Below are 64,718 nucleotides of genomic sequence, written 5' to 3'. Positions count from 1 at the left end.
GATCACTCCAATACATTTTAGGGAATGTGCCCATTAAAAAACCCAATGATTCCTGTAAATTTTTACCATTGGGATTCATATTAAAGTGAAGAACTCTGGATATTTTAAAATTAATTTGCTAACCTTGTTGTATACCTATTGTTTCCTCAGGGATACCAACCTTTTTATTTGTCAGGCTTATTCTAACCCCTTTGCTAGTGGTTCTTTAGCCAGGACAAATAATGAGGGGGGAGCCTTTTTTGCTACCCCATTCAACACATTCAGTTCCTCTAATCTTCAAACCGCTTTCCATTCTGATGCAAGCACTCATAAGATACACAAACTAATTGCTGATATCCGCTCTTTCAACAATTCAAATTAAGATTTCCCTTCCAATTTATCAAGCACCTTAATAGCATCCCAAGGGAGTATTGCTAATGGTTGTTTGTATATTTCTGTGGAATCCAGTTGTATTAAGTTGTCTTCAAATAGGCTGTTTATCTTTTCCTTACACACCATACATGATCTTTGTGCACGTAATTAGAGGCTATATTTACCAATTGTTCCACTAGGAGGGTAGTAAAACATGGAAGTGAAGTTGTTACTAGGGAGATAGGGCGATAAAATTCAACTACTTAATTATCTTTATTGGCTTTCACTAAGACTATAATCCTAGTTTGTTTCCAAGAACGATCCCCCTTCTTTTCTTTTATTAAGTAATTTGGCCAGAAGAGAGCTAACATACTTACTAAATATTTTGTAAAAAAAAAAACTAACTACTGTACTTAGGTATGTGCCCAATCCTGGCAAGGTATTCAGTTGGACGTTCTTTTATTACTAAGGAACTACATGTGACATTCCAGGGGGGGGACCTATTGGGTTGTTGTTTTTATTTTTATTATGTATTTTGTGGTTTTATATCTTGATCTTATTCTGTGAACCGCTCTGAGACCCCCGGGTATAGGGTGGTATATAAATTCAATAAATAAAATAAAATAAAATAACCTTGCAAAAGTACAATAGGTATTGTGAGCCCATCTTGGGGGAGCAGCACATTGAATGCCCCATGATCTTGTGGGTTCAGGGCAGAGGATATACTTCAAATTTATTCTCATATCCAAAGATAAGCAAGTACAAACATAGGCCATTGAGAGAAACGACGTCAAACCAAAAGCACTTTGCGGACTAAATACTTTTCACCAGTGCAGGTTGGTCTTTCTAAAGCAGCGCAACGAAAGATTGTGATGTACTTTGATTGAAGAAATTACTTTTAAGCACAGAATAAACACCATGAAAATACTGTGCCTCCCTGTCTAGAACAACAGGACCTAAAATTGTTCAAGAAGGACTAAGCTGTGCAACAATTTTTTTTGTTGGGTGTGTTACATTTTCTGTTTTTCTTCAGTTAAAATATTTTTTAAATCCTGCTTAGTTTAATTTGCACTGCTACGTAGAACGCTGTTTCATGCAGGTTTTATTTCTTTCTAGAATCCCTGTGATATTTATTTGTTGGATTTATATCCCTCCTTGCCTTCCAAAGTGGCACATAATTTGTTTTGCAGAGAAATGATCCCAATCTAAGAGTGTTTTATGAAAAATCAAAAAATTCATACAACAATAAAGACAGAGTGCTGTTGATGGGAGCGGCATGTACGCAGCTTGAGGGTATTCCTTGATCCAGCTTTATTAATTTATTAAAACATTTCTATCCTGCCCTGTATAATTTATTTTAAAAATTCCTATCCTGCCCCGTCTAATATGATCCACCAAATGTTGGATTCCCAGTTTCCACCTGACCATGACTATTGGCCATGAGATCTGAAAATTAAGAGGAGCTCACTCACAGCCCATAATTTCCTTAACCACTTGCTTTGTACAATACCTTTGGTAATAGCAAAATGCAGAATAGTATTATATGTATATGGGGGGGGGAACACCCACGTATTCATTATTAGTACATTATAAATTAAAAATGCGGCCACAAACAGCATTTTGCTGAGAGCCACTAAAGGATCAGGCATGCGCTAGATATGGCTTTTACTGTTAATGAAATTCAGGGGGCACTTATTTTAGCAGAATGCCATTTGTTCAGGATTAATGCAATGATCTTTGGTTTTAAGTGAATAAACATTACATACTGGACCAGCTGAATTCAGGATTTGGGAGTCCCAAACTAAATTTAAAGAAATGAACATGTTCTCTCTGCTCGACCCCCACCCCCTTTTCAAATGTGACGTGAAGCACAAAAGTAGAAAGATAAATAAAACGGGAGCAGAGAATAGAACAGGGAAGCTTTATATTTTGGAGCTGTGAGCAATAGTAACATAGTCAAAATCCCCAGTCAGCCTCATCCTATAAATGTTTACTTAGGTGTAAGTCTCACAGAGGTCCAATGTGGTTTACTCTCAAGTAACACAGCCTAAGCCATGTTTCCCTTCAACAAATCTTCTGACAGAGATGATTGAAGAAAAGCGAAAGGCCTGCCTATCTTTTAAGCTGATTCTTCTAGGTGGGGAATATTAGAGGAGAAACTCCTCAACTGCAACGGCCATCTTCTACCCACTTTTTTTTGTGGGGGGGGGGAAGTCCCACTGAGAATTAATCCCAAGTAAAAGATGCTAAAAACATGAAGGAAAAATGGGTCACTATTGGGGGGAAATACCGACATTTTTGTTTTGTTATTCCTGTCAGGTTTTATGGTTTATGTGTGTGTGGGGTTTTTTCGTAATAGAAAAATAAAATTTGTGTTTAAAAACAACTACATAGAAACCAGATGCTTAATTGTCACAACTTTTCTTTTTGTGAGGAAAGAGGGAAGATTACCCTCCACACACACCCCATGATGGTGCTTGCACTTATTCCCCCCCCCCCCGAACAGAAGGGTGGGGTGGGGACGAGAGCCTTCGTTTCGCATGTTAATCTGAATTTGAGCCCCACTGAGTTAAATAGGATTAACTCCCATGTAACCGTGTACAGGATTGCATTTTAGGGCAAAGTCCCCATTTTCTGCCCCTCCTCCTGTGTTGCCAAACGCCTCACGGCGTTTTCCCGCCTAAATGAGTCCTCATGCTGGAGGCAGTAGAGACGCAGAGAAATAATAATCCGAGCAGTCATTGCTTGTAGGTGGATCTTCCAGGTGCTTTTATGTCCCCCCTTTCCTTTTTTATTTTGGCTTCCACTTAGGAAATAATAAAATCCTTCTTTTTACTGACCCCCCCCCCCGGGGGTGGGTGATGTGTTTCTCAGCCACAGCTAGCAGTGCCATCCTGCATTTCTGGCTATTGTTTTCTATGAAAGGTCATAACTTTCAGTCTTGGTGAGGATGGAGGTCAAGGGTCTGAAGGAACATAAAAGATGGAAGCTTTTTTTAAAAAAGTTTGACGTGTCCAGAAAGGGCACCGCTGCCTCAGAGTACACACGACTTCTAAAACCCACAATTCCTGTGCACACTCTTCTGGATATTACTTACTTACTTACTTACTTACTTACTTACTTACTTACTTACTTATTTATACCACACCCATCTGGCTGGGTTTCCCCAGCCACTCTGGGGGGGGGGCTTCCAACAGAACAACAACAACAACATGATAAAACATCAAACATTAAAAACTTCCCAAACCAACTCTGCTTGTATAAGTATGCTCTCAGAGACTATATAAATAACCAAGCAAACCTGACATTATAATAATAGCATCTCCATTTTGAACCACTGGCATGCAAACTTTTGTGTATAAAAAGGGAAGGAATAAGTCTAGTTCCAAAATAATACAATCTCAATTTCAACGTGCACAAATATGCAAAAGGAATCATATTACATGGGGGGGGGAAGATTAGTTCACAAACTAATATGTGTGTGGGGTAGGAGACATCTTCATGGTACATTTATATTACTCAGGAATTTATTTATTTTTTGTATTACTCAAGAACTATCACAATTAGAAAGGGGGGGGGATCATGCTCCAAGTCTCTTCGCCTCATCTGCCAAGAAGTGATCACAATAAATTGCTATGATGCCTGAAAAGGTTGTTTTTTGCAGGTTCCTCCTCACAATCTGTACACTGGGTTTGGGGTTTTTTGAGGGGGATTGAGTTTCATTCATGGTCTGTCCTTCTTGCTTCAGAGGCTGCACCATTGCCCTCATAGAAGTAGTACATGGTGAAGCTGAATTTCTCAGCTCTGAGGCGGTGAAGGAGCTGGCTGTGGAGGCAGCTGGTTTAAATTGTCCCAGGTCCTGAAACAAGAGGCTTGCCATACCTCAGGAAAATTCCTGACATGTCCTGGTTTTCGGTGTAAAAATGGCGTGGGGGGGGGAATTTTGCCAAACCGCCATAATGTCAGGGGAAACCCAGATGTTTTGCGGCCTTCCTAAAAAATAAAATAAAAAGCTCAATAACTTAGCAGGTGTCAGGAGTTTTACTGAAATATGGCCACCCTATGCAACAAGTAGCATTTGGTAACAACAAGAATCTGCGGAGCCCAGAGAACAGTGAAAGTGTTACAACGAATGCCCCATAGGGGAATTCCTTCCTCCTTGTTCCTTTCTCTCTTATTTTTTTTACCTCAGCACAGTAACATAACAATGTGGATGTTCTAGGGTTGCCCTATTTCAAAAAGTAAAAACCAGGACACCCTGGTTTTTCAGAGAAGCAGTTTACTTTTAAAATGTTATCAGAAGAACCAGAAATCAGGGTCAAATAATTTCACAGAAACCGCTTCTTAAAATGCTATCTGAATATTAATGCTTAATTAATTAATTAATTAATTAATTTCATTTATAACCAATGAGCTAGGTCAGGATTGAGGCAGTAGACCTAAACACACAATAAGATTGTGCTTCAAATCAGTTGCGCCTATGTGCAATCGATGTGAAAAATTAGTCGCTGCTAACTTGCCTGATTGAATTGAACAGGAACTAAGTGCAACACACTCGCCCTGAATCCAGCCCAGTGTGGTTTTAATATGTCTTGCTTGAAGTTATTACAGTACAAGAACATTTCATTTCATTGTAGAATGCAGGCCTCAGTCAATGTAATTAAATGTTTTTAATGTCTCTTTTTTTAAAAGCAAAACAAAACTGCAGAGAGGAAGGATCGGAAGTTTGCAATTAGCACCGTCATTCCTGAACTCTTGATTTGTGTGAAAGGTTACGTATTTAAAACATTTTTTATACTGCTCTTCATCTGTTTAGAACTAAATAAAACAATCAATAAGCTTGCAGCAGATTAAAATGATTGTGTGTAGAAAAAACATCTGTACATGCCACTGAAAGGATTTCAACATGAGTGCCACAAAAGCTACTCTAGGATGTTCCAAAGCCAGCTAAAAAGTCCCATTGCTGAGAACTGCACCTCTGATAGAGGAAGTATCTGAAACAAGACTTTCCGAAGGTATCTGAAACAGAGACATTCTGTTAGGCTCAAAATGTGGGTTAGATTAGCCTGGGAAGAAGCACTCTTTGAGTTTACATAAGTAGGGACACATGATGGAGAGTATGCAGGGAATGGCTAAAAGCGCTGTCAGCCAGAGGGCCCATTTGAATTAAGCAAATATACTTGGGGCTGCTTTCGGAAAGTGGTTAACAGTGCCCATTGTATGCTGGTGATGTTCTCAACCCACATTGACCAAGAGCTATTAGCTACCATTTACATGTGGTATGCAGTTCTAGCCCACTCCATGTTACTGTAGTAGTTATACCGACCAGTAATGGGAAGACTCTCTTCCATTTTTATTGCAATATGGGAACTATGTGTTGCCTTCTCTGGTGGAATCCACACACACACACACAAGCCGTGAAAATGCTTTAAAAACACATTGAATTTTGTGTAGCTCACTGTCGCCATCTAGTGTCACATTTGTATATTGCACTTTACAACACATTTAAGATGTTTTATTTGCAGCTGTGTCCTCTGTTTATTGCCCAAACTATGGCTTTATCCACATTAGAGAGTACTCTGGGATATCCCTCACTCCAAATTTAAATTAACAAGATTTTCATGAGTAGTGGTGGAACCACTCGGGGCTTTTTCCCTAGAAAAATAGGTGCCAGTACTCACCATGAAGTTGTTACAGTAAGTGTCACACTTTTTAACATAAAAAAATTTGCTGTTACTGCATACCCTTTGTTACCCCCTGAAAAAAAGCACCAGAACTACTGTTCTTAAAATGTAAAAAAGTAAACAGAACTACTGAAATACTGGTCATTGAAATAAGCAGAATAATAAAGTAAACAGAAATACTGAAATACTGATCACTCCTTTTTTCAAAAAAAGAAATGAATCACACCTAGTGCTGTGATCCTAAGCAAATTTATGGGGAAATAAGTTTACTTTAAATGTATGGCCTCTTATTCCAAGTAACTATGTTTAGTACTTTTCTTTAAAAGCTCTGTAATTATTTTTTCATCTTTTAACATACTCCTATGGTAACTATAGATCAAATGAAAATGATGTCATTGCTATTGTCTCATATGGAAAAAATGATAAACATGAATAAGAGAGCACCATGTTATTCAAAATGCATTTTGTTAAATGTATGTTGCTAATGCTTATAATACACAAATAGTTTGCATAATTTTAATTATAAGTTGGTTTAAATTTCAGAACAGGTCTCATCAAGTTTTATTACTCAGAGCTGAACATGGAAAGTTCAAGTTTACAAGCACTTCTATCCATATCAGAAGAGATGGAAGAACCCTGGCCAAAGAAACTGAAAACAGATAGTCAAGTGAGCTCAAATGAGCAGAGGCAGTTGCTAAAAAGTTTATGCTATGCAGATAAGAAATCACCAAACATGCATCTAGGTTTTCCTGAAGGATCTTCGGATTTCAGTCAAAACAATTTGGAATTGCAAGAGAAAAACAGCACAAAAAACAACTTAAGACAGTATCTATATTTTAGACTTTGTATGAATGCCAATTTGCATTCCAGATTGTTAGGAAATATACCATTCATAGAAAAATGGGCACTTGAAAATGATTACTGTAGCAATTTAAAAGATTCTGGTTCTGAATTTAATGAAAATTATAATTCAAAACCCTGGACCATTTTTGCTAAAGAAAAAGAAAAATCAATAGATAGTGGCAACATTTCAAAGAAGACTGAGTTACCATCAGTAAATATACTTTCTTATGACATCTTGGCAGAAAACATTGTTGTAAGAATAGAATATTTACTTACAGATGTGCCAGCATTTCAAACTAATGAAAATGGCACAGGTTGTCATCATGTACATGGAGAACAAAACCATATTCCCAAACCAGTTGCAGATGGTGGAAGAATCAGTGGCAAAACCCCACTGCTATGTTTGCTAGCTGGCAATTTCATGAAAGGAAGAAAATCGAACATTGGATCGTTCTTATATGAATATAAACATGTTGTGGGTGAGGATGAAAATATTTTATTCCGCACAAAGCAAACAAATCCCTTGGCAAAGAATAACCTAAGAAGGAACAAAGTATATAAGCACATGTATATATCTTATTCAAGAAGCTGTGGAGTTGTAAATACCAAATTAGTAAAATGTGCTGCTTTTGAGTTATTTTTACATGATTGCAGCACTGCAGTTAAAAAGAATGCCTCAATATTCAGCCATTTTTTTCTGCTCAATACCCAACAAAGGGAAATGTCCAATGGCACCAGTACCATGGAACACTTCGAATTTTCCAGATATACTATAGAAGATGGTAGCTTTTCAGTAGTTGGTAATGAAAAAGAACAAATGGCAAGGCAACTTATAATTTCTAACAAACACATTTTTCCAGAGAATTATTTTCACAGCTCTACTTTATGGGGGGAAAGGTTGTGTAGTCCTACAGTGCACAACCTGACAGCAAACTTCAGACTGTTTAACTATTTGACTTCAGCTCCACTCAAATTTGGGAAGTGCAGTATTCAACAATCAAATCTTCCAATGGTGAGTACAATGGAACCAAATATACAAAAGAGAACTGGAGAATTCTTCAATGAAAACAATGCTTTTCCTGTTAAAAAATTTAAAGCTTCTCATTTTATTCTAAGAGCACATAGCAAAGCACAAGCAAGCAAAAGCAATTTATGTCCCAGAATAAGAACTTGTAGCAGATCAATGATGAACAAAACAAGGAATGGTAATTGTGAAGACTGTGGTTCTACTGAAATGAAAGTCAATTTGTATCCGTTTGACACATATAAACAAATTTGCCTCAGTACTGATTCAGAGGAAATTTCATTTATAGGAAATGTGATCTTTAATGTTGAAAATAAAAAAAAATATAGCAAAGGATATTTTGTTCCTGATAGAAGAATAACTTGCAGTGGCTGTGATACATTGACTTATAATTGTGTTCTCCCTCAGTTATATACAATTTGCAATCCTTTTTTGGAACAGAAAAGCAAAAGTAAAAAGTCTCAGTATCCCAAAGATATAAACAACAATAGTCAAAGGCACACATGTGAAGACAACAACATGCACTTCCCTATTAATGGCCTTAATTCTGGAAATGTACTTAAATATAATGGTGACCAGTATTTTACTTCAACTGTTTCTTATGATCTTTGTATAGATCAAAATAGGCCAGTGAGCGTCAAAGCTCAGCGTTACAAGATTTCCCGGCATGGAAAAAGAAGAAAACCAAGTGGCTTTATATTTGAAAATAATAATAGTGTTTTACCATACTACCCTGTTTGTAGTTCTAGAATCCCTAAGACCTTGAAACATCCTATAGTTAAAAAAGGAGAAAATCTGAATTTATTGCTTCAGAAAAGTATTTTCTTAAACAGCACGCATAATCCAGAGCTAGCGTCTGTGAAACAAAATGCCAAAGAAGTGGATAAGAAAGAAAATTCAACTTTTGAACAGAGTTATATAAGCAAAAGAAATCAACCTCAGAATATAACTATGCTATGTTTCAATTATGGATGTGGGGAAAGTGCTAGTTCTAAAGACAAATTAACAATGACTTCATGCACAATGAAACAAGGCCATTTTGAAGATGCCATAGAAAAGCATTTATCGTCTGAAATTAAAAGCAGGCACGAGTTTGAACTGAAAAATCAATTTGATCTGGTACTGAAAGAACTTTTCATGTTTAATGAAATCAGTAAGGAAAATGTGGAAAAAGAAATGTGGGAATGTGGAAAAAGAAATTTTTTTGAGAAAGATCCCCTTGTATTTAATCATTCTGACAGCATACTAGATGAAGACTCCAGAAATATTTTTGAAAATAAGGTGAATGTGACCTTTACCACTACTGGTAGTACTGGGAACAGTACTGTTGTAAAGCATACAACTGGGATGAAGCCAACTAAGAATGAACAAAGTTTATTTAAGAACACAGTGATAAAAAGTCCTGGAGAGCAAGAAGTACCACATGACCATTGTCCTTCGAGTGTAACAGATGAAGAAATGTTCTATGCACCCTCTCAAGGTAACTATATTATTATGCAGTATGATCACATACAGTGGTACCTCGACTTACGAACGACTCGACAACCAAATTTTCCAACTTACAAATGGGGGTAATGGCCGCGTGCTTACGAATGTCTTGACATCCAGAAAATACTGCGGTGAATTTTTCCATTTCCAATGCATTCCTATGGGAAATCATGTTTCCAATGGCGTTTTTCGACTTACGAATTTTTTGACTTACGAAGGTGCCTTCGGAACGGATTAAATTCGTAAGTCGAGGCACCACTGTAGTTGAATTGGCCTTCTGTTGCATGTGAATCAAGAGGAAAAGACGAAAAGGATGTGTCAGAACTTTCTGAATGTGCTAATACAGATTACATTTTCAAGGTAACTAGTAGGGCTGGTTTCAGGCTTGAGGGGCTCTGGTGGGACCCATTCTCTATTTGTCCAAGCCAACTTACCTGGCAGAAGTGACAGCTACCAGCAGTGTCAGGTGGCTGAAGGACACCATTTAAAATTTCAACAGTGTCACAGAATGACACTAAGGTTGCATTCCCATCCCCACTTACTTGGGAGTAATTCAGTAGTCCTTATGGTAAATATAGGGGAACGAAGTGTAGGCATCAGGAGTGGACTGGTTCAGGGTTCAATGTGCTGTTTCTGGTCTTGATAACCAGTTAAAGGCATCAAAAAGTTATCTTGCAGGGCATCATAGTTTGCTGGGTAATGTGCAGTGTGCATTTTCTAGAGCAAAACACCAGTTCAACTTTTAAAAAATAAATATAATACTAATTATGAGTTTATTTTTTCCATTTAAGAACCTGGCGATTCTCCTTGTAAACAGCCTTTCACTTGGAGCCCAGCATTTGTGCCTCATACATTTATGGAAGAAAAAAGCTACGGTTTAAGAAATGAAAGAGGTAAATTATTCTGATTTTAGTTATTTACCATAGAAACGTTGTTACCTTATATTTATTTTTCAATGTAAATCACAGCAAGTAGACATTTTTCAATATGGGATTATTCGTCTTGTTTGCATTCAATAGCAGAAAATGAAGCATATTTTGCTCACTGAAATGGCAAAAAAGGTACGAAATATATGGAGTGAATATAAAAATAGTTTATGTCTTCTCTATTTTGCTACATTTCAGTCAACTGTATTTGCTCCTCCATTAGATATTTATTACAATATGAACCAAAGTACAAACTTTTCAGGAGAAAAATTACCCTACATAATCAAGTAATCAGCATTATTCATAATTGGGCAGCCCTGCCTGAGGGCTCCTCTGCCCAGATTCAGTTCCCTGATTGGCGATTTCAGCGAACCCTTTTGCAGCCATGGTTTGGATTCAAACTGCATCGGCAAACAGAGAAAGCAGGTCTCTCTGACAGCATCAATTGGTTGATTGGCACTGACAGTGAGCCCTCTTAGCTGCACTAGGCTAGGAGATTTCTTAGTGCAACCAATCAAAATAGGACTTGCTGAAAGTACAGATTTCAGAAGAAGATTGTATTATTTCTCTTGGATACTATACAATAGATGCCCATGATGCACACCAAAATGTACATTTATTGTATCTGAAGAAGTATGCATGCACACGAAAGCTCATACCAATGACAAACTTAGTTGGTCTCTAAGGTGCTACTGGAAGGAATTTTTAAAAATTTATTGTTGTGGTGGTATTCACAATTCTGCAGCCTTGATTTGGCTTGGACTAAGAAAAACTTCAAACTTTTATAATGAGAAACTATGGTGAGACAGGGATACACATACAAAGTGTTTTCAGTTTTCATGATGCAGTTTCATATCTTTTTATACAGGAGATTTTTTATTGGATGGAATTGTAAGAGTACAGCCTCTTAAAACATGCCGTGGTCCTTTAAGAGTTGGATTATCAAAGAAAGCTAAGCCAAAGCAACTTCATCCGTATTTGAAATAGTTCAACATACCATGTTTTTAAAAGCACTTTTTGAACCAAAACCATTTACAGTTTTTAGTACATTATATATGTTATAAATATTTTTGGTTTAAAAGGTTTTAATAATAAAAGTCCTGTACGATGATATACTAAGATATGAGTGCTTCATAATGTAGTTTTACAGCATTTATTTATATAAGGATTCTGTGAAATTTCCAAACTTTCATATTTAATATGATGCAAATACATTGGATAAATGCATTATCTTTGGTTAAGCTATTCTCATTTCTTACACTAACAAAATGTAGCAGCTTATAGCATTTTATTATAATCAGCCATTTTTAATGATGTAGATCAGCTTTAATGCATTATAGATTATCACTGGTCAATAATGATCTAAAGTCATGTCATTCACACAAGGACTTCCTGTTGCTCAACATAACTTTGTCTTTTATCCCCACAGCTCCGCATTATCTGATGTGGAGGGTTGGAGAACCCCCAGAACAGGTTTTGGGGGTACATGGGAGGAGGAGAGGGGGAAGAAGCTTTGTTGCATAAGCAAACATCCTTGTGAGAATGTAGTGACTTCATTGGATAAGAACCCATAGCCTTTCTTATTTATTATATTCATATATTCTTGAGAGAATTTGTGTCTTAATCAGCCATGCACCACACTAGGTTATATGCATGGCTACTGCGTATTAGAATCTCTGCACAACCTAATACTGTAGTTGTTTGGAACTACTACCTTTCACAGAGTTGAGGATGGGAGGAAAAAGATTGTATTCACTTTTCCCACTTTTCATATTCTGGCAAATATTTTAGCAGTGTATTCATAGTGAGGGTTTCTCCCCATTTTATAAGAATTCTCATAAAAATTGTTGCCTGATCACCTTTGGGCATTACATGAGCTATTATAATCCAAATACTGGCAAATAGAATATCTCAATTTGGGGTAACAGGGTGCTATAAAATTGTTTTACTGCACATGCCATTAGTATAAGGATCACACATTTAGTTGCTTATGTGGCTAAGCTGACAATTCATGAATATTCAAAGGCAATGACAAATAAAGAGAATTGCTTCCTATTAACAATTAACATTCACATAATGGGCAACCCCATTCCCCTTCCCAGCTGCTGCCAATCTCAGAAACTTAATAGATAGTCTTTTCCCTGCCACACCATGCCACCCTAGTTCTGTCAACAACTGTATTATCTGTGATCAAATTCTAAAGGCAATTGGAACCATAGTTAGTTATGAATGAGTAACTTATTCCATTGTTTTTAGTGAGGCAGTGCAATCCCATAAATGTCTATTCAGAAGTAAGCTGCATTAAACTAAATGAGACTTACTTCTGAGTAGACATGATTAGGACTGTACTATTAGGCACAGGTGACTTTAACTGGATGGGAACCAATAACTTCAAACCCAGTTCCAAAACAATCAAGTTGTTTCTCTCATTGAAACATAGGAGCTAAATAGTCTTACTTTACATTGCTTTGTGTTTAAGATCAGTTTACTGAGTGATTCCTCAACACTGGGTCAAAGCTAGAGCATGTTATGTAACTTCCAACTGTTAGCACTGGGAATTATGATAAACAGTTGATTAATGGTGTCTATGTTCACATGTTTTCTGGAGTTATGGATGATTCAAAGTAAACATGTTTGTTATTAAGCAATTTTATAAGCATTTTAGTAGTTATTGCACTAAGTTGATATTGAAATTTCCTATTTACATAAGCACGTTACGTTGAAACTGAGCCTGCAATTGTTCATATTACCTAACTCTCTTTTTCAGTAGATTGACTTATCTTTTAAATAAAACATTAGCAAAAACCAAAATAAAACACAATGGCAAAAAATGGTAACACCAAATAAGACAGCTAATTAAGATTTGAGTGTGAAATAAAGGATTTTAACAATCTAAACTATTATTTTCTATTTCTTCAGTGTTTTCAGATATCTGGGTACTTGTAATTTAACAAAGAGTAAGTCCTAAGCTATGTAACAGGACTGGAATGTAGTACTAGAGACATCTCTTTAATTGCAGATTGAATATCAATTTTAGATAAAGGAGAATTGGATTGTGCAAAAATATACCAGCTGCATTAGACAAATTATGCAACAACAAGGTATTTTTGAATCTCTGGACCTTGGCAGGATGTTTCCTTTTGATTTCAACAATGGCATCTGAAACAGAAGAATATAGCAACCCTCTATATAAAGCATCTATTATATCTTCTGTTCCTCATTAGGAGGCATCCCCAAACTTCGGCCCTCCAGATGTTTTGGACTACAGTTCCCATCATCCCTGACCACTGGTCCTCTTAGCTAGGGATCATGGGAGTTGTAGGCCAAAACATCTGGAGAGCCGCAGTTTGGGGGTGTCTGCTCATTAGATTTTATGCCAGTAAATTGTGGGTGTAAACTGCTGGCATCAGTGGGAAGAGAGACACAAGAGAACATTATGCTCATTCACTTTGTGGAAAAAAAGGCTGAAGGTGGAGCTACACATTACAGACAAACAGGTGGAGCACAAGCCCAACTGCATTTAGGGAAAAACAGCTTTGGAACAGGGTGGGGACAGCAGAAAGGGAGTATGTTTAATCTGTTCCTACAGACCACTTTGCCACAACAAAATCTTCCTTAAACAACTTCCTTTCTGGGTTCCAGGCATATATTTAATTCTTGCAAACATACACCTGGTACTTTCATGGGGGGGGATACAATGGGGACATTTTCATTGGCAAAGTGGCAGGAGGAAGGGCTAACCTAAGGCCCAGGGGCCGGATGCGGCCCAATCGCCTTCTCAATGTGGCCCGCGGACGGTCTGGGAATCAGTGTGTTTATACATGAGTAGAATGTATCCTTTTATTTAAAACACATCTCTGGGTTATTTGTGTGGCCTGCCTGGGGTTTTTTTTTTACATGAGTAGAATGTGTGTTTTTATTTAAAATGCATTTCTGGGTTATTTGTGGGGCATAGGAATTCGTTCATTCCCCTCCCCCCCCCAAATAGTCCGGCCTACCACATGGTTTGAGGGACAGTGGACCGCCCCCTGCTGAAAAGGTTGCTGACCCCTGCCACCCTCAGCTGCATTTTAGCTCCAAATCGGCTTCTCATGAGGTTGTTTTTCCTACATGAAAGAGCCACTGATGTTGCACCATGTTGCTCCTCTCTGAATGCTAGGTATTCTGTTTTGCGAACCATTTTTTTTTAAAAAAAACCCCTCAACATATAATTACAAAACACCATTCACATTTTGTGACTAATGATGGAAGGTTTCCCCCGTTCCAACGAAAAGGTCCATCGAACTGGATTCATTTTCCAGGCATCTGCTAGAGATCCAAAAGTAATCAGAATTAAAATTGGATCAGTTCTGACTGATCTTGACAATTAAATCTGATTGTATTATTCCTGATTGAATCCACTGGGAATATGAAACAGGAAGCTTCCCTATCACCGACTCATACATTTTGAACCCTCCTCTGCCCTGATCCCTCCTCACTGCCTCTTTCCAAATGTACTGAACTCAAGGGGCACCAGGGAGAGCTTGGAGGAAGCATATGACTTCAGCCAGAACATACACAGCAACGTTCAGGAGGGTGGAAGAACAGAAGAAGAGCCTTACTGGATCTGGGAAAAGGCGCATCTAGGCCAGGATCCTGTTCTTATAGCAGTCAGCCAGATGCCAATGGGAAGTCTGCATGCAGGACCAAAGCACAACAGCATTTCTCCCTCTTGCAGTTCCCAGCAACTGGCAATGAGAGGCATATTGCCTTTGACAAGAGCATAGTCACTGTGATCAGGCATCGATAGCCTTATCCTCCATGAATTTTTCTGATTCTCTTTTAAAACCATTGGTCATGACTACATATTGTGGGATATATCTTATTGGAAACGGAGCATTTGGCAGGTCTGTTCTGGGCCAGAGACTTTCAGATACAGTAATAGTTCAGATTCTGTTCCAGCTTAGGGGGAATAAAATACAGCCCCCCCCCCCCCAGGTTTTGGTTCAATGTGGCTCCCTAATTATTAGTATGAATACACCTGAAGATTTCATCCTAGTTTTAGATGAAAGAGTGCATTTGCAGCATTGCCACTGCTGAAAGCAAAATGATCAACATAAATTAAAATGAATGATGCTTATATTAAACATTCTCAGTGTTGCATGGGTAGTTATATTAAATATTCATATATAATAATTCTGTACATTTCCTTATCTCATATAAAGAAATATATGAATGAGAATTTAAAATCCTTCTGTCGTATTATGTATACTGACACACACACACACACAATATTTTCACCAATAATTTTTTAATGGGACTGTTTAAAATTTATGAGTTATCGAGTTATGCGATTTGAATAGCTAGCAGCAGTAATTCTGGATTCATTTTGTATGAATGATAGTAATTAATAAATTGTTGCAAATTTTTCATAAGAGAGTGATAAAAATGCAGCTTTAAGATTTAACAAGCAATAAATTGTAACAAATGTCTGCAATGAGAAATGAGACTGGGATAGATAATGGATCCACTTGAGCTCCGCCAGGCCAGAATATGTTACCAAGGAAATCTGTCCATGTAATTGCAGGAAGGAGGCAAATAATCAGGGTTAGTTATTAAGATTAAATAATCCTAGCCCATGTGTGTGTAAAGCCAAGTTCTCACCCCACTGTAATGTAGAAGAAACTGCAAAAATTGCAGGAGAGCTTTTTTTTGATAAAGAGCAAGATCATAGACGGAAGCAAATCATTCCATTATCTGCCCCTGTAATTGTGTCAAGTGAAAAAAAATTGTATTAACTTTCTTAGCTATTTGGCAATGGGGTGGGCTTTTTAAAGGACAGGATGTGAACAGGATCCATTTCGGAGCCCCGTTTGCATCCAGAGCAGTACGCATCCCACGTCAGCGCTTCTGCACACGTGTGGATCGCAATTAAGCACTTCTGCGCATGCACAGGATGTCATTCGACGCTACTGCGAATGCCATACCTGCCAAGTTCCTGTCAGAGAAATAAGGGATCGGACCGGAAGTAGCAGACCGGAAGTAGCGCTGCCGCCATTTTGGAACTGGGCAGAGCATGCTCAGAAGTGACTTTTGATGCTGCTCTGCCCAGTTCCAAAATCACCACTGCGCCAGAAGTCGCACTGCAGCCATTTTGGAACTGGGCAAAGCAGCATCAAAAGTCACTTTTGAGCATGCTCCGCCCAGTTCCAAAATGGCCTCTGCGCCAGAATAAACCGGGGAAAAACAAAAAAATCCATTTTTTTCAGCTGGGAACAGCTGGAAAAACGGGGTTTCCCGGGGAATACGGGAGACTTGGAAGCTATGGCGAATGCGCGAACCGCTGAACCCAGAAGTAACTCATTCCGTTACTTCCGGGTTCGGCGCATTCGTAACCCATGTTGTACGCAACCCGCAGCATTCGTATACAAAGGTATGACTGTAAAACTTTGTTTAAAAAAAGGTTGTGAAATAAGAAACTTTCTGAATTGGTCTATCGCTCTATATTAAAGGAGTTTACTAATACAGCCTTTCAACGAGTTTCCAAATTAAAATTAAAAAGTAATGTAAGTGATTTCCCCAGTGAATAAATCAAAGCAGTTGCAAGGCTATGCTGGTATTTGTAGACATTAGTTTCTACGATGGGGTTTAGAGCCTTAAATGTAAGTTACCCGTATATGTCTCAAGGACTGTTGTTGGCAAGTTCTCCAGATGCTATTTTCCAAACTAACCCATTGTAACAGGAGATGCCATATTTGGACAGCCTACATTTAGACCTCTATTCATGAATAGAGGTAAGCTGGATGTGGTCAAAAATGAGATGACAAGAATAAATATCGACATCCTGGGCATCAGTGAACTAAAATGGAAGGGAATGGGTGAATTCAGTTCGGGTGACTATCATATCTACTACTGTGGGCAAGAATCCTGTAGAAGAAATGGAGTGGCCCTCATAGTCAACAAAAGAGTGGCAAAAGCTGTAATGGGATGCAATCTCAAAAATGACAGAATGATCTCGATACGAATCCAAGGCAGACCTTTTAACATCACAGTAATCCAAGTTTATGCACCAACTACCGGTGCTGAAGAAAGTGAAATTGACCAATTCTATGAAGACCTACAACACCTTCTAGAAATGACACCAAAGAAGGATGTTCTTCTCATTACAGGGGATTGGAATGCTAAAGTAGGGAATCAAGAGATAAAAGGAACAACTGGCAAGTTTGGCCTTGGAGTTCAAAATGAAGCAGGGCAAAGGCTAATAGAGTTCTGTCAAGAGAACAAGCTGGTCATCACAAACACTCTCTTCCAACAACACAAGAGACGACTCTACACATGGATATCACCAAATGGGCAGCATCGAAATCAGATTGATTATATTCTCTGCAGCCAAAGATGGAGAAGCTCTATACAGTCAGCAAAAACAAGACCTGGAGCTGACTGTAACTCAGATCATCAGCTTCTTATAGCAAAATTCCGGCTTAAACTGAAGAAAGTAGGAAAAACCACTGGGCCAGTAAGATACAATCTGAATCAAATCCCTTATGAATACACAGTGGAAGTGAGGAACAGGTTTAAGGATTTAGATTTGGTGGACAGAGTGCCTGAAGAACTATGGATGGAGGCTCGTAACATTATACAGGAGGCAGCAACGAAAACCATCCCAAGGAAAAGGAAATGCAAGAAGGCAAAATGGCTGTCCAACGAGGCCTTACGAATAGCGGAGGAGAGGAGGCAAGCAAAATGCAAGGGAGATAGGGAAAGATACAGGAAACTGAATGCAGATTTCCAAAAAACAGCAAGGAGAGATAAGAGGGTCTTCTTAAATGAGCAATGCAAAGAAATAGAGGAAAACAATAGAATGGGGAAAACCAGAGATCTGTTCAAGAAAATTGGAGATATGAAAGGAACATTTCGTACAAAGATTACCATAATCAAGGACAAAAGTGGTAAGGACCTAACAGAAGCAGAAGACATCAAGAAGAGGTGGCAAGAATACACAGAGGAATTATACCAGAAAGATATGGAGGTCTCGTACACCCCAGGTAGTGTGGTTGCTGACCTTGAGCCAGACATCTTGGAGAGTGAAGTCAAATGGGCCTTAGAAAGCACTGCTAATAACAAGGCCAGTGGAAGTGATGATATTCCAGCTGAACTATTTAAAATTTTAAAAGATGATGCTGTTAAGGTGCTACACCCAATATGCCAGCAAGTTTGGAAAACTCAGCAATGGCCAGAGGATTGGAGAAGATCAGTCTACATCCCAATTCCAAAGAAGGGCAGTGCCAAAGAATGCTCCAACTACCGCACAATTGCGCTCATTTCACACGCTAGCAAGGTTATGCTCAAAATTCTACAAGGCAGGCTTAGGCAGTATGTGGACCGAGAACTCCCAGAAGTGCAAGCTGGATTTCGAAAGGGCAGAGGAACCAGAGACCAAATAGCAAACATGCGCTGGATTATGGAGAAAGCTAGAGAGTTCCAGAAAAACGTCTACTTCTGCTTCATTGACTATGCAAAAGCCTTTGACTGTGTCGACCACAGCAAACTATGGCAAGTTCTTAAAGAAATGGGAGTGCCTGATCACCTCATCTGTCTCCTGAGAAATCTCTATGTGGGACAAGAAGCTACAGTTAGAACTGGATATGGAACAACTGATTGGTTCAAAATTGGGAAAGGAGTACGACAAGGTTGTATATTGTCTCCCTGCTTATTTAACTTATATGCAGAATTCATCATGCGAAAGGCTGGACTAGATGAATCCCAAGCCGGAATTAAGATTGCCGGAAGAAATATCAACAACCTCAGATATGCAGATGACACAACCTTGATGGCAGAAAGCGAGGAGGAATTAAAGAACCTTTTAATGAGGGTGAAAGAGGAGAGCGCAAAATATGGTCTGAAGCTCAACATCAAAAAAACCAAGATCATGGCCACTGGTCCCATCACCTCCTGGCAAATAGAAGGGGAAGAAATGGAGGCAGTGAGAGATTTTACTTTCTTGGGCTCCTTGATCACTGCAGATGGTGACAGCAGTCACGAAATTAAAAGACGCCTGCTTCTTGGGAGAAAAGCAATGACAAACCTAGACAGCATCTTAAAAAGCAGAGACATCACCTTGCCGACAAAGGTCCGTATAGTTAAAGCTATGGTTTTCCCAGTAGTGATGTATGGAAGTGAGAGCTGGACCATAAAGAAGGCTGATCGCCGAAGAATTGATGCTTTTGAATTATGGTGCTGGAGGAGACTCTTGAGAGTCCCATGGACTGCTAGAAGATCAAACCTATCCATTCTTAAGGAAATCAGCCCTGAGTGCTCCCTGGAAGGACAGATCGTGAAGCTGAGGCTCCAATACTTTGGCCACCTCATGAGAAGAGAAGAATCCTTGGAAAAGACCCTGATGTTGGGAAAGATTGAGGGCACTAGGAGAAGGGGACGACAGAGGACAAGATGGTTGGACAGTGTTCTCGAAGCTACGAACATGAGTTTGACAAAACTACGGGAGGCAGTGCAAGACAGGAGTGCCTGGCGTGCTATGGTCCATGGGGTCACGAAGAGTCGGACACGACTAAACGACTAAACAACAACAACATTTAGACCACCTTGTGTGTTTTCATGCCCTGTATCTCCTGAATTTCAAACTACTGTACCTTATTTCCTTGTGGAAACATTCTAGAATGGTGTCAAGTAATTATGCATGCTTCCAGATCAGATCTTAAGTCCTTTCTTTCATGGTGGTGATATTGATTATAGGGGCACTTCCCAGAAACACGACAAGCTACCAAAAGCAACAGCATAAGGCAAACATTTCCAGCTGCTGCTATGTAGCATCCTCATACCATGTTTTCATTTCTGTTCTCACTCTAAACATTTTATCACCGCTGCCAAGGGATGCTCACAATAACTATGCATGCTGTTAAATTAATTTTCTGGTAGAGGGAGGCTTGTTAATATTCATTCACTGGATTTTTACAAAGGTCAGCATTAAAATAATGTGTCAGGATGGCTGAACAACATAATTTACAAGACGTCACATTTTCTTATGAAAAAGACAGAAGGAAGCTTTTCAGATAAGGGCAGAAATAGATTATCAGAAAGCAGGAGTGTTGTTGTTCCTGATAGAAGACTAGAAGCCAAACGGGAAGAAAAAGAAAGGAAGAAAATCTGTGCCAGTGAAGGGAACTCACTAAATATATGGAAGAATAAGACCATTGGCTTTAATATACCCACTGAAATGCAGGTAATGAATACAGGCTAAGAGTTGCTAGGAGTGCTTGAATGCTGACTAGAAAAGTGATTAATCTTCTACCCTGGAAGCTTATTTTTCAGTACTGTAGTGCACATTCTGATTAAGCAGTGAAAGTTTTGGACTATCCTTTGTGTCTGACCTTGTAATGTATCACAGCAGTCAAAAAAATTCATCCACTAAAGCAGATTCTAGAGTAGGCCATTGGTAACCTCTGCAAGGGGACACTTTCTGATTTCCAGCTCTTACGGCAGATGTTTCAAGGCCTCATCAATGCTCTGTGCACAGAAGCCTTTCCAGCTGAAATCTGACTCGCTGATCAAACCCTGTGCGTGCTGCAAGTCTAGTTGTTTTAAACAACAAAAGTTGATACGTTTTATCCCCTTCCTTAGGATCCTTAGGATCTTAGGAGCAAGGGACCCCAGGGCCATCTAGTCCAACCCCCTGCAATGCAGGAACCTCAGCCAAAGCATCCATGACAGATGGCCCCCCCGACCTCTGCTGAAAAACCTCCAAGGAAGGAGAGTCCACAAGCTCCATGGTCAGAACTGAGCCTGCACTATGTGGTATGTTCACAACAGGTGTCAGAATGGTGAGTTTTCTACATCCATTATCAACCGCTCAGTTGAAACAATAGCAGCCCTCACTATGTGCTTGTGACCCATTACAGGGCGAGTTTCTTCATCCACACCAGTGGCAGCCAATGTCATGTTTGTCAGGGAGTCCATTATTTGATCTCTGCCTGTTCAAGCTGTGACTGCTGCTATACATTGCACAGAAAGGCTGTTGTTGTTTTAAAAAAGTGCATTTAAACTATCTGTGCATGTGCCCTGATGGTACTTAGCTAGCATGAAATCAGAGTTTTTTCAGCCAGAACTTGCCGGAACTCAGTTCCAGCACCTCTCAGGCGGGCGCCATTGCCATTCTAAAAGAACGAGGGAAGCGTTCATGGTGAATTCCAGCACCTCTTTTTCTAAAAATGGCACCGCATTAGATAATGAACAAATTAGAAAAGTGGGGATGAACAAAACGGAACACCTACTTGCAATAAAAGGGGAGGACTAAACCACCTCCTCAAACACAAATTCTAATGCAAGCCGAAATAGTGAATTAACAGCTAAGTAATACTCAACTATGGACAAGCCCTGAGTGAATATTGGCCTCCTAGCTACTACAATTTCAATGGGAACATTTTATAAGTGGCAGGCAGAAAATATACTGAAAATTTTATCTTCAGTTTTCTGCTTCTCATTTAGATCTCCATCAAGCAACAATATAAAATTGGAAGATCTACCTTGCCACTGTTTCCCACCTTTCTAACTACATAGCGACAGACTTTTTATGTTTCAATAGAAAAGAATGAGAATAGGTTACAAGGCTACATGGCATGGAAATATTTAGATGAGTACAAACAGTGTATTTCTCTAAAATTGTACTAACATACATAATTATTATTAATGGATTAAATTTGCATACCATAGACCTCAGAGTGGTTCTCAACATAAGAATACAAGATAATAAAAAAAGACAAAATGCATAATAAAAACAAGAAGAACAAACCAACAACCCCCTCCCACAACACATTTAAAAGGGCATCAGATGTCAATCAGCCCAAGGCCCGGTTGAAGAGGAACGTTTTCTTCTGGCACCTAAAGGTGTATAATGAAGGTGTCAGCTGAAGCTGCTTAGGGAGAGCATTCCACAAATGGGGAGCCATTACAGAAAAGTCCCATTCTCATGCTGCCACCATCCAGATCTCTTGTGTAGGAGGCAGATGAAGAAGGGCCTCAGATGATGATCAGTTCATATGGAGAGAGTTTGTCCTGGTTAAAAAGGAATGTTTTGCCCAGATTTACAGAAGCTGTCCCAGTTTCTGATTTGATCCTGGAATGTCCTGCTGTTCCTTAGGACCTCCCTATTTTAAATGTTCCCTGAGACTGTCATTGAGCAAGACCAACACAGAACGCAGATGCTGATGAGAAAGTCTACTTACATCTCCATCCACTTTCTCTCTCACTCCCTGAATGATCAAACCAAAGGAGATGGCTATGCCTCTAGAGCCCTAGTGACCAAGGAGCCAGCAGAGGGAGGTGTCACAATCAGGGGCGTAGCAAGGGGGGAGTGGGGGGGGCGGCCCGCTCCCAGCTCCGTGTTTTGGGGGCAGCGTGAGTGGTGCCGCTGGCCCCCCACTATGTAGCGCGTATGTGCAGCATCGCTACATAGCGTCGCATACTTGCACGTAGCATCACATACATCGTATGTAGCGGCGCTGCACATGCGTGCTACGTAGTGACTCCCCACCCCCGGGTGCGCCTCATGTTTGCTGCTCCGGGTGCCTGAGCGGCTTCCTACGCCAGTGGTCACAATGAGGGGCGTGATACAAGGACTTCTGCAAGCTAGCAACAACAAGCACTTGAACTGACACTACTCTCAACTGACACTACTAAGTTTGCTTATATGGCTTTTAATCCATGTTCAGCCCCAACACATTTTAAAAGGGCATAGGATGTAAATCAAATCACCCAAAGGCCTGGTTAAAAAGGAATGTTTTTGCCTGGCGCCTAAAGGTGTACAATGACGGCGCCAGGTGAACTTCCCTGGGGGGGAGCATTCCACAGATGGGGAGTCACTGCAGAGAAGGCCTGTCAAAAGGTGAGAAATGGGGACTCACAGCACTCTCCTTATCTACATCCCTAAAACGGTTTGGGCATTCACAACTCAAAGCTCAAGATGAATTCAGTTTCCTAGGCATATCATAATGGGCATCCTGTGAAGAGAGTGTTTGAATTCTGTAGCCAGAATAGCACCCTCTGGATATTATAAGACAATTCTCATCATCTCATTGAAAGAAGTGGGTTTGCTTAGTGTGGAGAAGGGATGTTTAAAAGGGAAACATCAAATACCACATACTAATATTACTATAGAAGAAACATCAGCATGCTGAAGGGTTTTGTACCTTGGCTGTCCTTTGAAAGATGGGCCCTGGGAGGCAGGAAGGGGAGGAAGACAATGCAAGATATCGCCCTCTCCAGAGGGCATGCTTAATGCTCCCATGGCGAGTTACCAAGTGCCTAAAAAGAATACCCTTTTCCAAGGCATCTTATAGTTTTCCTTTTCCTAAAGTGTAAGCAGAATCCACAGTCACTTCCCTTCACTGTTACAAAACAGTGGGTGGAGTCATAAAGATGCCCAGAAGGGCTAGCTGAAGCATTTAAATCATTCCTGATCTTAATCTTTTAAATGTTCTCTCTAAGACTGTCAGGGAGCATTATCAGCACAGAATGCAGATGCTGATGAGAAAGTCTACTTACATCTCCATCCACTTTCTCTCTCACTCACTGAATGATGTAACCAATGGAGATTGCTATGCCTCTAGAGCCCTAGTGACCAAGGAGCTAGCAGAGGGAGGTGTCACAATGAAGGGCGTGTCACAAGGACCTCCGCAACCTAGCAACCACCAGCACTGAACTGACACTACTCTCAACTGACACTACTAAGTTTGCTTATATGGCTTTTAATCCATGTTCAGAAGGGGAATTTTTCATTCTGTAAAAATGCAGGCCAACGGACAGTTGTAAATTAACCTGAAATCTACATGGATGGTGTTTCATAAATTATTATAACCACAGGTAATAGCCAGGTTTTTGTCTGAGATTAGAAATGCATTCAGGATGAAAACAATGGAAAAGAAATTAATCCATTTTTTAAAAAAGCCTTATATTCCCATTGACGAATTGGTTATATATTGTTAGCTACAATCCATCAGAGAGCTCTGACCCTGTTAAATCCACATTGATTTCAGTGAGATTTAAGAGTGCAAAATTGTGGATTGGATCATGATGTCTGTGTTTTGTTGTCATAGTTATCTTGCCCTGATGTCAGAACAGTAACATACAACATGGTGAATGACAAGATGTATCTCCGATCAAACAAGAAAATAAAACAAAATAGTTTTTCTATTTAAAAAAGCGGCTCATGCATTCAATTTCCTTTATCTTCCTGGCACTGATAGAGTTTGACTCATCAAAGCTTTTCATTTGGGGATATGTTGAATTTAAAAAACCCTTGACATTCACATTTGCTTCTGCAAAGCAAACTTCAAGTTTGCTCTCCTCAGCATAAGCACAAACCCATTAACAGGTAGTGTTTAGTTGTGGCTTTCTACATCCTGATGCCTTAGTGTTGGTGAACAAAGTCAACTCTTTCATGAATACATCATTTTTCTCTCTATGCCACCACATTTAAAAAAGGAAAATCTGAAGTAGCCTTCTCTTGGTAGCAACTATATTATATGCATCCGTTCTTAGATTCAGGGCATGGCTGGCAAGTCCCCAGGAGAATACAATTCCGCACATGAGACAACAAGATCAGTTCTGTACTTAACCTTGCATCCCAAATTAAGGATGTTGGAGAATTCAGGTAGCAAAGGAAGAGGAAATTACTTCAGTTCACATGCTTGTCTGTGGTCAGGAATGGAAATCACTGAAATGAGTATGATGTGATCCATCTTTGGTAAGTTTGTGACCTGGTCCAGACTGCTATCTTATCAGTTTAAGGCTATTGGTTAAGAGGTTTATTTAAGGCAGGAAAAAACTACATAATGCAAATTCCTGACTAATCTTGATTCCCGCCTGCATACTGCACATACTGTTCCCGAAAGATTTACACAGATCTTTTTATTCACACGTATTTTTTCCCCTACGCCAAAGTTAAGGAGGAGATATTTTGTAGCTCTTAATAGTCAGAATTTTCGAACTGAACCTCCAGGAGCTCTTTTTATTGAAAGTGTATAGAAAGGAAATCCTAAAGGGGATTTCTGCAGTGAAAATGAAATTGGGTTCATGATGCCAATATTTAAAAAAGATGTAAAGGCAGTTCATTTTGTCTGTGTTGCTGAGCACTGGAGTTATGCCAACATGAACACTGTGCCTGCTCACGTGCACCAGAATGGTTAGCACTGAGATGCATAAAATATCACCATGCAATCCTATCAACTAGTTCTTGTTCAGGAGCTTATAAATTGACTATAGGGTTTAAAAATCAGCATGTCTTGGTATAGGATTAGCAAAGTAGACATGCATCTAAAACGAGGCCAACACAAAAATGCTTATTGATATCCATTTTTGCTGCTGTAAAAGTGAAAAGAGTTATTTCGCCAAACATGTATATAATTATTATAATGCACTTGCCACGATCTTACTAAATCATAATTAAGGCACTGTCCTGGTGCCTTTATTATTCAGCTTTAGGTGCCAGGCAAAAACATTCCTCTTCAACCAGGCTTTTGGCTGACTAACATCCTATATCCTTTTAAATTTGTTTGTAGGAATGGGTGTGGGTGAAGGGGGTTACTGGTTTGTTTCGCTTTTATTATTGATTTTGTATTTTTATCTTGTATTTTTATGTTATGAACTGTCCTGAGATGTATGGAGGAAGGCTGGTGTACAAATTTAATAAATAATAATAATAAACATCAGGAAGCTTCTTAAAAGCCAAGTTGTTTATGGTAGAACTTCTTGGATGCTGTGTGTAATGCACCTTTCAAAAGTTCTCTGCTTTTCTGTTCAGAAGCAATCAGTGATAAGCTTTATTCTCTTATCTACTACACTAGGCTTTTGGCCAGTGGAATTTCGGTGAAATAAATGGGAATTTGTCAGTATATGGGGAGAATAAATACAGCTGCTCACCACCTGATTGAAACCCCCAGGAGAGAACATATTGTTGTAAGTTGCCAGGGGCAGGTGGCGGCAGGGGTTAGGGTGTATGATCCCTTTTAATTTCTTTTGGAAGATCCTTTTGGAGGATCCCATTGAAAGATCTGAAGAGCTGGTTTAAGAATCCAGAAGCAAATCAATAAGGCTTTTCCAGCTAGGTATTTTTTTTATCAGTGCAGAGTGGTAATTGTAAGCTTGTAGTGCTAGCCTTTAAAGCAAAAGCATGGTGATTGTATATTAGAAGCATAATCAATCTGTTTGAATGAAGTTTAAGTGAGGAAGGTAGGATAATCGTGTTTTCTCATTGACCCATAACCAGTAGTACAGTACTGTGAAAATAACATTCCTTGATACACAGAATGCCAGACACTAAGGTAAAATAGCTATACCTCATGCAGTTAGGTGCATGTTGTGTATGATACATGACATCAGTGTTGGGACCAACCCAGCCTCATCCTTTTAAACAACTTGTCTTGCTAGGGCAAGATCCTGCACTGCCCTCTCTGCTGCTGCTGCTATAACTGTCCTCCTCGATAATTTGAAATTGGGTGAAAGCAATAACAAATTGAATAGTTAAAACCATACAGCACCTTGTCTTCACACAGGCTGCTGCCTTTAGCACTCCTGCCTGACGACCACCAATGTTTCAATCTCGGAATACATACTGTGTTTCCCCGAAAATAAGACACTGTCTTATATTTATTTTTCCTCAAGAAGACACACTATGGCTTATTTTCAGGGAATGTCTTATTTTTATTACGCGCCCTCTTATTATTATTGGCGCCCTCCAGAACTGCACCTATCACTATGTCTTATTTTCGGGGTATGGCTTACATTGCGCAAATGCTTAGAAATCCTGCTATGGCTTATTTTATGGGTATGTCTTATTTTTCGGGGAAGCAGGGTAGTACTGGTTTGAAATGGATGCTTACATAAAATAACATATACATTAAGGGGGGGGGGGAAGTAGCTGAAAAACAGTAGCTCAGAGAGGAGCAGCTACAAAGGACTACAGTGGTGGAGATAGCCAAGGAAAGTCGGCATCTCTAGTCAAAGTTTGGGAGAGCCCCTTCCGACTTTATGGTTCAGGCCAGACAGCCAGTTGACAAGCCTACTGATTAAAGCATGAAGCCCAACGTGATGCCTTCAAGAATTTGCTTGACTACAATTCCCATCATTCCTAGAAATTGACCGTGCTGAGAGGGACTTGTAGCCTACAATACCGGAAGGGTACCATGTTGGGAACCCCTGCTTTAGCCTTACTCAAATGTGTAGCATGACTTAAAGTGAGAGACTAGGATCAGGGAGGGTAAGTTCTCTACCCAGCTGTGAATTTCACTGAAGAACCTTTGGTTAACTAACCAATTGTTAGGCTAGCATACATCACGGGATTGTTTTGAGAATTAAGGGGATTGTCTGTGCACTGTTGTGAGCTCATTGGAAGAAGTGAAGAATACAACTGTAAGAAATTTATTTGGATTATTATACCTCCCTGGGCTAATTTGAGGGAGAATAAAAGTTGAAAATATTCAACTCATGAATAATATTATAAGCTGGGCCTCTTGAATAGTGTTATGTATGAATCAAACAATGTTAAATGTGTTCCCCGAAGGTGGAGGACTACGTTTTAGCTATGGGATATAATGAAAATTAACAGTAGATAAGAAAGCAAGTGTTTGGAAAAATAATGCATAAAGGACAGAGAGCAAATACTAGCCTCTACTGGAATTACAGATGCTTCGAACAAACAACTTGTCACGCTAGAAGATCAAAAATATATCAAGCCACTAGAAAAGCAATTTCACAGCGTAATGAACAACAAATGCATTGAGGGTGAAGATGTTTAATTAAATGGCAAAACTCTCCAGTTCATCCCTACTAATCTTGCCCAAAGCCTGAGTAATCAACCTTTATGTAAAACATGAAGAAATGCAGGCCAGCTCCCCCTGAACTCAAGAGAGACACTCCATTGACTACATTGTCCTTTGGTTTACATCCTAAGTGGCATTTGGTAGAGTTCTCGAAACTGCTTTTGTCTCACTGTTCCTGCATTATTCACAAACCACAAAGCTATTTACTCATACATATTTTAATTTGCCTAACCAAGTGGAGCTGAACTGCGAAGTTAGATTATTCAAAGCCGAGAGTGCGTCATAATGCTTACTGTGTACTGATGATACCCTAATAGCGCCCTGCAATTCACTTTGTCATACATGTGCTTATTTAGACATATCAAATGAAAAAAAAACACACACACACAACACACATCATATTCATCACTTCCCATTGATATCAGTCTTAACTTTCATCCATTGGAATTAATGGGACTTGTCTTTGGGTAGATTGAGGCCAACAAGGGAGATTATAGTTCTGGATAGATCCAGTTTACAGTGGAACTTCGGGGTACGAACTTAATTCGTTCCGGAAGTCCGTTCCTAACCAGAGGCGTGCATTCCCTGCATAGGCCTCCCGTGCCCTCGGAAGCAGATTGCATTAATATCCTGGGGCAAAGTTCGCAACCCGGGACACCTACTTCTGGGTTTGTGGAGTTTGTAACCCGAAGCGTTCATAAGCAGGACCACTGTACTATCTAATTTGGTATTTATCCAGAGGAGGCTGGTCCATTAGTATGAGTGAAACACTGCCCCATCAACCAATCCCCACAACTACCCCAAGGAATGTCATTGCTTGTTAGCTTTTTCTTCCTTGGATTCATTATGAAACAGAGCTCTTAAGGATATATATATTTGTTCTCAGAAAGTGTCTTCACGGTTCACTTTCATTCTCCAACCCCCTCCCACTACGGCATGCCATTTTTGTGGGGTGCAACTTTTTTGTGTGTACATTTCTTCAGTGAGGGGCCATAAAAGTACGTTTTTTGGGTACGAGGAATTCAAATCTACTATTATTTTGGGGTGGGACAACATTTAGCTTGGCAGGTCTACATTTGATGAAGAAGCACATAAACTGCCTTTGGAAAACCAAAGAATGTTAATGTCACCTTCTGAAAATATCAGGTAATGCTAAATAAATAGACAAATAATATAACTGCAAGTACCTGGCAATCGTTTTTATGCAATTTTATGAACATTTTACCTACCAAGCAAAACTAAATTATATTAATTTAACCAAAATATATTTTGTATTCCCAAGTCATGTTACAACTTTTTAGCACCCCTCATTTGGGGAATTTGAAAACTGAAAAATTCAACACACCCTACCCACATTGATCTCTTTAGCAAAAACACCACAAACAGCCTGAAAATTGGGTAAGTGAGGAGAAATAACAGAAACCATTCTCCCTGCAAATAAATACACCAATTGCTGCACAAACCTCATAACTGCTTCTTGAGCTCAAGCTCAAATGACACATTATGTGGGAAATCATGTCCTCCCTAAAAGAGCGCATGTGTTGCGGTGAGACCTGGAGACCGACCTCCTGTGTTGTGGGTGGGTAGGATTGGTCAGCCACAACACCCGATTGGTAGGTCCCTCGATGTTGGGTTCAATCTGGCCAATGGGGCACAGTCCAAACGGATCGAGGGACATATATTTACCCATGCACATGACCCAAAGCTTCCCCTTTCGGTGTGTGCATTCGGAACACTCTCCCTACTTTTAGGGCTTTGTTGCGCTTGACCTTGCTATGCCGTTGTGTGTCGTCTGTCGTTGGGACAGGGGCACGGCAGGAATTTTCCCCACTTGGCTGATTGGCTGTTGCCATTTGGGTTTCGCCTGCCACGTAGCAAATTGTCACAACTTGAAAGGTTGTGGATAGGCACTGGTTCAGGTGATAGGGGTGGGAGAACACTCTCACCATCCCTATGTGAAGGGTATTCCGTTAAAGGAATCCAGGGACTCAAATGGTTTGGTCAACTCCTGAGAGGGGGTTGTGCCCGTGCCTGAGTCCAGGGGGACATCTGGGTGGTGAACATAGTCTGTTTCCGGCTTTTCGCCTATCCAGGTGTTCACCCTTGGCTGATCTATGCTGGTGCCCTGGGTCAGCGCTACCTGCAAGGGTGCAGGGAGCTAGTTGAACCAGAGCCTATGCAGCCACTCACATGCTGTAATCTATAAAGTTGTGGCCTAAATTTTGCCAAAAACGAAAACTAAAATTTGAGTCAAGTGTGAATTTAAATTTTTTTTTGGGGGGGGGTCTCTGGGTCTAAACAAATCTGTGACTGGAACACTCAACAAAAATAATAAACCTGAAATACAGTTTTTTGGGTTGTGATTGATCTGGTGCCCTTGGCTTAATGCTACCAATCACAGAGTCACAGAATTGTAAAGTTGGAAGGGACTACGAGGGTCATGTAGCCCAACCCCCTGCAATGCAGGAATCTTTTGCACAATGTGGGGTTTAAACCCACGACCCTGAGACGAAGAGTCTTGTGCTCTACCGTCTCGAGCTATCCTGGTTGTCACCCAAACACTGGGTGATCCCCGCTACCACTCTGGCGTTGCTATTGGATTGGTCACCTGCCACCACTTTGGCATGCTGGTGGGACCCCACTCCTGCTGGATAGGCAAACCTGGTTGGTTATAACGTGAAAACGCATTATAAAAACGTGACACCAGAGGGCGATGCAGAGCAGCAATCCGTTGACAATGGGAAATTGCATTGAGAGCTATATAACCTTTTTCTAAAATAGCCTTTAATAGCGTTTTTACAGATCAGTGTAGATCCAGCCCTGTTGTCTTCACTACAGTGGAATGGGAATTGTGTGGCTGCTTGGCTGCACTTGGTGTCAGGCAATCACCATGTTTTATGTCTCACAATGTAATGCCATGCATCTGACTAATAATAATAATAATAATAATAATAATAATTTATATGCCACCCAGTCTGAACTTTCATTTAGCATTTCTTAGTATAGAAAGTATTGATCTGATGTGTAGAGATCTTTCCTATTCTACTTAATTCAAGAGGGTTCTGGGAGCTTCTTTGTGTGAAAGAAGCAAGCAGAAGGCTTTATGATGTTTGGGTTATTCCTTCAGAGAAGCTGTGTACAGCTGGTTTAAACTGGTTCTGTTATCTCTTCTGTCAAGGTCATGCTGACTATAAAAGTAAGGCCAGAAGGAACCTGAGTTTTACACTTTCTCTTTCTATCTCTTTTCCATCTGGTGTGGTGTTCAGTATATAGCAGGGGTGCCCAAACGTTTTTCAAAGAGGGCCAGATTTGATGAAGTGAACAAAGCTGTTGAGCTTTCTTAGGATTTTACCCCAGGACATATACTGCCACAGGGGACAGATTAAATTGACTGGTGGGCTGGATTAGGCCCCCAAAATGGACTTTGGACATGGCTGGTATATAGTGTTAAGGTTTAGACTTATTATAAGTTATTGTAAGTTTAATTTAAGTCTGCTGCAACTGGATTTCTTATGGACAGGGCCAATCCTGAATGTATTGGATTTGTGACCATTATGCTCATTTGCCTTCAACAGCAGTAAAGCTCTGCTGGATGAAATACAATTGCCTCTGGTCTATTTTTTATTTTTATTTTAATCCTGCAACGTGTTTAAGTTTTTACACTGCTAACTATACATTGGAATCTACTCTGGATCGATATTGAGAAGAATTTTCATGACAGGTCATGCGCCCAGAATGTTTTTTCTTCTTCTTTTTTCCTGTGCTGATGGGTTCCTGAGGCTGAGCAGAGTGCTGAGGAGGTCCGGTTGTGCGGAATGCATTGTGCACTGAAACGTATCTTACTGCTTCACCTTGAATGTGATGGGAGCCTCTCCACAAAGGATCCAGGCTTGTACCTAAGTAACGTTTCATAACAAAAGCCATGGGTGGATGTGGGCCTTGCAGAGTTGAGTTAATTAACTGTCATGCCGCAGGGTGAAAGCCTGGCCACGTGGGCAGCCCCATTTATTCAATCTATTTCTAGCTGGGTACTCTTGCCTTTTGCTGGAAAGAAAGCTCTTTAGAAGTTCTCAGAAATACAAAGAAGAATATACCTGACCTAATTAACACAATCTAGTGGCAACGTGGTCGCATCCATGCCGACAGGGAATGAACTTCCCTTTCTCGAGAAATGAAAAAGGGTATTTAATTACAGTGGGGCATGCTTCTCAGTGGATAATCATTTGTTCCTAATGAGTGGTCACCTGCCGATTTAAGGCTGTTACTTGTATTTTGAGATGGCGTTGGGTTCTGAAATTAATTAGCCACCAGGGATGTGCTGGGATTATCACCACCAAGCACACTAGGGTCTTCCCCCGGCCATGGCAAGAAAACTCTCTCATGGCTCGGAGCAACGGCAAATCACACACGCAGTCTTGGGGCACGTGCAGAGTTCCAGCTGAACCTTGTAATAATAATAATAATAATAATAATAATAATAATAATAATAATAATAATAATATATTTATACCCCGTCCATCTGGCTGGGTTTCCCCAGCCACTCTGGGCGGCTTCCAACAGAAACATTAAAATACACTAATTTCTTAAACATATAAGCCTCCCTAAACAGGGCTGCATTCAGATGTCTTCTAAAAATCTGGTAGCTGTTTTCCTTTTTGACATCTGATGGGAGGGTGTTCCACAGGGCAGGCGCCACCACCGAGAAGGCCCTCTGCCTGGTTCTCGCAAACTTGGCTTCTCGCAAACTTGGCTTCTCGCAAACTTGGCTTCTCGCAATGAAGGAACCACCAGAAGGCCCTCGGAGCTGGACCTCAGTGTCCGGGCAGAATGATGGGAGTGGAGACGCTCCTTTAGGTATACTGGACCAAGGCCGTTTAGGGCTTTAAAGGTCAGCACCAACACTTTGAACTGTGCTCGGAAACGTACTGGGAGCCAATGTAGATCTTCCAAGACCAGTGTTATGTTGTCTCGGCGGCCACTCCCAGTCACCACTCTAGCGGCCGCATTCTGGATTAGTTGTAGTTTCCGGGTCACCTTCAAAGGTAGCCCCACGTAGAGCGCATTGTAACCAAATTTCACTGAAAAATAATAATAAATCTATCACTGTATAGTTCGTACCCCATTAAAAGTGCTTTCAGTTTCTGGATTGCATATTTAGAAGCAATGAATGTGCATTTGGAGTACTTCCGATTTTGACATCTGCCTTCACTCATGGGTTCTGTAGTGGTTCTCCCTGAAAAATATCTTTCTCCTCATGTCCATTTGGAAATGCCCCCAAATCAATTCATTCTTCCCCTCCATACCTTCCTTCATTCCTCTGTATCAGGCACCCCCAAACTCCAGATGTTTTGGGACTACAATTCCCATAATCCCTGACCACTGGTTCTGCTAGCTAGGGATGATGGGAGTTGTAGTCCCAAAACATCTGGAGGGCCGAGTTTGGGGATGCCTGCTCTGCATTTTACCCAAGGAAACCTTCTTCACCAAAGCCTATACTCTGTGCACTCATCCAATGAAGGGCTGCAATAAGTAGAATTGTTCAGCCTTTTTTAAAAAAAATGAAGCTAAGGTATTGCCATTCCTTCACACACTTTTGCTGCCCCTGATGATGTGAGAGTGAACCACAAGAAACAGTCTACCTTCCTTACATGATTCCTCTTTACAGCTGTTACGTGTCACTCCATCAACCTATTAATCTGATGTTAGTTATACAGCGTTGTTCACACTGACCATTTCCAGGAAGCACACCTTTCCCTTACATAACAGGCAGCATGGCTGACTTACTTTTAGCAGATGTTAGCGCCCTGCTGGAAAATACGCTGCATTTCATGCTGATTCAGGTTGGCAGGTGTGATAATCAGCCTCCAGGATCACAGACTAGACTATTTAGAGACAGAAATTCTCCAGCAGCGAGAAGTCTTGGAAGGAGCCTAGCCTGAGGAAAAGCTGGCTTGCAATTTCTTCCCTAGACGAAATATTTTCTTGCGGAGATATTTTCTGCCTCCAGCTTGGGGCTGAAGAATTGTAGCAATATGTCTGAGTCAGACAGTAACTCTTTTTTTTAAAAAAAAAAGGTATCTGATCTCCCCACATGCACTTCCTTCCATGGTCCAAGCATTAAGATTTTCTGCTGATGTGCAGCCAGGACTTTGGTTGCAAGAAAGTGGAAAAGTGAGAGCTTGCCCATAATAACAGAATGGCAAGCGCTTATGCTTGAATATCTGCAGCTGGCAAAATTAACTAACTCGATAAGAGAAATATCATCACAAAAAATATCAAAAGAATGGAGTGCATATAAAGAGTACTTAAAAATCCAAACAATTCTTTACTAGCAGAAATAGAGTAACGTTTGAGAAATAGAAAAGTGAGGAGAATAGACAAAGAAGGAGAAGGAAACAGGAAATTTATAATATTAGCCTGTGGAACAGAAAGAATTTGATACTGTATAATAAGGAGGTCTCGAAGTATCTAAGACAGAACAGGAAGATATATATCAGTTATAAGCCATTCACGTTACGAACAAATCTTTTTGTCTTTGATTATATATCATTTACACATCATTTTTGTAACTTTTGTTTTTGTTATGTATTTGTGAAATCGAAATATCTTTGTATACCGATGATATACCGTGTTTCCCCCTTTTTAAGACACCGTCTTACAACTTTTTTCTTTCAAAAAAACACACGGTGGCTTATTTTCAGGGGGTGTCTTTTTTTTAATTTTAAAGTGCCAGTACAACTGGGTCCCACTGGCTCAGGACGCTTGGCGCTCTCTTCCGCGTGCATTTTCTGCCTCCTCTATTCTCTCCGTTTCCCCTCCTCCCCATCCTGAGTCAAGGGCTCTCCTTCCTTGGAGGCTTCTAAGCAGAGGCTGGATGTCCACCTGCCTAGGAGACAGACGTGCACAGGGGGGGGGGCTTCACTCTGTGAGGTGGATTTAAACCTCATAGGATGCCAGAGCAGGAGGTATACACGAAGCTGCCCATCTCCCTCAGCAGCTTTAGGTGCTTCTCCTCCTGCTTCGGCTTGGCGCTCGCCGCCATGGCTTCAAAGGCAGCGGCGGCCGGGTGTGTGTGCGCGCGGAGGTATAGAGGCTGCTCCCCGGGCTCTCTCATGCTGGCCGGGGAATGGGAGGGAGGCTGGGACCCGTCCCGCTCCAAGACGCTAGTGAGGGAAGCGCGAGGGGGACCAGGTTAGGGCCTGCGCCTCTGGCGCGCGCAACCCCAACTGACGGACCGACCGACGGAAGGAAGGGAAGGGAGGGGGGAAAGGGAAGGAGGGGGAGAGGAGCGGCGTCAGCTCTCGGCGAGGAGGCCGGAGCAGCTGAATGACGAGCCGAAGAGGAACCTGCGCGGCACAAACAGAGACGCGATCACAAACGGAGAGACACAGGGGGAGAGAGAGAGAAAGACGCACGGGGGGGGGGAGAGAGAGACGCGCGCGCACACAGAGAGAAAGAGACTGACACCCACAGAGAGAGAGAGAGCGGTGCTGCTTCGCGCTTTGTCAGCGCTGCAGCCGCCGCCGCTTCCGACCACCAACCCGACCTGGCAGGCTTCCTCCTCCTGCCATGGCCGGCATTGCAGGAGCTGGGTCCTGCTGGCTTGTGCCCTCCGTGCTCCGTGCGGTACTGCTGCACGCTTCATTGGCGCTGCAGCAGCCGCCGCCGCTTCCGGGCACCGACCCAACCTGGCAGGCTTCCTCCTCCTGCTGCGGCCGCCGTGCTGGGTCCCGCTAGTTGGCTGGGGCGCTCAGTGGTCTTGCTCTGCACGTCGCGGAAGTATGGCTTATTTTCGGGGTATGACTTACATTTCTCAAACGGTTAAAAACCCTGCCATGCCTTACTTTTTGACTACGTATTAAAAAAGGGGAAACACGGTATCTATTCTATGCTATGTAAATTTCTTTTTAAACAATAAAGTTAATTAACATTTTTTTTAAAAAAGATTTTCTGCTGATGTGAGGGAAACGCGTTACTAAAAGGTAAAGGTAAAGGACCCCAGACGGTTAAGTCCAGTCAAAGGCGACTATGGGGTTGCGGCACTCATCTCGCTTTCAGGCTGAGGGAGCCGGCGTTTGTCCACAGACAGCTTTCCTGCTCATGTGGCCAGCATCACTAAACCACTTCTGGTGCAACGTAACACTGTGACGGAAACAAGAGTGCACGGAAACCTTCCCGCCACAGTCGTACCTATTTATCTACTTGCACTGACATGCTTTCAATTTTCTAGATTGGCAGGAGCAATGGGAGCCCACTCCATCATGGGGATTTGAACTGCCGGCCTTCTGACCGGTAAGCCCTAGAGGCTCAGTGGTTTAGACCACAGCGCACCCACATCCCAAACTGGTTGCTAACCTCTTTTCTAATCTACCTTGCAAAACTGCAGACGGTAAGAAGTTAAATCTTGAAAGGGAAAGAGCTCTGTGTAGGTGGGGATCGTAAAGCTGGTGTAAATATGGAGTGTCCTGGCCAAACGAGAGTGGAATTTCCAACCCAAATGGGAAAAGTTTTATTGGCAGCACTGCAAAGGGTTTGGAATTCAATCTCAAGGATTCTGCACTTGATTGTCTGGAACGCTTCCAACTGTGGGAGCATAAGGAACGACTCGAGTGATAGGCCACAGGTTCTGAATGATTCTGCTCTCAATGCAAGCTAGCCATTTGGAGTGGTGGGATTCTGTCAGCATGTGGCAAGTCAAAGAAGATGGATCGGGCATGAAATGTAGGCGGACCCAGAATTTTAAAGTGGTGAGCCACGCTTTAGTTTCCTGCAGCCTTTGTCCAGTTTCCAGACACATTGCTGCATATGGCACACAATTTGGCAGCCCCAGGATTTTGCGCAGAAATTTGGACCGGATGCCTTCCAGTGGTTGGTTAACTGCACCAGTCCATAACGGAATGACACACAGGAGTTTGGGGGCTACTTTGGTGTTAAAGACCCGGGGCGAACTGTTTCCCTCTGTTTAAGAAGAAACGGGTGATAGCCAGAGCTATATCTGCTCCGTTAAATGCAAGTTTACAAATCCAGTCGAAACAAGAGTTTGAACATATTGTTATAATTATTAATACATTCCTAGCTGCATTGTACTTTTGGCATCACCCATGTAATCCTGCTTTGCAGCACAAATGGCAAAGGCTGGAGACAGTGGAGTGGCAGAGAGCTGCATTAACTCCTTATTCTATTGTTTTGCTAGAGGCTCCAGACCCAGATATGTGTCTGCTTTGCTTTGCCCCTGTGCAAATGGCATCTGCTCTGGTCCTTGCATTTCAGCTGTGCCTCCAAGGAATGTTAATAATCTGGCTGTCATACAGATGCCTTTTGAAACTGCGATACTCTGCGATATCATACTCCAGGCCATTTAGCCTTCCATCCCCCTTAACGAAAATGCCATTTTAATTGGATGCTGATTATTTATGATTAATGTGATAACAGGTTTGAATATAACCTTCAGATATATTCATGCACCAAAGAACTTCTATGGCAAGTGCTCGTTTTCAAAATTAGACATTTATATAATTATTGAGGGCTTGAAGTGCCTAGCTTGCATCCATGTTAGTGCTTTATGTATATTTTGTTATAATTTCCAGAACGGTAGCGGCAGCCAAAGCAAGAAAGGGCCTTGTGGCATTTTAAAAATGTATTATGGCATAAGCTTTCATGGACAAGAATGTATTTCATTGGATACATGCAATGTAATCCAAAGTTGACAGGTAATATCCACATGGACATAAGGGGGTGTTGGTGGTGAGGAAACCTATGGGACCTGAATGGGAGCTGAATGCAAACAGGTGCAATATGTCAATGTTAGTTTCCCATTTTTTTAATCTTAAGTTTGGTTCTCCATGTTTGCATCAGTTTGCATTAAAAACAAACAAACAAACAAACCCTGGTGAAAACTCATCAGTGGATTTCTCCTAATCTACATATCTTTGTATGCAACACTGTCTATTAAGCACATTTGCACAAAGCAATTTCCCTCAGTAAAATGCATATTTGTATTCTTTTCACTAATCTGTACATGTTTATACGCACTTTAGGACATAGATTTTTGCACACATTACTTGGCATTGCAAAACTCAGAAGAGTGTGAATTGCAAAGGATGGTTCTGTTTCGACTTGTGTGTTGTGTCTGAAGGTGTGAGTCAGGTAGGATCACGTTTAAATCTCATTTCCTTTAATAATAATACAATAATGAAATCAATAGTTAACAATTTGCTGCCCCTTTTTGATATATAAAACCAGCCAGTTTAAGATGGCGGGGGTGCCATGTCTTCAGTTCCTGCATCCTGAAGCAGCTGCTTGGCTGCGTTGGCGCTCTCTACTGCTGCAGAATTATCCCTCTGGTTGGCAATATTCATTGAGAGATAGCTGTAAAGTACTTGCCCTGGTACTTGCAGAACAACAAAGGCAGGTGAATAAAAGCATACCTTTTATGGCATCAGTTAGGTTTTCAAAGAAATTGTAGGCCGGAATTCCTCAACACATCTATTCAGGTAACAATTCTGAGCGGAAAGACCTCTGAAATCACCCTTTTGCAGTAAACAAAACTCCCGAAGCAGATTCTAGAGTCCCTTTAACACAATGTCCTTGTCCAGGGTGCTGAACAAAGACAAGTTGCCATGTGAACCATTGCGTTTCTTCAAGAAGGACAGAGGCTGTTTAGCGAGTACAGATTTTTGCAGCATAGCCACAGAAAATGTACTTCAGTGGCATTTGTGCATTAAATAAGGAGCTCCTCGAATCAGTCACCTATTACATAACTTTCCCCCCTCTGTAGTCTCTTCTGAATGAGGTGGCGACTCCTGTATAACTTGCATTTTCTTCTTAAAGAAACAACAAAGCCCTGGGTGGAATTCAGTGTTGAACGATGATGGGTGTTCCAACTGCACAAGCATTTCAGCTTGCCGGATGAAATGACCGCCCCTCTCCTCTCTCCATGCATTATTCCGGGGGTTCTGCGGATCCTCTCCAGACCCAATTGCAAGGGGCATGTGAGGGGAGGAAAGCTCCACTATGCAAGCAGTAGTACTTGCTCAGAGCTTCCACTGAAGGGGCTCAGTAGGGGAATCCTGCCCCCATAGTTTCATTTTTTCAGTGCGCTTTTGCTAAAGAAAACAAGAGTCGCATTCATTCTTCCCATTGAGGTTGGCAGGAGGTTTGACAAATATTTTTTATCTCATCCCTTGACTCGGCTATTTACATTTCCCCCTTCAGATTTATGAACTGATGTTTCTGGAACAGACCAGTGTAGGTCATGTGGGTCTGTTCTGTTCATTCCAATCTCCCAAGGCTTTAGTTAATGCTTTCATTTGTGGCGCTTTCATCTTATTTTCCACCCTAGTATTCATTTTACCCATTACATCAAAGAGAGGGCCTAATGAGGTTCTGACTGATTCATCCAACTGTTGTCTTTTGGCCACTAATGACAGCAACTCTAAAGAAAATCTTGATGAGGTTTGCTATGTGAAAAATAGAAGCTTTGAGCTTAAAAATATATGTGCTTCATTTTAATTTTGGTTCCTAGGCAACTTTCCTCATCCTGACAGCTGCAACGAGCTGGATAGTGCCTCAGGCCAAGGATAGAATCCTATTTTAGTTAAAGCCCGAGAAAACATATTTCTGAAATTGGCCCATTTTGTGGAAGATTATCTTTCTGCTTTCTCCATCGAAAACTGAAAAGAAAACAGAATAAGATTCGGCATCCTAATTTTTTATTGTAATTCAGTTTTAGTATTTTATCTTTGGTTGGTTTCTGAGGGAAACCGGGTAAGGCCCAGCTGCTCAGGTATTTGAAACACACAGTCTCTTGCCTCTGATGAAGTGGGCTCTGGTTCACAAATGCTTATGTTAAAAAAACATTTAATATGCCACAAGAATCTCTGTGGGTTTTGCTGCAATGGACAGAGGCTGAAAGCTGACAGCTAGCCAGAAGCCAGCTGAGGAACATATCCTCTGCTGGTGGAGAGAAACTCCATCCATGGAACAACACCCATATTTCTGGAGGAGCCTCCCATTCGCCCAATGAAAGCTTTGCAGGTGCAAATGATGATGGCGGCAGCAAGTGGTGTGTCTGGAGCAGGGGTCAGCAACCTTTTTCAGCAGGGGGCCGGTCCACTGTCCCTCAGACCCTGTGGGGGGCCGGGCTATATTTTGGAGGGAAAAAATGAACAAATTCCTATGCCCCACAAATAACCCAGAGATGCATTTTAAATAAAAGGGCACATTCTACTCATGTAAAAACACGCTGATTCCCGAACCGTCTGCGGGCTGGATTTAGAAGGCGATTGGGTCGGATCCAGGCCCTGGGCCTTAGTTTGCCTACCCGTGATCTGGAGGATCCAAAGCCCACCTTACTCTCACAAAATACCAAAAGGGGGATGGGCCACAACAACACCAGTCCTGAAGCTGGTGTAGTTAATTCCCCCCCCCCAAACTGGAATACTGTGTCCCATTCTGAGCACCACAGTTTAAGAAGGATGTTGACAAGCTGGAACGTGTGCAGAGGAGGACGACCAAGATGACCAAGGGCAGTCATAGGCAAACTCCGGGCCTTCAGATGTTTGGGACTACAATTCCCATCATCCCTAGCTAACAGGCCCAGTGGTCATGGATTATGGGAATTGTTGTCCCAAACATCTGGAGGGCCGGAGTTTGCCTATGCCTGACCAAGTGTCTGGAAACCAAGACTTATGAGGAACGGTTGAGGGAGCTGGATGTGTTTAGCCTGGGAAAGAGGAGACTGAGAGGAGATCTGACAGCCATCTTCAAATATCTCAAGGGCTGTCACATGGATGATGGAGCAAGCTTGTTTTCTCCTGCTCCAGAGGGTTAGACTTGAACCAATGGCTACAAGTTGCAAGAAAGGAGATTGCAACTAAACACCAGCAAGAACTTTCTGACAGTAAGAGCTGTTTGATAGTGGAACAGACTCCCTTGAGAGGTTTTGGGCTCTTCTTCATCGGAGGTTTATAAGCAGAGGTTGGATGACCATCAGTCATGGGGCTATGGCTAAAATTCCTGCATTGCAGGGGATTGGACTAGATGATCCTCAGGGTCCCTTCCAGCTCTATGGTTCTCTGATTCTCTGGTCTCCATGGAAGGTAAAATAAATCAGAAAATAGAAGGCTGCCCTTTGCCTCTCCCTCTGACCAGAATAATTTTGCAGGGTATAAAATGTGACAGTAGCATTCTCCCACTGCTACCACAGCTACCCTTCCCAAACCCACCAGCTGACCCTCTGATAGCCATACACTCTCACAAATGGTGTAGTTTGAGAAAATAAATACCTGTAAATGTATTTTCTAAGCCAAACCCGGAGATGTAAAATGAAACAGTCCTTCTGCAGCCCACCACTTCCATCTCTCTGACATCTGTAAAACAGATGAAAACGGCTTTAAAGAAAGCACATAGATTTAATTGTAAAAATGACTCCCCCCCCACACCTTGTGATTCACATTAATGGTGTTCACAAGTTCTGAGTTTCAGGAAAAAAAGGTGTCCATGCTATTGTTCTTCTTCAGAAGTTGACCTGGGTTCATTCAGGCGGTGGGTGTGTTTCCCTTCTCCGAACAGAAAACACATTCTATTTTCCATCCATTTCTCTTGGAAGTATGTGTGTTTGGGGGTGGAGGGGGGTGATGATACAGAAGGACTTGTTCATGCTTTTATGCCCTCAACCATATCCCTTGCAGTTGGCCTGCAAAAATATATAGCAAAAGCTCATGTTCCCAGGCACTTGTAGGGTTAGGTTACTTTATAGAATAAAGTATTTTTTTTTAAAAGGAAGTATTTAGACTAGGGAGAGCAGCTACATTTCCAGGAGATTAGAGGAGAAGCAACGGAGAGTTAATGAGGCTGAGAATTATAAAAGCAAAGCAGAAAAAAGGGAGAAAAAGCTGGCTGATGCAGAGCAAACTGCTTTTGAGCAAATCTTCTTGTGAGTGAAGACAGGATAAAAATTGCAGGACAAAATGCATTAGGGGGAAACGCTGTACTGAACACACACACACACACACACACACACACACACACACACACACACACACCACTTCAAAACAACATAAATTTGCGCACGTTAAGCTTATGTGAAATAATCATTAATTTGAAAACATTACATAGCTGCAAGGTGCGATTCCCCCAGCTTGGGAAAAAAAAAGATGTTGGCACTGCACAGATATCCTAGAGTTTGTAGCAGTCTCTGAAGAGAACACATTCAAAGAACAGGAGAAACAAATTCCCGGCTTATAGTGCTAGAAAACATACAAACAAACAAAAACACACACACACACAGAGAGAGAGAGAGAGAGAGAGAGAGAGAGAGAGAGAGAGAGAGAGAGAGAGAGAAACAAACAGCCTGGAGCATGGACCACGCATGATGAAAAACTATGCATGTCTCCGTTATGGATTCTACAAAAGTCTACATTGCTCAGGGCAAGATTTTTGGGGGGTGGGGGTGGGGGATAGTGCAAAACCATTGGGGGGGGGAGATCAAAATGTTATCATGTTACAAAGGTCAGGTGAGACCTATAGAATTCCCAAAGGACGTTCCCTGTTGCATATCTCACCTTTCCGACACGATGAAAGCTTGTCCCTTTGGCTGATGTAAAATGTTTTTTGCTGAAATATTATATCTAAGATCTGCCTCTCACCCTGGTTGCTTTTGAAAATACACAGTACTTGCTCCCAGTGCCTTGATGCCAAATCTGCTTTTATATGAATGGAAAAGAGTTCTGCTCTCATGGACGGTGGGGTGGGTGGGGTGGCGAGGGGGGGCAATCCTTCCTAGTCACTGCAGTTCCATTCCCCTATCCCATAATGTTCTGCAGAGTCCCCCAATCCTAAGGTGGAGGCTTTAAGGTGGGCATGGCCAGCGGCATAGCTAGCCACTCGGGTGCCTGGTGCGGGGGCGTGTCCTGCAGCGGGGGGCAGGGCGATTCACACCCATGGAGGTGGGGCAATCCACCCATGGGGGCGGGGCAAGCCTCTCTGACACTTGGAGCCTTTCCGCTGCGTCCCCCTCAGCTGTAGGGCAGCTGAGGGAGAGGCGGTGGGCAGGCGGAAGTCCCACACTGCCGTTTCAGGCAGCGCGGAACCTGCAGGCACCTAAACTACCACGTCTTCCAAAACGATCGGAAACCAAGATGCGGCTTCTGATTGGCTGCAGGAAGCTCCTGCAGCCAATTGGAAGCCACGGAAGCCATGTCGGACTTTTGGGTTTCAAAGAATGTTTGCAAACCGAAACACCCACTTCCAGGTTTGGGGTGTTTGGGAGCCAAAACATTGGACTCGCAAGGCGTTCAGGATCCAAGGTACGACTGTACTAGAATAATAGAACTGTAAAGTTGGAAGGGACTACGAGAGTCATCTGGTCCAGTGTTTCCCAACCCAGGGTCTCCAGCTGTTTTCAGACTCCAGTTCCCATCATCCCTGACCACTAGTCTTGCTAGCTCGGGATGATGGAAGTTGTAGTTCAAAAACAGCTGGAGACCCAAGGTTGGGAAACACTGCACTAGTCCAACCCTCTGCAATGCAGGAATCTTCTGCCCAATGTGGGGCTCAAACTCATGGCCCTGAGATTATGAGTATCAGCCTCTACCAACTGAGCTATCCCAGAAATCCATTGAGATCAGTGGTATACGCAAATATGATTAGGACTAGGCTATAGACCAATTCAGTTAGTGGTAGGCTACTGAAAATGGTTCGTAGATTGCTGCCTCTGTGCACACACACACATACTATTTTCTCTGTACGATAATCAGAGAGCCGCTGAAATTTTGTGGGCAAAACATTTTGTCACTGAACTGTAATTCACCATATATTTATTTTTGCGGGGATGAAAATTGTAATTAAACCTGGTGGCATTTCAGCTTTCGGAATGGGACTGATAACACCTAGGTTAATCAGATTTGAATGTGAAAAGTCCCATCCGGAGAATTGAAAAGAGGCGATTTGCAAATGATTTGCATCTAAAAGCAACTGTTTCCTAGATACCATTAAACCAGACTCTTCAGGAAATAGGATTTGTTAGACATCTTAATTGAATTATAGCCTCAAAATAACAAATTGACATTTTACAATGTAAATCACGATTTCTCGTGTAATTAGCTCACAATTCATCATGCTTGTTCTCTGCGCTATCCCGATGAATTGGGACCCTGGTATTTGATTCATAGCTACCAAAGGCAATGAGAAACCCCCCCCCCCCCGTTCAATTCTACCCAGGAATAAGTCATTGTGCAAATCTTTGTGGGAGCGAGAATTCTGTGTCCAAAGATTTCTGCTCTTTATAAATCAAGGAGAGACTACAAGGAGGAGAAAAAGACAATTGTGTCACCCTGTAGCAACTTCTCATTATAAACTCTAAGACAGGAGGCAGTTTCAGTCCTGTGGCCAGACTGAAGTGAACTGGATTTTACCCAGAATGTGGGCAACTGAGTTGAGTGGAACTTCATTATTGGTACTGGAGAAAATATATTGAGTTGAGGAGTGAGAAAGCCCATTACACTCATAAAGTGTAGCGGGGGTTGCGGGCATACACTAGATCTTCTTTATTATTAATCCACAGGGAATTTCATCCCATCCTTTCCAGAAGACTTAGGTAGCTTCCAAAGTCACCGGGTCATTTTAATTTGATGAAACAGACAATATTCAAAGCAGCTTATAGTTTCCATAATGTAAAGCACAAGATCAAAAATCTCAATTAAAACAAAACACCATTGAGCACTGAAATACAAAAACAGTCAACAAAACTAATACAGGATAAGGAACCATTAAATCAAGAGTCAACCAACAGTTTGAGAAAATAGCTGTGACTCAGCACATCACAAGAAGTTCTCATGTGACTCAGCACATCACAAGAAGTTGCGGCTTTGCCAAAACTGAGTTTAAGGTTTGATCATTCACTCACGCACACACCCCGCCGCCCTCTTTTCTCATCTTTGGAAGGTTATTCAATTTACATATAGATGAGTTTTAAGCCATTAGCAGGACTTTTTGTATCATGCAAACATCATTTGAAATGCTAATCTTTGGGAAAGTGGCAGAGAAGCACACCATTTTAGATCTTTCTCTGATGGTAGGTATGTCACGTGGAAGCAAAATATTTTGTGAGTGCTTCCTTTTAAATGATTTTAAGGAAGGAAAGCTGTAAGATACCTGGAAGAACATATGCACAGCACACAATGAAACATTTCAACATATTCCTACAGCAGCTAGAAAAGATTTTCCCATCCCCAAATTTAATTTCTACTACTACTACTACTACTACTACTACTGCATCATTATTATTTACCTACATTTCACCAAAAGGTCCCAGGTGGGCTACAAAGTAGAAAACAACTCTGTCAAAAATCATAATAATTTAAACATAGCATCAAAACAAGAGTCATTAAAACCATAGACCAGCAGTTGCCAGCCTTTATGGACAAATGGGCACATTTCAAATTTTGAGAGAGTGCTGTGGGCACCACTCACAATATAGTTGCCATGGCGGCATGGCATGATACAAAATGGCTGCCATGCTGGGCAAGGCATAACATGAAATTGGAGGAAGCACACTCATAGTGATGCTTTTCTCTTAGTTGTAGATCCACACAAGAAAAGGCCTAACCTATCAAATTCCTGCCTGCTATACAGCTGTTAAAGGCACAAGACATACCCTCCAACATTTCTCTGATGAAAATAGGGACGTACCATTCCATAATGATATTTTTACTATTTATACCGCACACATCTTACTGGGCTGCCCCTGCCACTCTGGGCAGCTTCCAACATATATAAAAACATAATAAAACACTAAACATTTTTTTAAAAGTCCTTAGACAGAATGGCCTTCAGACAGCTCAGGGGTTGGATAACTCCATACCCTCCAACGTTTCTCCAATGAAAATAGGAATATTCTGAGAAGTGAGACATTCAGGGATCAAATCAGAAATTGGGGCAGCTTCTCTAAATCAGCGACATCCGTGGAAAATAGGGACACTTAGAGCGTCTGCCCAAGATCCCTGTTTTTCTCCAATGCCAACTCTAAATCAAAGCCTTGGCTGCTATCCTGTCATCATATACCTGCGAGTAAGCTTCGTTAAACACGAAAAGACTTACGACTTACTTAATTGATGTCTGGGAAGGGATTTCTGAAAGGCGGCGCTTTTTCCACCCCACAACTTTGGGGTTTGTCTTAAAAAAGCTCAACAACAAATTAAAGAAGATTGGAAAATGTTTATTGAATACAGTCATACCTTGGTTTTCAAACAGAATGTGTTCCGGCAGTTCGTTTGACTTCCAAAATATTTGGAAACTAAGGCACAGCTTCTGATTAGCTTCCGATTGTGCAGGCACGCCGGAAATAATAGCAGAAGCCACATTGGACGATCGGCTTCCAGTCATTCGGGAGTCATTCGGGAGCCAAAACGTACGAGTACCAAGGCATTTGACAACCAAGGTAGGACTGTATATGGGAAAAAATTGTGTGCACCTGAAAACGTTGCCAGCATTAAGATAAATTCAACAGTGTAAATAAGTTTTGTTGGATGTAATAATGGAATACTGAATGGGTTAGTTCTTGTAAAATATGCAGAGATTTATGATATGCAAAATGAACCATGGAAAGAGAAGAAGGGAAGTCATTAAGGATGTTTAAATGAGTATTATAAATTGTAAAACAGAAAATTTAATATATATATATATATATATATATATATATATATATATATATATATAAAAGCTCAACAACTTTCAGAGTGTTCTGAAATACAGCAACCCTACAGGAGGAGGACATCAGAAGATTGATGTTAACATGAACCAAGATCCATACAAAATGCAGTTAGCAGGTGGTGAGCTCATTGTCAACGCGTCGTTGTCTGACAAGGTCAGGTTGAAGGAGATTTTGGGCCATTGTTCCGTCAAGGGCTCTTGGAGCTTTATCAGAGAGGATGCATGGCTGCCTGCTATTCCCAAAGGTGCTTAATATTCAGCTGTGGTACTGACGGGAATCAACTGGGCATGCTGAAAAAGAGCAGGGGCACCTCCCCATTCTGCATTGTTCAGTTCGCTGTCAGTCCCTGCGGGAATCTACGTACCTACTCACTTTTTATGGACTGCAATTCCTATAGTCCAGTCAGTCTCTAACTCAATTGAGAAAATGGAGAAATGCCATTTGACTTCCGAGGCGTGTTCGAAAATGGAAGCGATTACTTGCGGGTTTTCGGTGTTCAGCTTCCGAAATGCTCAAAAACTGAGGTTCCACTGTACCAATCATTCAGATGCCAAATTATGTAATTTAGGTGGCCCACCGCATGCTAGAATTGACTGTTTGTATAGCGTTGAAATTAAAACTATGCATTTCACCCAATCCTTAAAGACAAATGTGTACACAGAGTGCAAAATGAGGGTAGATACCGAAGACACAAATACTAAGAAATAAAGGAAAGCTATTCTGCTGGTATGATGCCTGGTGGGGAAAAAAGCTCTTTGGGTAAACAAATACAATTTAGTCTCTCCAAAGCAGTGCATCTGAGGTTAATGTAGTATGCCCTCTTTTCCAGCGTTGTCTTTATTAATCTTTATGATGGAATATGTTATTAAGCACAGCTAGATTTAGCCCTAACACAACACTGAAGATTACTGTACACTACAGATAAATCAAGCAACTCTTATGTAGGTAAAGCATGCAGACTTTCCCCTTGTTTATATCCAGCGAAGCAACCTGGACAATGGAAAGCCCTGCTGTTTTTCTTTGAATGAACAAGGCCTTACAAATCCCAACTGCGTTTTGCAGGTCCTTAGTGTGGAAAGTGCACATGTCCTTTGAACACCCCCAGAATCCACTCCTGGAAATCAGGTGATCCCTTGGAACCGAAGTGCTTTTCCAAAAGGCAGACCCTGCCGGTGGGCTCTTGTTATAGATGGTTTCATTGGCAAATTTTCATTTTATTAAATTTATATCCCACCCCTCCTCCCAGAGGAGTCCAGGGCGGCAAATACATAAATGGTGGAACAATAAGAACATCTTAAAAACAATTCCAGTAGAGATGGAGATTAGGAAAGATCTCTTGTTTGTTATGGGATCCTGTTTAAAAGGCCGTGCAAGCCTGTTTGTGATACATCAGGTGGTGTGATAAACCTGGGCTATGAGCCCTAGGGCTGGGTGATACCTGGCTTTCAACATTGTAATATATCACCAGCTAAACATCACAATATGGGGCACAGGTGGTGCTGTGGGTTAAACCACATAGCCGATTAAAAGGTTGGCGAGTCGAATCCCTGTGACGGGGTGAGCTCCCGTTGTTCCGTCCCAGCTCCTGCCAACCTAGCAGTTCAAAAGCACACAGTGCAAGTAGATAAATAGGTACTGCTCTGGCGGAAAGGTAAACGGCGTTTCCGTGCGCTGCTCTGGTTCGCTAGAAGCGGCTTAGTCATGCTGGCCACATGACCCGGAAGCTGTACGTCGGCTCCCTCGGCCAGTAAAGCGAGATGAAAGCCGCAACCCCAGAGTCGTCCGTGACTGGACCTAATGGTCAGGGGTCCCTTTACCTTTAAACATCACAATATACCGACATATCACAATGTCTGAAATAAGGATGGGGCTATGTAGAGGCATTGGCTGACGTCTCCATTTTCCCTGCATCGTGATTTTTTTTGCATAGCACGCATGCACATCATGATTTGCAGTGTATTTCCAGGTCAAAAATTATGAAACCGACATCATAATATGGACTTTAAACCGGTTTTGGATGATATATCAAAATATTCCCCAGCCCTAATGAGTCCTGCTTCTTCGTGTGATTGCTGGATGGATATTTTTTAAGAATAAAGGAAGAGCCCTATTGGGTCAGACAAAGGTCCACCACCCTAGTCTAACACCCTTTCCCCCCACAGTATCCAATCTTGGGTAGGTCACACCACCCTGCGCCGTTTCTCTCTGACTAGTGATATGCAGTGTCCCTCTTCCTCCTAACATGGAGCTTCCACTTAGCAACTGCCTCTGAATAACCATTTGCCCTCTATGAGTTATCTAGTGCCCATCTGAAACCATCTAATCCAGTGGCATTGTTGCCTCTTGTGGCAGCCAAGGCTACAAATTAATTGTGTGTGTGGATAGAAGTCCTTTTGGGTCGAATCGAGCGAGGTGCTGCCAATCTCTTTCATTGACCTATTTCCAAATTCTTGGATTATGGAAGAAGAAGGGAAATAGTTCTCTCTATCCACAGCCGTGCATCATTTTATCACAGACCAGGTCCGGCTCATCTGGACTTCCTCATCTGTGGATACTCATATTTCCCTGTCTCCACGCAAAACTTAAAAAAAAACACCAACTTATTTGAGTCATTAAGAGGTTTTTCTGAAGCCTAACTGTGGCACATTTGCAGCTGTTTTCACTGGGCCCCCTCCTTCACCATGTTTAGTCTTCAAATATCTCATCTATTGATTCCAGCAGAATGGGTTTTGAAGTATAAATTTGGAGCATTTGTGTGACTGTAACAGTCCCACTGGAAATGCCCCCCCCCCGGCCACATTTAAGATTAAAACAAAACCCCTCCTGATGGCTGCATTGAGTCTATAAGAAGGCTTTTGTTCTTCCACATTTTTCAGGCAGTAGTGTTTGCAGGCATCTACAAGCTTAAATTCAATCTCTCATTCTTTCAGGTTTTCAAGGCACAATATTGGAGCAAAGACCATGTCAGTGTGCTTGAATTTCAGAGCAAATCCCAGACGTGCGGGGTGAAATGGCAGAAGTCAATTCTGGCTGCAGCACCACAGGGTTAAAAAGCCATTATCTGAAATGTCACCTTGCCAATTGTACCCACCTGGAAAAATGTTAATCCTCTCTCTAAGTGCTCTGCAGCAATTTTCATAAGTATTCTTCAAAAAGGAAAAATCAATTATCGTGCTATAGCAGGGTGCCTGCAGAGGCTACGACCCATGTGCACAGTGTATTCTAACTTACCCCTCTTTCAGTTACTCCCCAAACAACTCTATGGGTGGTGTGAAGTTCTGCATCACCTCCCCCCCCCAATCCCCTGCACATAAAATGATTTTTAAAAAAATCTTTCTTTAATCTTAGTGGCAAAATATGACGAGGGCTGAAAGTGTCATAAGGAAAAAATGCACACGCATGCCTATGTTGTTGCTAACTTATGCGACTGGTTGAACCACAGCCATTCTGCAGTCCAAACATGCACTCTGCTCTTCTTCCAGATTATAACTTTTAACATATGGATATCTGCTACCTGTCTTCTGAATAAAGCGACTAGTTCAGATTGAATCAATATCCCTGGGAATGTGAAAATTCTTTTGGAGAGGGCTGTCTTACTATTAATATAAGGCTTTCTTTCCCTTTCCCTTTTACACTTAAGGAAAAAGTCTTGCTACCATTAAAAGGGGGGGGGGATAAAGGTAAAGGGACCCCTGATCATTGGGTCCAGTCGTGACCAACTCTGGGGTTGCGGCGCTCATCTCGCGTTATTGGCCGAGGGAGCCGGCGTACAGTTTCCAGGTCATGTGGCCAGCATGACAAAGCCGCTTCTGGCGAACCAGACACACGAAAATGCTGTTCACCTTCCTGCTGTAGTGGTACCTATTTATCTACCTGCACTTTGACGTGCTTTCGAACTGCTACGGTAGGTTGGCAGGAGCTAGGACCGAGCAACGGGAGCTCACCCCGTCGTGGGGATTCGAACTGCCAACCTTCTGATCGGCAAGCCCTAGGCCCTGTGGTTTAACTCACAGCACCACACCGGGGGGGGGGGGAATTCCATATACATAAAAGGGCAGAGGGCAGAAATCTACACACACATTAACACAGGCAAGGGCAAAGGTCAGCAAACCTTTTTCAGCAGGGGGCTGGTCCACTGTCCCTCAGACCTTGTGGGGGACCGGACTATATATATATATATGTATGTATTGTGGGGGATGAATGAAGTCCTATGCCCCACAAATAACCCAAAGATGCATTTTTAATGAAAGTACACATTCTACTCATGTAAAAACCCCAGGCAGGCCCCACAAATAACCCAGAGATGCATTTTAAATAAAAGGACACATTCTACTCATGTAAAAACACACTGATTCCCGGACTGCCCGTGGGCCGGATTTAGAAGGTGATTGGGCCTGATCCGGACCCCAGGCCTTAATTTGCCTACCCATGGGCAAGGGTAAAGACAGGTGCTTCCAAAACAGCAGGTGAAAATCTTGGTGGCTTAGCAAGTTTCCACCCAAAACAGAGGACAGGGTCCCTAAAGACAAAGGCACAGGAACTGAAATGAAAATGTGAGTTATCATCAACAACATTAGAACATGAACAGGATGCCTTTTAAAAAGAAGAAGTTTGTAACACTTGTCCCTTTTTTTAGAAAAGCAATTTGCTTCTTAGAGAGAAGCTGAATATACAATTTCCACCCCCTAGATCTGAAATTCTGGCTTTCCAAAGTTGTACTACCTGATGTCTAGGAATAAATGCAGAGTACTAGGTATAAGCCAAAAGTTGATTTCCAAGGGATGAGAAGAGCAAATTATAAATGGAATTTGCATAGGCATTTATAAACCCAAATTTTCTAGGACTCTGCAAGTTCATAAAAGTAGAGTGAAATAAACTTCCCTTTCAGTGCATCTCCAGTGCTTTGAATTACTATAAACATTAATTAACGATTGAAAGGCCAATACGGGACACACAAGGTAACTTTGTTTTTTTAATCTTAGTTACAAATCTTGTACCAAATCCTGGAGAATAGTTTCTATACCAAAGGCATCATGGACTTTGAAGAAGCACGGACTCAGGACAAAAGGGAGAAACAAGCTAAGAGGAAGGTATGTTTGGCAAACCCTCACCATGATCAACTCCCGCCAGGAAACCTTTGTCCCCACTGTGGAAGGACGTGTGGATCCAGAATTGGCCTCCATAGTCACTTACAGACACATCAATAAGACTGTGTTCATGGAAGACAATCTTACCCGGCTATGAGTGATCGCAGAAGAAGAAGGGAAAGAGGAAGAGGAGGAGAAGGAGGAGGAGGAGGAGGAAGAAGCAGCAGCAGCAGCAGCAGCAGCAGCAGCAGCTCTGCAGTAGTCATGGATAGGTCATTTCAGAACTCGTCCATCTCACTTGCTTCGAAGAGTCATTGAGCTGTTACCCGAAAGTTTGTGCAAGTAAAAGGACCATCTTGTAATTGGCAAGTTCAGGAGAGCAGAAACTTTCCCATCCATCTGACAACTATAGTTTTGAAATTGAGATTTCTGGCCATTTATCACCTCATAGCTTGTTGTGGAGCGTGGGATTTATTTAATAAAAAAAAACACAGTTGAATAATGGTCCCATTTTAACTTACCTGGGAGTAAGTCCCATTGAACTTCAAGTATAGGACTGCACTGTTAAACAATTGCATGTTGAACTCTAAGAAACAAACAGAATACTTTTTTTAATTAAAAAAACCCCCAGCAATAAGAAAATGCTTGCCAGCATTTCAAATCCAAGGTTATACTGGGTAACTGCATGCCTATACTAACCTGATCAATTTTTGTTAATTTGTTTTGGGATCCAAATGTCTAAACATTTAAATTTATCTTTGAGCTATCGAAAAGGTCTTGGGGACCCTGCCAGAGAGGAATGGCAAACTAAGCTGCTGGACTATGCCGAAATGGCAAAGCTGACTGGAAAGCTCAGAAACCAAGAGGACAAAAAGTTTAACAGAGAAGTAAAAAAGAATTTACTTAGGAGACCACTGTAAGCAGATGGAAAAAATAGCAGGATTTTAATTTCACTTGTAATGTACAAATATTATGGATAATATGGATGGATATGAAATATAGAGTATGGAATAATATGGAGTTGAAAATGTTGACAATGGGGCTCATGGAGGGGTTGGGGGAAGTCTCGAGATTCAGAGAATTCTCTATACACAGATATAGAAGAAGAAGAAGAAGAAGAAGAAGAAGAAGAAGAAGAAGAAGAAGAAGAAGAAGAAGAAGAAGAGGAGGAGGAGGAGGTGGTGGTGGAGGAGGAGGAGGAGGAGTAGTAGTTTGGATTTGATATCCCGCTTTATCACTACCCTAAGGAGTCTCAAAGTGGCTAACAATCTCCTTTCCCTTCCTCCCCCACAACAAACACTCTGTGAGGTGAGTAATGCTGAGAGACTTCAGACTTCACCCAGCAGCTGCATGTGGAGGAACGGGGACGCGAACCCGGTTCACCAGATTACGAGTCCACCGCTCTTAACCACACTGGCTCTCAAACATGCATTTGGCATTGTTATAAATTTATATCTGTAAAATCAAATAAAAATGATTTCAAATAAATAAATAAAAGGTCTCAGGGAGCATTTGGCTCTGACTTCTCCAACCTGGCATCCTTCAGTTGTTTTGAACTACACCTCTCTCCTTCCCTGACCATTGGCCATGCTGACAGGAGCTGTAATCCCGCCACACTTGGAGGGCACCAGGTTGGAGAAGCCTGGCTGAGTTCCCAAGCCAGCTAACTCTAATTCTCTTCTACCTCAGTAACCAGCAAAGCAACCCAAATGTGTTTTGAGCTGCCACAGTTCACATGTAGATTACAGAGGATGAGGCAAGAATAGGCATCATGCCGTCTCTGCAAAACATCACCCTTATATTTATTATCCTCTATCCTTGAATCAGTTGTCTCATTAGCCCTGATTGCACACGCTAATGACTCCAAAGCAAGGTCAACGAGGAAAGGAAAGCCTCTGACACAAATCCAGTGACTTTTGGATTTGGGGAGACACACACAATATTAACGTGAATCCGCTTGATGAACCTTTCAGGCAAGTTTAATTGTGCAAGGGAATAAAATATAGAAAGCCAATGATTATTGTCAGATGCCTTCAAGCATCCAAGTGGCACACACATACCCCGCCGCACCGAGCGGGCTTTCTACCTGGAGTTTGTAGTTGGAGGCACGCGGATTGGAGTCGCGGGGGGGGGGGGGGTGCGGCGGGAATGACCCTTGCAACAACAGTATCATTGTATATGGGGGGGGGGAGAGATCAATAGTGTGTTCTCCATCATCAGGACAAGATGACTTCCCACGCTTAGCATGAAGCTGCCAGGAGGGAGGGGAGAAGCAGCAATGAGTGTACGCTTTCTAATTTTGTGTTGACATCATGACTCCCCATTGTAGCCATTTTGTGCTAGTGTTCATGGCACTTCTATCAAGGTCTGAGTACTGGCACCTCCTTCCTGCCTGAGGACTGAGCCGAAGTATTATGAAATGACCTACGGACTTCGGTTCCCCAGGCTATACTTTGAATGCATGTTTTCCCCTGTGTTCTCGGTTGCCCGTTCCAAATTGTACATCCAAGGAGGAGTCCTTTATGTTTGCAACATCTCCCTCGGGACTGATTTCATTCTGTCGTCTGCCTCCGTTCTTCCAGCTCCACTGCTATTTTAGGAAACGCTCGCAGACTCTTATTGAATCTTCCTGAGAATGCATCTCTCTGCATCCCTCAATGTGCTTTGTCCAATGAGATAGCGTTCACCAGATGGCTTGGGGGTTCCATCAAAATAGGGGAAATGCCCTTGAAGCCAACACTCATAGAGTCCTCAGAGAATGAACAGAGTGGGCTGCTGCCTATCCAACTTTTACTTCTCCCTTGCAAAAGGAGAAACACTGCACATTTTTCACCTAAGAAAAAGTTTTAAAGAAAATAGGAACACTTTAAGAGGTGTCTGTAACATATAACTATGAGAGGCTAACAGAAGTGGTGAAAACAGAAAACAGAAGTGGTGATTGCATTTGGGGTGAACACACTGGGACAATTTGGTTTCTCTTAAGTTTTTTTTTTTTTGCTCAAAAGTAAATAAAGTGAAGTTTCCCTGATCGTACTATCTGCCCTGCTCTGTGACTCTTTTTTAGTACACTTGGTTTGCTGCATTGCAGCATTCTGTTTACTGTCTCAGTTCTAAGGAAATAAGCTAAAGGGCGGCCTCGAAAGGAAAGGAGAAAAGTCAATCATTGCAGCATACATATTAATGGGTTGGGGATAAAGAATTAGGCAGACGTAACACGACAGGAAAGTTTGCTTACCTAACACCTATAAATCTTTGTTGAAGGAGGGTCACTGCCATGGGAATCTTCTCCCAGAAACAGCAGCTAATCAAACATATTGGAAAGGAAGATGCCGTCATCCTATTGATTTCATTTGGTTGCATTCCAAGGGTGATGTTATGGACTGCAGTGAGATTATGCTATGGAACAACCTCCACATGGAGAGCCACTCAGGATTAGGGGCTAAACCAACTCTGTCGACCCCCATGGCTGAAGTCAGCAGTGTCCATCTGCCCAACAGAAACCCAAAACAGCCTTCTTCCCTCCACAATCCCTTTCCTTTCTGTGGTTTGGTCGGAGTACTTTTGTTTCCTTCCTTTAAACCCCTTCCATTTCTGGTTACCTTGGGTTTTTTTATGTATAAACAGACACGGCAGGATGGCATGGGCATATATTAAGACATGAGTGACAAATGTCACTCATAGAGCAAATGTTTTGAGCACGGGGTGGGGGGTGGGGGATATGCTGTTTATTATGTGATTTGTGAAGACAGATGAAAATAACCTCAAGGTTAATGGATTTATGGTATTGCACAAAACAGAGATGCACAATTTACTTCCTTATATACCCTTTGCTACAGGGGGGATTATTATTATTGGGTTTTTTATGAACTTGTTTCTAGTTTCGAGTGGAATAAAAAGAAGCCCCTATTCACCTGCTTCTTTGGGCGTGTGTCATATTTGAAGGGGACGGTCTCCTGCATCTCCCAAACAATGAGATCCAAACTTTCCAGATATGGGTAGAATTGCTATCAGTCCTGGATATGTAAAAAAAGGTACAATAATATTGGGAACATAGCTGCCAACTCTCCTGTTTTCCCCAGGAAACCCCTGTTTTTAAAGCCATTTCCTGCTGTCATCCCGAATGGCGAAATATCCCGTAATTCCCTCGAATTTCTTCCGGTGCCGCTCTGCCCGTGTCTGGGCACCGGAAATCGGGCAGCGCCGGCACCGGACGTTGCTTCTACGCATGTCTGGACATGCGTAGAAGTGACTTCCGGTGCCGGCACTGCTGATCCCATATTTTTCTAACCGGGACTGGGCAGCTATGATTGGGAAATGATTTATAATGAATTTAAAAAAAGTTTAAATCTACTTTCCCCAAAAGACCAGAGTCCTTTCTACTGTGAATAATCCAGACAGAAATCCCTAGGTGTCTGAAAAGCTTATTTATGTATTTAACGGCAGCAGCCCGTGTTTTTCTAGCCCCAAAATGGAAAATGAGTGAGGTTCCTCTTAAAGAGGATTGGCAACTTAAGATGTTAGAATATGCAGAACTTGCAGGTTTAACAGATAGAATAAGAGAGCAAGAAGAATGTATATTTAAAGAGGAGTGGAAAATATTCATTGAATATATGGATAGCAACTGAACTCAGCTGAAAACCTTGGCAGCATTAAGATAAATTCAACAGTGTAAGTAATAATTGATTGTTGTAAAAGTGGAAACTGATCTGAATGATTATGCAGGAGTAGAAGATGTACAAAATGAACCATGGAAGGAGAAGAAGGGAAGATTGGATATTTTAAAGTTTGTAAAATGATTACTTGGAAATGTTAAAAATGAAAAATCTAATAAAAATTATTTCTAAAAAGAACTGCTATCAGACCACCCAGGCTTCAGACATGTATGCTGTAGTGCAGAAGAAAAACTACTGGTAATATGCTGTAATGCCCAGCCTGCCCTAACTTGGGTAAAGAACTGCAGAACGTTTCTCTTGTGGACTTTGGTTGAGAATGTGAAGGCTGGAATGGGTTTGGAAGTAAACCATAAAAAGATTGATAAGGTTCCAGAGTTTCATATTGGGGGGGGGGGCAAATATGGAAAAACAAAACAAATAAGCTTTGTGCTACAAAGAAAGCTCACAGTTCTTAGAAAAGATTGCTACTTCGGTGTGACTAAATAGTTGGCACAGTTCTTTTATTCTGTTATGAATTCAAGTCCATTTATGTTTTCTATTACCCCAGAGACTCTTTAACCATCCAGACAGTACAGACAAGGTAATATATTTTCAAGTGTCTGAACCAGACTGTTTTGGGATCAAATATCTGATGTTGGGCTGTGTTATGTACTGAGCTGAATCATAGAACAATAGGATCCAGAATCAGCAGTCTGATTGGTCTGCAGGAGCCACCCAATCCAACTCCAGGTGGAAGTGAATCCGCAACCTGATTGGCGTGCAGGAGCAGCCAATCAGGCGGCTGGCAGAAGTGAATCCGCAACCTGATTGGCCTGCAGGAGCAGCCAATCAGGCTGCTGGCAGAAGTCAATCCACAAACTGATTGGCTCACAGGTGTAGCCCTGAAGTAGCCAATCACGCAAAGCCCATTGTGTAAATAATGTATATAAGCAGATGGTTTTGGGGAAAGGGCATTCTTCTCTTCTTCTCCTTGATGACTATGAGCTGAATAAAGAGCATGAAATTCACTCTCGACTCTGAGTATATTTCAGGCTGCAACGACTTGCTGTGTGTGATGTGTGACCCACTTCCTTAATACAGTGGAACCTTGGTTCTCGAATGGCTTAGTTGATGAACAAATTGGTTCCCGCATACTGAAAACCCAGAAGTAAGTGTTCCAGTTGTCAAATGTTTTTTTGAAGCCAAATGTCCGATGTGGCTGTCGGCTATTGTTTCTGGGGTGCCTGCACCAATTGGAAGCCATGCCTTGGTTTTCGAACGTTTCGGGAGTTGAATGGACTTCTGGAAGGGATTAAAATCGAGAACCAAGGTTCCACTGTATCTGCAGCAGGGTGCCAAGAGAGCCCTTTCTCTTGGGAAGATCCCTTTGGGCTGCAGGATGCCCACCAGAACCATTTCATAGCTGCCAAGTCTCCCATATTCCACGGGAAACCCCCGTTTTTCTAGCTGTTCCCAGCTGAAAAAATGATTTTTTTTGTTTTTTCCGGTTTATTCTGGCGCGACGGCCATTTTGGAACTGGGCGGAGCATGCTCAGAAGCGACTTTTGATGCAGCTCTGCCCAGTTCCAAAATGGCTGCGGTGTGACTTCTGGCGTGGCAGCCATTTTGGAACTGGGCAGAGCAGCATCAAAAGTCGCTTCTGAGCATGCTCCGCCCAGTTCCAAAATGGCGGCAACGCTACTTCCGGTCTGCTACTTCAGGTCCGGTCCCTTATTTCTCCCACAGGAACTTGGCAGGTATGAACCATTTTGCTGAAGAAAATCTGGATTGTTGCCGTTCTTCCTTTTGCTGGGCAAATATCCGGAGGGAAAGACCTATGCAGTTCAAGGGTTCAAGCCAATATCTGAAAGCGCGAAGCTGCCACATTTGCAAGAGCGGATCATTAGCCTTTGTAATCTTGTTGCTTGCAATTGTCCTTCTGGGAACTGTAGTTTGTTAAGGGTGCTGGGAATTGTAGCTCTGTGAGGGGTAAATTACAGTTCCCAGGATTCTGTAGGGGAAGGCATATGCTTTATTAATGGAGTGCACACAGCCTCTATATCTGCATTATAATAAAAGAACAGATGTGTTTATTTCTCTTTCTGTGTTTATGTAAAAATAAAGAGTAAATTAAAAAATAAAACCTATGCAGGCAATGCTGGGTAGGGTTACCAATGAGCTTTTACGCACTGGAGTTATGTGCTAGCAACAGTCTGTCGCCACCAACCGTCTAGCCTCTGTTTTTTTTTGCACTCCTTCCAAAGAAATTAACATTCTAGTAATTATGTGACCAGATTTTAAAGTATGATTGCAGCAGACTTTTTGCGAGAGAAGAGAAATCCTGCTGATACGTAGGAAGTTGGATTCCAGAGAAGATGGGAGAGGAAGAACTACATCACTCCCCAAAATGCAGTGTTCTGTCCAGGACATGTCCCAAGGGTTCAGATCCCACACCAAAGGGCCGCGATGTTTTCTCCTGCTCCGGAGGGTAGGATAGGACCTTAACCAAATGGATTCAAGTTACAAGAAAGGAGATTCCAACTAAACATCAGAAAAACTTTCTGAAAGTTAGAGCTTCTCCACAGTGGCTGGATGGCTATATCTGTCATGGGTGCTTTAGTTCAGTGATGGGCAACTTTTTGAGCTTGGTGTGTCCAAATTCGCCAAAAAAACCGAGCATAGCTCGGGTAGTGTGTCACTTCGAGAAAAAAACCATAATTTCGCAATATTTATAGTTTAAATAACAAAAATGTATAATTGTAATATATAACTGTATTTAATAAACCAAAAACTAATTATTTAACCAAACCAAACCAAAAAACCCTTATTTAACACAAAGTGCCCAGAGTTGTTGAGCTTTTTTGGGGGAGCTGCTGACCAAAGTTTTGGAGTGTGTTTTTGGGGGGTGCAAAAGTTGCTTTGCTTTCTTGGGGGGGGGATGCCCCACAGCTGCTGCACTTTTTTTGGAGGAAAGAGAACATAAATGACGAATAATACCTTCGCTGGAACTAACATGCAGCACCGACATAGTCTGCCGAAGCACCCAAAAACCCAGCACAGAACGGGTTAAAAAATGAACGCTGTTACACCCACTCATCGTCTGCCAAAGTGCCAGAAAAAAGGGTTAAAAAAACCAATCTCTGGCTACAAGCAACAACAACAATAACAAAAGGATCCGGGTTTTAACAGCGGAGACAACGGGTTTTAACAGCGGAGACAAGCTGTAGCGTGAGGAGGAGCGGGAGAACAAATGGGGAAAAAACAACAACAACTGCGCGAATGGGCTGATGGGGTGTTTGCCAGCTGTAAGGGCTCTGCGTGTCACTTCTGACACACATGTCATAGGTTCGCCATCACTGCTTTAGTTGAAATTCTGGCATTGCAGGGAGGTTGGGCTAGATGACCCTCAAACTCCCTTCCAACTCTACGATTCTGTGATTCTATGAACTTTCTTCCTACAAAAAAAACAAAACCCCACCACTCTAGGAATCAACCCTTTCCAAACGCCACATTTCTGTTCTCAGATTAAGACCGTATAATAAACATGGCCGTTTAAATAGCGCCACAGCTAGAATGCTCAAAATAACAATTAAAAACAGGAGGGTTTTTTTTCCCTGAAAGGCATTTCAGTAGGGTGGCAGACCAAACTGATGGAATATGCAGAAATGTCAAGATTGACGGGAAAGATCAAAAACCAGAAACACCAAGTATTCTCAAAAGACTGGAATAACTTTCCAACATATTTGAGAGACCACTGTAAACAGTTGAAATCATTGGCAGGAATATAATGACACTCGTAAAGTAACATGAATTTTGGATTCTAAGATAATATACTAGATTACAGTAAAAGATGTAGGAATAAAATTTAGAAATGGAACCCATGGAGGGGAGGAAGGAGGTCTGAAGGTTTGAAAGAACCCCCTTTTTAATGTTGAAAATGTTACGTTTTGTTGTGCCCAGCTTTTATGTAAAACTAATTTAAAATATAGGCATTTCAGATCAGTAGGGAGAGCATTCCAAAATACTGGTGAAAAGCCCCTCTTGCCATGAGCCAAGAATCAGGCTATGGCAAAACTAATTGGGTTCCACTAATTCATCTTAACATCGTTACCAGGCAGTTGAGGGGAAGAAGGTCCTTGTTGTGATTCTCAGTCCTGGTTCTTACTGAGGTGGTAAACACATGCCTTGGCTCTGTCACTTCAGGCAACAGGATTGGACACATCTTGTTGAATGTCCTTCGATACAACGAGCACCCATTTCAATGGAAAACAAGCAAGATAGGAAGAGGTTAGAACAGTGGTTCCCAACCTTTTTTGGGGCCATGCCCCACCTGAGCATCTCTAAAATCCTGATGCTCCCCTCCCCCCGTGACATAAAATTCTTATGATTCAAAAGGTGAACTACTGTTCACATGGAGGAAGCCTAAAAGGCCATTAAAGGTAAAGGACCCTTGACAGTTAAGTCCAGTCCAAAGAACATGGCATCCACGAAAGAGAAAAATAAAAGAACGAAAGGACAGTTGGAGTACTGAGGAAGAAATCGCTGAGAAATTGTTAAAAAAAATAATTGCAATATGAAGTGATATGAAAAAATAGCAAATAAAGTTTCAAAACATATAATAGAGAACTGAAATACATAAATATAAAATAATTTTAATGAAAGTGTTATGTACTGAGCTGAATCCTAGAACAATAGGATCCATAATGCAGCAGTCTGATTGGTCCGCAGGAGCCACCCAATCCAGCTCCAGGTGGAAGTGAATCAGCAACCTGATTGGCCTGCAGGAGCAGCCAATCAGGCTGCTGGCAGAAGTCAATCCACAACCTGATTGGCCTGCAGGAACAGCCAATCAGGCTGCTGGCAGAAGTCAATCTACAACCTGATTGGCCTACAGGTGCAGCCCTGAAGTAGCCAATCACGCAAGGACCATTGTGTACATAATGCATATAAGCAGACGTTTTGGGGGAAGAGCCATTCTTCTCTTCTTCTCCTTTGCAACTACAAGCCGAATAAAGAGCATGAACTTCATTCTCGACTCCGAGTATATTTCAGAAAGCTTTTTCTGTAATACTTTGATCATTTTAATTGCTATACTATAAAATAAAGCTACAGTACCTAACAAATTCAAAATACAATTTGAGCTCAGATAAGTCGATTAACGTTAGTGAGGTCCTTTGTGCTTCATGCCTGCTGCAGAGAGATTTTATATTAGGCACCAATTTAGTCAGCTCCAGTCTCAAGTCTCCTTGTTTAGTGATATCCAGTTGATTTCTTTTCAAGCAGGGTTCAGGGAACAAGACAATGCCCAATTAAATCTAGAAAGCCAGATGTCATTGGGAAGTGTTAGAATATTGTCTTGTTCCATGAACCCAACTTGAACACTTTGCCTGTCAATGGAAGGCAAACAATGTTCACTCTACAACCACCAGGAGGAGAGCATTTAGTGTGGCAGCACCAATTTATGGAATTCCTTCCCTGTCCACATTAAGCAACTTCCCTGCGTATTATTCAGATGTTAAACATGTTGCCGTTTAAACATGTTGCCGTTTAGCCAAGGGTAAATGTGGGCAATTTTGCTCTCATTCCCCCCTCCCCCACATCCTCAGCTTAGCTCTCCACATTTCTGCAGCAGCTCACAATTTTCTTTTAAGTCCTCCGGAGAAGCAATTGCCATTTTATCATGCAGATTTATGCACTATTTTGCAAGACAATCCCAATATAATGCATTTATATATGTTGTTTTCACCAATATATGCACTCATACGCACATTTTAGTACAGTATATGCTTTTTTTTTTGTAAAGGTTGCATAGCATTGCAAAATTTGGAGGAAATTTGGAGAAACAGGGATTTTGGAGAACTGTGTTTTGGTTTATGTATTATTATTATGTATTCTTAAAAAATGTGAATTAGGCTAAGTAGGGTTGTAGGGTTGCCATACATCTGGAATTTCCCAGACATAGCCAGTATTCAGACCTAATAAGCAGCATATGGAAGCCCATGTTGGTAGTGTAGATTTTGGCGAATGTCATACAAAATTGCTCAAGAACTCTTTTTTTTAGGGGAAAGCTCAACACCTTTTTGTGTCCAGATTTTCACTTTTTGAAATATGGCAACCTTATCTGAATTGAGGGCTTAGTTACAGGATACCCCCACCACCCCCCCTTCTAAAGAGCATCATGGTAACCAAGCTTTGAGTCGACCGTATTGCAATCCAGGCTTCTTCTATGTCCCCACAATAACCTCAGATAACCTGCTCAAAACAAGATATAAACCTGTGTGCTGAACACTGAAGAAAAGAGACTAAATGAAGCTGGAGCAGGGAGCTATGCCAATGTAGTCTTTTAGTGAATAAATTTTGCATGTTAGAAAATGAATTATTCTGCGGGAATGAATAAATAAATGATCTACGACACAATAGAAAAACCCAGAGGCAATCAAAGATGTGTGCGTGGGCATGTGACACCAACAGGCCTATACTGCTAACTCAGGTTGTGTGTGTAGCAGAGTCAGGCATACCTATTTCAGTGTATTACCTTTGAATGATGCAAGGCAGGTGTTTTGAGAAGCGTAGATTTCCCTTTTGTTTACTGCAGCACGTAGCATCGGGTTGCCATATTTCAAAAAGTAAAAGCTTTTTTTAAAAAAGGAAACCACCAAAATTGTATGCTTAGGGTTACACTGTTGGTTTGAGTGTGGGGGATGCAAAATTCAAATCTCTACTCAGGTATGAACCTCACCGATAAGCCTTGGGTAAGTTTATATCTCTTAACATTAAGCACCTTACAAGGTTGTTGTGGCCTCCTTGCAGGATGGGAGCATCGCAAAAATGATGAACCCCCGGCTCAGGCTTCCTCAACCTCGGCCCTCCAGATGTTTTTGGCCCACAACTCCCATGATCCCTAGCTAGCAGGACCAGTGGTCAGGGATGATGGGAATTGTAGTTTCAAAACATCTGGAGGGCCGAAGTTGAGGAAGCCTGCCCTAGCTCATATTTGTTACTATTTCTATCCTCTCGGTCAAGTTTCTCGTTTATCCCATGGAAATAATCTGAAATAATTTATTTGGTTTAATGATAACCCCTTCCTTTTGTCGTTTTAAGACCAAGGTTAAGGTGCTCCCATATAGGCTCACACTCTACAAAGCTGGAAAACTGGATGCTAAGGCCGATTCCTTAACAAGACGTGTCTCATGATCAGCAATGACATTGTGCAATGTCAACAAATTGTGCTAGCTTATAAGAGATCAAAATGATGGACAGTTTGTGGAAGAATGGAGGCCTCTTTTGGATTATTTTTTTTTGGGGGGGGGGAGCACAACCAAATGAAATCACAGGCAGCAGTACTATTTTTCTAGGAAAAGGGGTGCCATAAATCACCCCTGTTCTCTTATAATGTCAATGGCGCCGACCTGAGAGGTGCCAGAACTGAGTTCTGGCTAAAAAAAAAAGGGCCCTGACAGGCAGAATTTGAAATTTGAGAAACAGGAAGCAAATGATAACATATGAAACAGAGGAATATGTATTAGATGAAATGTGTGACATTATGCAGTATCTGGAAGGGATGGGTATAAAAACAGCGTGGGAGGAAAGGTGGGAAGTCAAATTCTAAGAGAAATGTATAACTGATTTGAAATTTGAAATTAATTGGTTAAAGTTGTGAAAATTTAATAAATAAGGGGGGGGCCATAATTGTGCCAGCTTACAATTTACCCTCTGTGTACCCACACTTCTGCACCCCTTTAACGTGGATCCCTTTCTGTTGTTTGTGAAGTATAAAGTAAAAAAATAAAATAAAAATGCTTTGCAAGAACATCTCAGGTACAACCAGAGCAAAGCTGCAGATGGGTGAGAGAACACATATGGTAAAAGCTTTGTCAAACCCAGCAAAACACACACGCACACACTTTTTTCTCAGAAAAGCAGTACAGGAGACAAATTGCCACAGATGATTCCAAGGCCGAAAAACAAGAAAGAGCCTTTTCCCTGGTGGAATGGTGGCGGTGGACATAGGCACAGAAATGCTGACTCTGGAAATTGGTCAGAAAACAAATTTGCAGACCTGAAAAGAACTGTTAGTGACTTATCAGGAAGATACCAAAAGTCAAAAAGAGGGAGTTGAAATGCTTTTGAGTCGCAAAGAG

General features: G+C 41.7%; 1 protein-coding gene across 1 annotated transcript; it reads left to right on the top strand.

Annotated features, from left to right (window-relative positions):
- Positions 1-6,623: 6,623 nt before the first annotated feature.
- Positions 6,624-13,204, top strand: RAD51AP2 (RAD51 associated protein 2). Its single transcript, XM_088667196.1, has 3 exons — positions 6,624-9,382; positions 10,182-10,283; positions 11,185-13,204. Exons 1-3 carry the CDS (start codon positions 6,661-6,663, stop codon positions 11,301-11,303), a joined length of 2,943 nt encoding a protein of 980 aa, XP_088523322.1. The 5' UTR covers positions 6,624-6,660; the 3' UTR covers positions 11,304-13,204.
- Positions 13,205-64,718: the final 51,514 nt, after the last annotated feature.

The sequence above is a fragment of the Zootoca vivipara genome, chromosome 3, assembly GCF_965207765.1.
Source record: "Zootoca vivipara chromosome 3, rZooViv2.hap1.1, whole genome shotgun sequence".
In the NCBI taxonomy this organism is placed as follows: domain Eukaryota; kingdom Metazoa; phylum Chordata; class Lepidosauria; order Squamata; family Lacertidae; genus Zootoca; species Zootoca vivipara.
This window is presented reverse-complemented; position numbering and strand designations above follow the sequence as displayed.

Bases quoted from the DNA above. Each gene is read 5' to 3' on its own strand.
- RAD51AP2 (XM_088667196.1), top strand. From the start codon at position 6,661: ATGGAAGAACCCTGGCCAAAGAAACTGAAAACAGATAGTCAAGTGAGC. The intron at 9,383-10,181 runs GTAACTATATTA...TTTCCATTTAAG, and splicing joins GTTCTATGCACCCTCTCAAG to AACCTGGCGATTCTCCTTGT. The intron at 10,284-11,184 runs GTAAATTATTCT...CTTTTTATACAG, and splicing joins CGGTTTAAGAAATGAAAGAG to GAGATTTTTTATTGGATGGA.